The sequence below is a fragment of the Somniosus microcephalus genome, unplaced genomic scaffold (genome assembly GCF_052327205.1).
Source record: "Somniosus microcephalus isolate GS21.2 unplaced genomic scaffold, FLI_Smic_1.0 scaffold329, whole genome shotgun sequence".
In the NCBI taxonomy this organism is placed as follows: Eukaryota; Metazoa; Chordata; class Chondrichthyes; order Squaliformes; family Somniosidae; genus Somniosus; species Somniosus microcephalus.
In genome coordinates this window covers 106,428-178,516 of record NW_028225516.1, presented here as the reverse complement: position 1 = coordinate 178,516, position 72,089 = coordinate 106,428, and the positions used below count along the sequence as shown (strand labels likewise).

The 72,089-nt window shown below is 48.2% G+C and overlaps 3 protein-coding genes across 4 annotated transcripts in view; 1 reads left to right on the top strand and 2 right to left on the bottom strand.

The window, feature by feature from the left end:
- LOC147081867 (G protein-coupled receptor 68-like) overlaps positions 1 to 1,280 on the bottom strand; it is a 1,554-nt gene extending 274 nt beyond the window's left edge. The window contains exon 1 of the mRNA XM_085980642.1: positions 1 to 1,280. This exon is cut by the window's left edge and continues 274 nt beyond it. Coding sequence (XP_085836768.1) covers positions 71 to 1,168 — 1,098 coding nt within the window. The 5' untranslated portion in view covers positions 1,169 to 1,280 and the 3' untranslated portion in view covers positions 1 to 70.
- Positions 1,281 to 18,193: 16,913 nt separating this feature from the next.
- LOC147081866 (D-glutamate cyclase, mitochondrial-like) lies at positions 18,194 to 65,209 on the top strand. 2 transcript variants are annotated; one of them, XM_085980644.1, is made up of 10 exons: positions 18,194 to 18,502; positions 29,088 to 29,238; positions 35,065 to 35,187; positions 35,595 to 35,801; positions 37,147 to 37,407; positions 39,048 to 39,147; positions 41,066 to 41,214; positions 44,471 to 44,590; positions 53,757 to 53,908; positions 64,803 to 65,209. In XM_085980644.1, the coding sequence occupies exons 1-10, from the start codon at positions 18,209 to 18,211 to the stop codon at positions 64,959 to 64,961; spliced, it is 1,716 nt and encodes a 571-aa protein (XP_085836770.1). In that variant the 5' UTR covers positions 18,194 to 18,208; the 3' UTR covers positions 64,962 to 65,209. The 2 variants fall into 2 exon arrangements, with proteins under 2 accessions (XP_085836770.1, XP_085836771.1); XM_085980645.1 differs by lacking the exon at positions 53,757 to 53,908.
- A 2,285-nt stretch (positions 65,210 to 67,494) lies between these two features.
- Positions 67,495 to 68,608, bottom strand: LOC147081865 (G protein-coupled receptor 68-like). Its single transcript, XM_085980641.1, has one exon. The coding sequence runs from the start codon at positions 68,503 to 68,505 to the stop codon at positions 67,540 to 67,542; it is 966 nt and encodes a 321-aa protein (XP_085836767.1). The 5' UTR covers positions 68,506 to 68,608; the 3' UTR covers positions 67,495 to 67,539.
- Positions 68,609 to 72,089: the final 3,481 nt, after the last annotated feature.

Here is a 72,089-nt window from a genome sequence, read left to right as displayed (position 1 = left end):
TCATCGAAAGACGGCACCGCCGACTGTGCAGCCCTCCCTCAGCACCGCACTGGGAGTTGTCAGCCTGGATTTATGAGCTCAGGTCTGTGGAGCGGGACTGAAACCCAAAGCCTTCTGACTGGGAAGGTGCGCTACCCACTGAGCCACGGCTGACACCGGCTGATACGGGGTTAAAGTTCAATCTGTAGCTTTCTGGCGGGTTGACCTGCGAGCATTCACTTCCGTTCTTTTTGCAATGAAGGAGGTTCACCACAGGCTCCAGCAGTCTCATCAGGAGCCCCCGTGTGCTCTCGGAGATGAAGGAGTAGAGAATGGGATTGGCCACGCAGTTCAAACTGGTCAACAGCAGCCCGAAGTGGTAATAGTGGAAGGAGCTCCTCGCAAAGTTGCAGTTGTCCTCAAATAGCGTTCTAACCAGCAGCAGAATGTGGTAAGGGGCAAAACAAATGCAGGAAATGAAAATGGCGCTTAACACCAACTTCTTGATCCTTAGCTTTTGATCCCGTTGAATGCCTTGACTCTCCCGGACAGATACCAACACCCTGCGGTAGGAAAAGGCCAGCAGAAGAATGGGGAAAAGGAACCCGACCGAGAGGCGGTAATAGTTTATTTTCCTTTGCCAGGACTGCAGCGGATAATGTTCAAAACACAATAAATGATTATTTCCATCTATCACCGTCTCGTGGTGGTTGAAAATGAACAGACTGGTTCCGATCTCTTTGACCCAGGCCAGGGCACTGACCAGGACCGCAGCCTTCAAAGTTCTGAAGGCGTGGAATCTTAAAGGGTGGACCACTGCTAAGTAGCGATCCATGGAGATGCAGCAGAGGAATGCAATGCTGACGTATATATTCTCGTAGAGGACCAGCCCAGTGACCCTGCAAAGGAACTCGCCGTTCACCCAATTATCTTCCATCAACAAGTATTGGATCCACAAGGGCAAACAGGCAAGGTGCAATAGGTCGGAGATGGTCAGGTTGCAGAGGTAGACTCCAAGCTCATTCCCCTGCCTGATCTGCAGGTAGCTGTGATAGAGGGACAGGAGATTAGTTGGGAGGCCGATGATGAAGACAGTGATGTAGACAGTGGGAAACAGGGTCTGGTGGATAGAATAATCTAGTGTACAATTGGTGCAATTGTCTTTGTGGCATTCCGTTTGATTGGCCATCTTCAGAGACGATATGAACAGAGAGCTCTTCGAATTGCTTCCCCTCACTGCCGTCTTCAAGTCAGCCAGGAAATCAAACCGGTTCGCTTTTTAAGGCTTCAAGTTGAGAGATCTTCCTAAGAGGGTGGGGGGGGGGGGCAAATAAAAGCAAAGAAACAAGTTATTAAAAAAACGTTTGAGGTGCTGTGTAGATATAACGGGAGTAAAACCCAACTTCGGATAAGGGTGCATAGCAGCATCGGAACAGGAGGAGCCCATGCAGCCCCTTGCGCCTGTTCTGGCATGGCTGATCTGTATCTTAACTCCATTTACCCACATTGGTTCCATATCACTTAATACCTGTATAAACAAAAGTTTTGAAACCTTCAAGTAACTGGAAACAGCTACTTGAAGGTAAATCAGCGTCACAGCAGTGGGAGGTATTCAAGGAGGAGATAGTGAAAGTTCAGAGCAAATATGTTCCCACAAAGAAAAGAGTGGGACTCCGAAATCTAGAGCCCCCTGGATGTCAAGGGGCAGACAGGGTAGGATAAGGAAAAGAAGGGAAGCTTATGTCAGATATCGAGAGCTAAATACTGCAGAAAGCCGAGAGGAGTATAGAAAATGCAGGGGTGAAATTAAAAAGAGTATTAACAAAGCAAAGGGAGGGCATGAAAAAATATTGGCAAGTAAAATCAAGGAAAACCCAAAGATGTTTTATAAATATCTAAAGAGCAAGAGGATAACTAAGGAAAGAGTAGGGCCCATTAGAGACCAAAGAGGTAACCTGTGTGTGGAGGAGAAGACGTGGGTGGGTATGGTTCTTCATGAATACTTTACGTCTGTCTTTACAAACAGCGAGGGGCGATGCAGACATTGTAGTGAAAGAGGAGGAGTGTGAAATATTAGATGAGATAAACATAGTGAGAGAGAAAGTATTAAGGGGCTTAGCATCTTTGAAAGTAGATAAATCCCCAGGCATGGATGAAATGTATTCCAGGCTGTTAAAAGAAGCAAGGGATGAAATAGCAGAGGCTCTGACCATCATTTTCCAATCCTCTCTGGCTACAGGTGTGGTGCCGGAGGACTGGAGGACTGCTAACATGGTACCGTTGTTTAAAAAGGGAGAAAGGGATAGGCGGAGTAATTATAGACCAATCAGCCTAACATTGGTGGTGGGCAAATTATTGGAAAAAATTCTGAGGGACAGTATTAATCATCATTTAGAAAGGCACGAATTAATCAAGCACAGTCAGTATGAATTTTGTTAAGGGAAGGTCGTGCCTGACTAACTTGATTGAATTTTTTTGAGGAGGTAACAAAGAGGGTTCATGAGGGCAGCACGCTTGATGTAGTCTACATGGATTTTAGCAAGGCTTTTGACAAGGTCCCACATGGCAGACTGGTCAGAAAGATAAAAGCCCATGGGATCCAAGGCAAAGTGGCAAGTTGGATTTAAAATTGGCTCAGTGGCAGGAAGCAAAGGGTAATGGTCGACAGGGGGGTTTTGTGGCTGGAAGGCTGTTTCCAGTGGGGTTCCGCAGGGCTCAGTACTAGGTCCCTTGCTTTTTGTGGTATATGTCAATGATTTAGACTTCACTGTAGGGGGCATAATTAAGGAGTTTGCAGATGATACAAAAATTGGCTGTATGGTTGATAGTGAGGAAGAAAGCTGCAGACTGCAGGAAGATATCAATGGACTGGTCGGGTAGGCAGATAAGTGGCAAATGGAATTCAATCCGGAGATGTGTGAGGTAATGCATTTGGGGAGGGCTAACAAGGAAAGGGAATACACAATTAATGGTAGGACACAGAGTAGTGTAGAGGAACAGAGGGACCTTGGAGTGCAGGTCCACAGATCCCTGAAGGTAGCAGGATAGGTAGATAAGGTGGTTAAGAAGCATACAGGATACTTGCCTTTATTAGTGAAGGCATAGAATATAAGAGCAGGGAGGTTATGCTTGAACTGTATAAAACACTAGTTAGACCGCAGCTAGAGTACTGCGTGCAGTTCTGGTCACCACATTACAGGAAGGATGTGATTGCACTAGAGAGGGTACAGAGGAGATTTACAAGGATGTTGCCAGGAGTAGAGAATCTTAGCTATGAGGAAAGACTGGATAGGCTGGGGTTGTTTTTCTTGGAACAGAGGAGGCTGAGGGGAGACCTAATTGAGGTGTATAAAATTATGAGGGGCCTAAATAGAGTGGATAGGAAGGACCTATTTCCCTTAGCAGAGGGGTCAATAACCAGGGGACACAGATTTAAAGTAATTGGTAGAAGGATTAAACGGGAGTTGAGGGGAACTTATTTCACCCAGAGGGTGGTGGGGGGTCTGGATCTCACTGCCTGAAAGGGTGGGAGAGGCAGGAACCCTCATCACATACTTGGCCCCTCATACACCCGCACCCCGCACACCCTGCCCCTTGCACACCCGTCCCACGTACACCCGCCCCCGCACACCCGCCCCTCACACACCCGCCCCTCGCACACCCGCCCCTCGTACACCCGCCCCTCGCACACCCGCCCCCCGGCACACCCCACCCGTCACACACCCCGTCCCCGCACACCCGCCCCTCGCACACCCGCCCCCCGCACACCCCGCCCCTTGCACACCCGTCCCCCGCACACCCGTCCCCTCGCACACCCGCCCCTCGCACACCCGCCCCTCGCACACCCGCCCCTCGTACACCCGCCCCCGCACACCCGCCCCCCGCACACCCCGCCCGTCGCACACCCGCCCCCGCACACCCGCCCCTCGCACACCCGCCCCCCGCACACCCGCCCCTCGCACACCCGCCCCTCGCACACCCGCCCCCCGCACACCCCGCCCGTCGCACACCCTGCCCCTCGTACACCCGCCACCGCACACCCCGCCCCTCGCACACCCGCCCCCTCACACCCGCCCCTCGCACCCACCCCTCGCACACCCCGCCCCTCGCACACCCGCCCCCGCACACCCGCCCCTCGCACACCCGCCCCTCGCACGCCCGCCCCTCGTACGCTCGCCCCTCGTACGCCCGCCCCTCGCACGCCCGCCCCTCGCACGCCCGCCCCTCGCACGCCCGCCCCTCACACATCCGCCCCCGCACCCGCCCCTCGCACGCCCGCCCCTCGTACACCCGCCCCTCGTACACTCGCCCCCCGCACACCCCGCCCCTCGTACGCCCACCACTCATACGCCCGCCCCTCGCACACCCGCCCCCCACACACCCCGCCCCTTGTACGCCCGCCCCTCGCACACCCGCCCCCTCACACCCCGCCCCTCGTACACCCGCCCCTCACACACCCCGCCCCTCGCACACCCGCCCTCGTACACACCGTCCGCCTTACACCCGCCCCTCGCACACCCGCCGCTTGCACACCCGCCCCTCGCACACCCGCCCGTTGAACACCCCGCCCCTCATACACCCCGCCCCAGTTTCCGGGCCATTGACGACAGTGGAAGGGAAGATCGGGCGGGAGGCACAACCTGCGACTAATCCAATATACACACACACACACAGTCACCCCCACACACACACACACTGATACCCCCACACACACATATACCCCCCACACAGACACACACAGATACCCTCACACACACAGACACACACACAGACACAGACACACCCACACACACACAACAACAACATATATTTATCTCGTGCCTTTAACGTAAAAAAATGTCCCAAGGCGCTTATCAAAAAAAAATTTGACACTGAGACACATAAGGAGATGTTCGGGCAGGTGATCAAAAACTTGGTCAAAGAGGTAGGCTTTAAGGAGCGTCTTAAAGGAGGAAAGAGAAGTAGAGAGACGGAGAGATCTATTTGGATGAGGGAACCAAATGTAATATTTCCAAGTTTGCTGACGACACAAAACTTGGTGGGATTGTGAGTTGTGAGGAGGATGCAAAGAGGCTTCAAGGCGATTTAGACAACTTGAGTGAGTTGGCAAATACATGGCAGATGCAGTATAACGTGGATAAATGTGAAGTTATCCACTTCAGTAGAAAAAACAGAAAGGCAGAGTATTATTTAAATGGTGATTGATTGGGAAATGTTGATGTACAGAGGGACCTGGGTATCCTTGTACACCAGTCACTGAAAGCAAACATGCAGGTTTTGAGGATTTGAGTACAGGGTCAAGGATGTCTTACTACAGTTATACAAGGCCTTGGTGAGACCACACCTGGAGTACTGGGTGCAGTTTTGGTCTCCTTACCTAAGAAAGGATATACTTGCCATAGAGGGAGTGCAGCGAAGGTTCACCAGACTGATTCCTGGGATGGCAGGACTGTCGTATGAGGAGAGATTGGGTTGACTAGGCCTGTATTCACTAGAGTTTAGAAGAATGAGAGGGGATCTCATTGAAACGTATTAAATTCTGACAGGGCTAGACAGACTGGATGCAGGGAGGATGTTTCCCCCGGCTGGGGGGGTCTAGAACGAGGGGTCACAGTCTCAGGATACAGGGTAGGACATTTAGGACTGAGATGAGGAGAAATGTCTTCACTTAGAGGGTGGTGAACCTGTGGAATTCTCTACCCCAGAAGGCTGTGGAGGCCAAGTCACTGAGTATATTTAAGAAGGAGATAGATTTCTAGACACAAAATTCATCAAGGGGTTTGGGGAGAGAGCGGGAATATGGTATTGAGATAGAGGATCAGCCATGATCATATTGAATGGCGGAGCAGGCTCGAAGGGCCGAATGGCCGACTCCTGCTCCTATGTTTCTATGTTCACACACAGATACCCCCACACACACACACAGATACCCCCACACACACACACACAGATACCCCCACACACACACACACAGATACCCCCACACACACACACACAGATACCCCCACACACACACACACAGATACCCGCACACACACACACACACACAGATACACCCACACACACACACACAGATACCCGCACACACACACACAGATACCCCCACACACACACAGATACCCCCACACACACACACAGATACCCACACACACACACACACAGATACCCCCACACACACACACACACACAGATACACCCACACACACACACACAGATACCCGCACACACACACACAGATACCCCCACACACACACAGATACCCCCACACACACACACAGATACCCACACACACACAGATACCCACACACACACACACACACAGATACCCGCACACACACACAGATTCCCCCACACACACACACAGATACCCCCACACACACACACACACAGATACCCCCACACACACACACAGATACCCCCACACACACACACACACAGATACACCCCCACACACACACACAGATACCTCCACACACACACACACACAGATACACCCACACACACACACAATTCACAATTCACAATTCAAATCGCTTTATTGGCATGATAAGTTACATCTTATGTTGCCAAAGCATCAAAATACATTTATGGTTTAGCACATAAACGCAGTTCTATTCATACAGTGTATAAACAGGTATATCCCTGAGTGTATAAATATACATTCGCATTGTTTATATATATTCTTTTCTTAGTTTACTGGTTGTCCCTCTGTTCATGGCAAGCTGTAACATAGTGTGCCGCCAGTGTTACACAGCTTCTCTCCTCTCCCAGTAGGAATGGGAGGTTTTGGTTGTCATTCAGATTTCTGAAATCAGGGCATATTTGTGTGAATTTTTGTTAGAAATTCTCCCTGATGCCCTGGTATTTTCCGCAGGCTGTGAGGAAGTGCATCTCTGTCTCCACTACTCCCTGACTGCAGTGAGAGCATATCCTGTCTTCTCACCCCTCCCTCCCCCTTCTCCCCCCCTCCCTCCCCCTTCTCCCCCCCTCCCTCCCCCTTCTCCCCCCCTCCCTCCCCCTTCTCCCCCCTCCCTCCCCCTTCTCCCCCCTTCTCCGCCCTCCCTCCCCCTTCTCCCCCCCTCCCTTGCACCCCCTTCTCCGCCCTCCCTCCCCCTTCTCCCCCCTCTCCCCCTTCTCCCCCCTCCCTTGCACCCCCTTCTCCCCCCCTCCCTCCCACCCCCTTCTCCCCCATCCCTCCCACCCCCTTCTCCCCCCTCCCTCCCTCCCCCTTCTTCCCCCCTCCCCCTTCTTCCCCCCTCCCCCTTCTCCCCCCACCCTCACTCAATTCACAATTCACAACACACAGATACCCGCACACACACACACACACAGATACCCCCACACACACACAGATACCCCCACACACACACAGATACCCACACACACACAGATACCCACACACACACACACACAGATACCCGCACACACACACAGATACCCCCACACACACACACACAGATACCCGCACACACACACAGATACCCCCACACACACACACACAGATACCCGCACACACACACAGATACCCCCACACACACACAGATACCCCCACACACACACACACAGATACCCCCACACACACAGATACCCCTACACACACACACACAGATACCCGCACGCACACACAGATACCCGCACACACACACACACAGATACCCCCCCACACACACACAGATACCCCCCACACACACACAGATACCCCCCCACACACACACACACAGATACCCCCCCACACACACACAGATACCCCCACACACACACAGATACCCCCACACACACACACACAGATACCCACACACACACAGATACCCCCACACACACACACACAGATACCCGCACACACACACAGATACCCGCACACACACACACACAGATACCCCCACACACACACACAGATACCCCCCCACACACACACAGATACCCCCCCACACACACACAGATACACCCCCACACACACACAGATACCCCCCCCACACACACACACACAGATACCCCCCCACACACACACAGATACCCACACACACACACACACAGATACCCCCACACACACACACAGATACCCATACACACACACACAGATACCCACACACACACACACAGATACCCCCACACACACACACAGCTACCCGCACAACACACACAGATACCTCCACACACACACACACAGATACCCCCACACATACACACAGATACCCCCACACACACACACACAGATATCCCCACATACACACACACACTGATATCCCCACACACACACACACAGATACCCCCACACACACACACAGATACCCCCCCGCACACACACACAGATACCCCCCCACAAACACACACACACAGATACCCACACACACACACACACAGATACCCCCACACACACACACAGCTACCCGCACAACACACACAGATACCCCCACACACACACACACAGATACCCCCACACACACACACACAGATACCCACACACACACACACAGATACCCCCCCACACACACACACAGATACCCCCCACACACACACACACAGATACCCCCCACACACACACACACAGATACCCCCCCACACACACACACAGATACCCCCCCACACACACACACACAGATACCCCCACACACACACACAGATACCCCACAAACACACACAGATACCCCCCCACACACACACAGATACCCCCACACACACACACACACACAGATACCCCCCCACACACACACACAGATACCCCCACACACACACACAGATACCCCCCACACACACAGATACCCCACACGCACACACACAGATACCCCCACACACACACACACAGATACCCCCCCAAACACACACAGATACCCCCACACACACACATACAGATACCCCCACACACACACACAGATACCCCCCCACACACACACAGATACCCACACACACACACACAGATACCCGCACACACACACACACAGATACCCGCACACACACACACACAGATACCCGCACACACAGATAGCCCCACACACACACACAGATACCCCCACACACACACACACAGATACCCGCACACACACACAGATACCCCCACCACACACACACAGATACCCCCACACACACACACAGATACCCCCACACACACACACAGATACCCCCACACACACACACACAGATACCCCCACACACACACACAGATACCCCCACACACACACACACAGATACCCCCACACACACACACACAGATACCCCCCCACACACACACACAGATACCCGCACACACACACACAGATACCCCCACACACACACACAGATACCCCCCACACACACACACAGATACCCCCACACACACACACACAGATACCCCCACACACACACAGATACCCCCACACACACACACACAGATACCTGCACACACACACAGATACCCACACACACACACACACAGATACCCCCACACACACACACACACAGATACCCACACACACACACACACACACACAGATACCCCCACACACACACACAGATACCCACACACACACAGATACCCCCCCACACACACACAGATACCCCCCCACACACACACAGATAACCCCACACACACACACAGATACCCCCCCACACACACACACACAGATACCCCCACACACACACACACAGATACCCCCCCACACACACACAGATACCCCCCACACACACACAGATACCCCCCACACACACACACAGATACCCCCACACACACACACAGATACCCCCCCACACACACAGATACCCCCACACTCACACACACAGATACCCACACACACACACACACACACACAGATACCCCCCCACACACACACACAGATACCGCCCCACACACACACACACAGATACCCCCCACACACACACAGATACCCCCACACAAACACACAGATACCCCCACACACACACACACACAGATACCCCCCTCCACACACACACACAGATACCCACACACACACACACACAGATACCCCCCCACACACACACACGGATACCCCCACACACACACACAGATACTCCCACACACACACACAGATACCCCCACACACACACACACAGATACCCCCCACACACATTCACAGATACCCCCCACACACACACACAGATACCCCCCCACACACACACAGAACCCCCCCCCACACACACAGATACCCCCACACACACACACACAGATACCCCCACACACACACACACAGATACCCCCACACACACACACAGATACCCCCACACACACACACTCAGATACCCCCCCACACATACACACAGGTACCCCCCCACACACACACAGATACCCCCCACACACACACACAGATACCCCCCACACACACACAGATACCCCCACACACACAGATACCCCCACACACACAGATACCCCCACACACACAGATGCCCCCACACACACACACAGATACCCCCCCAGACACACACACAGATACCCCCACACACACACACACAGATACACCCACACACACACAGATACCCCCGCACACACACACAGATACCCCCCCACACACACACACAGATACCCCCCCACACACACACAGATACCCCCACACACACACACACAGATACCCCCCACACACACACACAGATACCCCCACACACACACACAGATACCCCCCCACACACACACACATATACCCCCACACACACACACAGATACCCCCACACACACAGATACCCCCCCACACACACACACACATACCCCCACACACACACACAGATACCCCCACACACACACACAGACACCCCCACACACACACACACAGATACCCCCCCCCACACACACACACACACACAGATACCCCCACACACACACAGATACCCCCCCACACACACACACACAGATACCCCCACACACACAGACAGATACCCACACACACACACACACACACACACAGATACCCCCACACACACAATACAATACAATACAATACAAATCGCTTTATTGGCATGATAAGGTACATCTTATGTTGCCAAAGCATCAAAATACATTTATGGTTGAACACATAAACGCGGTTCCATTCATACAGTGTATAAACAGGTATATCCTTGAGTTTATAAATATATTTTCGCCTTGTTTATATATACTCTTGTCTTAGTTTACTGGTTGTCTCTCTGTTCATGGCAAGCTGTAACATAGTGTGCCGCCAGTGTTACACAGCTTCTCTCCTCCCCCAGTAGGAATGGGAGTTTTTGGTTGTCAGTCAGATTTCTGAATTCAGGGCATATTTGTGAGAATTTTTGATAGAAATTCTCTCTGATGCCCTGATATTTTCCACAGGCTGTGAGGAAGTGCATCTCTGTCTCAACTACTCCCTGACTGCAGTGAGAGCATATCCTGTCTTCTCTTGGCAGCCTGGTCTGCCTGTGTCTGCCTTTTTCGATCGCTAGGCTATGTTCGCTAAGTCTGTACCTTGTCAAGGTTCTTCTCAGTTTGTTATCCTTTACCATGGTCAGGTAATCAGCTATGTTGTATTGTCTGTTTAGGGCCAAGTAGCAATTGAGTTTGCTTTGGGTTTTTGTTGTTTCTGCCCAATATGACAGATATTTTTCCTTTTGCTTAGCGACGATTGTGTTGGGTCGAATTCTTTGTGTTACCCTGTCACTGTCCTGGGGCTGGTTATTGTTAGTATTGTTATTAGTTACTTTATTGAGTCCCAGGACTAGTTGACTGAGGGTATTCTTCTTTATGGTCAGCTCTTGGCATTTCAGGGCGTCGTAGTGATAGCATTGGGGGTTGCTCATTTGTAGGTGATTCCAAATTCAGATACCCACACTCACACACACACAGATACCCACACACACACAGATACCCCCCACACACACACAGATACCCACACACACAGATACCCCCCCCCACACACACACACAGATACCCCCAGACACACACACAGATACCCCCCCGCACACACACACAGATACCCACACACACACACACACAGATACCCCCACACACACACACAGATACCCCCACACACACACACAGATAACCCCACACACACACACAGATACCCCCACACACACACACAGATACCCCCCCCACACACACACAGATACCCCCACACACACACACACAGATACCCCCCCACACACACACACAGATACCCCCACACACACACACAGATACCCCCCCACACACACACAGATACCCCCACACACACACACAGATACCCCCCACACACACACACAGATACCCCCACACACACACACAGATACCCCCCCACACACACACACATATACCCCCACACACACACACAGATACCCCCACACACACAGATACCCCCCCCACACACACACACATACTCCCACACACACACACAGATACCCCCCCACACACACACAGACACCCCCACACACACACACACAGATACCCCCCCACACACACACACACAGATACCCCCACACACACACACAGATACCCCCCCACACACACACACACAGATACCCCCACACACACACACAGATACCCACACACACACACACACACACAGATACCCCCACACACACACACAGATACCCACACTCACACACACACAGATACCCACACACACACAGATACCCCCCACACACACACAGATACCCACACACACAGATACCCCCCCACACACACACACAGATACCCCCAGACACACACACAGATACCCCCCGCACACACACACAGATACCCACACACACACACACACAGATACCCCCACACACACACACAGATACCCCCACACACACACACAGATAACCCCACACACACACACAGATACCCCCCCACACACACACACAGATACCCCCCCACACACACACAGATACCCCCCCACACACACACAGATACCCCCCACACACACACACAGATACCCCCCCACACACACACAGATACCCCCACACACACACACACAGATACCCCCCACACACACACACAGATACCCCCCCACACAAACACAGATACCCCCACACACACACACACCCATACCCCCACACACACACACAGATACCCCCACACACACACAGATACCCCCACACACACACACACAGATACCCCCCCACACACACACAGATACCCCCACACACCCACACACAGATACCCGCACACACACACACAGATATCCCCCACACACACACACACAGATACCACACACACACACAGATACCCCCCCCACACACACACACAGATATCCCCCCCACACACACACACACACAGATACCCCCTCGCACACACACATAGATACCACCACGCACACACACACTGATACCCCCACACACACACACACAGATACCCCCACACACACACACAGATACCCCCCCACACACACACAGATACCCCCCCACACACACAGATACCCCCCCCCACACACACAGATACCCCCACACACACACAGATACCCCCACACACACACAGATACCCCCCCACACACACAGATACCCCCACACACACACACACAGATACCCACACACACACACACACAGATACCCCCACACACACACACATACCCCCCACACACACACACAGATACCCCCACACACACACACAGATACCCCCCCACACACACACACAGATACCCCCACACACAGATACCCCCCCACACACACACACAGATACCCCCCCACACACACACACAGATAACCCCCACACACACACACAGATTACCCCCCCCACACACACACAGATACCCGCACACACACACACACAGATACCCCCACACACACACAGATACCCCCACACACACACACACAGATACCCCCCCCACACACACACAGATACCCCCAAACACACACACACATATACCCCCACACACACACACAGATACCCCGACACACACACAGATACCCACACACACACACACAGATACCCCCCCACACACACACAGATACCCACACACACACACACACACAGATACCCCCCCACACACACACACAGATACCCCCACACACACACACACAGATACCCCCCCACACACACACACAGATACCCCCCACACACACACAGATCCCCCCCACACACACACACAGATACCCCCCCACACACACACACAGATACCCCGACACACACACACAGATACCCCCACACACACACACACAGATACCCACACACACACACACACACAGATACCCCCCCACACACACACAAAGATACCCCCACACACACACACACGGATACCCCCACACACACACACAGGTACCCCCACACACACACACAGATGCCCCCACACAAACACACAGATACCCCCCCCACACACACACACAGATACCCCCACGCACACACACACAGATACCCCCCCACACACACACACACAGATACCCCACACACACACAGATACCCCCCACACACACACACACAGATACCCCCACACACACACACACAGAACCCCCCCCACACACACACAGATACCCACACACACACACACAGAAACCCACCCACACACACACAGATACCCCCCCCCACACTCACAGATACCCCCACACACACACACAGAAACCCCCACACACACACACACAGATACCCACACACACAGAAACCCCCCCACACACACACAGATACCCCCACACACACACACAGATACCCACACACACACACACAGATACCCCCCACACACACACACAGATACCCCCCCACACACACACAGATACCCCCCCACACACACAGACAGATACCCGCACACACACAGATACCCCCCCACACACACACAGATACCCCCCCCACACACACACACAGATACCCCCACACACACACACACAGATACCCACACACACACAAACAGATAGCCCCACACACACACACACAGATACCCCCACGCACACACACACTGATACCCCCACACACACACACACAGATACCCCCACACACACACACAGATACCCCCCCATACACACACAGATACCCACACACACACACACACAGATACCCCCCACACACACACAGGTACCCCCACACACACACAGGTACCCCCCCACACACACACACAGATACCCACACACACACACAGATACCCCCCCACACACACACAGAGATACCCCCACACACACAGATATCCCCACACACACACGCGCAGATACCCCCACACACTCACACAGATACCCCCCCACACACACACACAGATACTCCCCCACACACACACAGATACCCCCCCACACACACACACAGATACCCCCACACACACACACAGATACCCCCCCACCACACACACACAGATACCCCCCCACACACACACACATATACCCCCACACACACACACAGATACCCCCACACACACACAGATACCCACATGCACACACACACACACACACAGATACCCCCCCCCACACACACAGATACCCCCACACACACACAAAGATACCCCCCCACACACACACACACACAGATACCCCCACACACACACACACACAGATACCCCCACACACACACACAGATACCCCCCCACACACACACACACACACAGATACCCCCCCACACACACACAGATACCCACACATACAGATACCCACACACACACACACACACAGATACCCCCCCCACACACACACAGATACCCACACACACACACAGATACCCCCCCACACACAGATACCCCCAGACACACACACAGATACCCCCCACACACACACACAGATACCCACACACACACACAGATACCCCCCCACACACACACACAGATACCCCCACACACACACACAGATACACCCACACACACACTCAGATACCCACACACACACACAGATACCCCCACACACAAACGCAGATACCCCCACACACACACACAGATACCCCCACACACACACACATGCACAGATACCCCCACACACACACACACACAGATACCCCCCACACACACAGATACCCCCCCACACACACACACAGATACCCACACACACACACACAGATACCCACACACACACACACAGATACCCCCCACACACACACACAGATACCCCCCACACGCACACACAGATACCCCCACACACACACACAGATACCCACACACACACACACACTGATACCCACACACACACACACACACAGATACCCACACACACACACACACAGATACCCCCACACACACACACACACACAGATACCCCCACACACACACACAGATACCCCCCCACACACACACACACACACAGATACCCCCCCACACACACACAGATACCCACACATACAGATACCCACACACACACACACACACAGATACCCCCCCACACACACACAGATACCCACACACACACACACAGATACCCCCCCACACACAGATACCCCCAGACACACACACAGATACCCCCCACACACACACACAGATACCCACACACACACACACACAGATACCCCCCCACACACACACACAGATACCCCCCACACACACACACACCGATACCCCCACACACACACACAGATACCCCCACACACACACACAGATACCCACACACACACACAGATACCCCCACACACAAACGCAGATACCCCACACACACACACACGCACAGATACCCCCACACACACACACACACAGATACCCCCCACACACACAGATACCCCCCCACACACACACACAGATACCCACACACACATACAAAGATACCCACACACACACACACAGATACCCCCCCCACACACACACAGATACCCCCACACACACACAGATACCCACACACACACACACACAGATACCCACACACACACACACACAGATACCCCCACACACACACACACACACACAGATACCCCCACACACACACACACAGATACCCACACACACACACAGATACCCCCGCACACACACACAGATACCCACACACACACACACACAGATACCCACACACACACACACAGATACCCACACACACACACACACACAGATACCCACACACACACACACACAGATACCCCCCCCACACACACACACAGATACCCACACACACACACAGATACCCCCCCACACACACACAGATACCCCCACACACACACACAGATACCCACACACACACACAGATACCCACACACACACAGATACCCACACACACACACACACACAGATACCCCCACACACACACACACAGATACCCACGCACACACACACAGATACCCCCGCACACACACACAGATACCCCCACACACACACAGATACCCCCCCACACACACACACAGATACCCACACACACACACAGATACCCCCCCACACACACACAGATACCCACACACACACACACAGATACCCCCCACACACACACAGATACCCACACACACACACAGATACCTCCACACCCACGCACACAGATACCCACACACACACACACAGATAACCCCCCACACACACACAGATACCCCCCCACACACACACAGATACCCACACACACACACACACACAGATACCAGCACACACACACACAGATACCCCCACACACACACACAGATACCCACACACACACACACACAGATACCCCCACACACACACACACAGATACCAGCACACACACACACACAGATACCCCCACACACACACACAGATACCCCCACACACACACACAGATACCCGCACACACACACACAGATACCCCCCACACACACACAGATACCCGCACACACACACACAGATACCCCCCACACACACACACAGATACCCGCACACACACACAGATACCCCCCCCACACACACACAGATACCCCACACACACACACAGATACCCCCCACACACACACACAGATACCCGCACACACACACAGATACCCCCCCCACACACACACAGATACCCCACACACACACACACCACTGCAGTCTGTGTGGTGATGGTACTCTCACAGTGTTAGTAGGGAGGGAGTTCTAGGATTTTGACCCAGCGACGATGAATTGTCACACAGCAAGCTCCCACAAACAGCAATGTGATAATCTGTTTTAGTGATGTTGGTTGAGACATTAATATTGGTCAGGACACTGGGGATAACTCCCCTGCTCTTCTTTGACTAACGCACGTAAAAGATCCCTTAACTTAGGGATGCCTTTTACAATCTTACCTTTTGCCTTGTACAATCATACCTTTTGTAATTTAATCTCTCCTACCTTCCACCCTATCACAGACCTTCTCCTTTGTTCTTTCCTCCCCTCCCCCCTGTCCCTTCCTCTGTACTTCCTTAAAATCTGTTACATCTCTAACTTTTTCCAGTTCTGACGAAAGGTCCTCGACCTGAAACGTTAACTCTGTTTCTCTCTCCACAGATGCTGCCTGGCCTGCTGAGTATTTCCAGCATTTTCTGTTTTTATTTATGACTAATTTAACTAGTTTAACGGGACTAATTGTTCTGGATTTTTTTAACAATAACTCCTTAACACAAAATCTAACACTGCAATTTGGCTTTAGGACCGATTGCCCACAGTACAGGAAGTATGAGGGAGGAAACTTCACCAGCAATTTGAGCAACCTCAAGGAATACACCGAGCAGTTAAAGGAGATGGTTACGTTTTACCTGGGATGCAGCTTTTCCTTTGAGAGTGCAGTCCTCGAGGCTGGTGTTCCGATAAGAAATGTTGAACAAGGGTGTAATGTCAGCATGTACAAGGTAGGTTAAAGGTTGCACGTACACTTTCATGCATTTAGACATAAAATTAGCTGGTCCTTGTGCCATTGCTCATGATGCCAGGTAACAGGGGTATGTAGTGGTTTATGTTACTGGTCTAATATTCCAGTCGATCGTGAGTTGAGATCCCACCATGACAGTTTGAGACTTTGAATTCACTTTCAAATCAAAACCTGGTATTGTAGGAACGTGGGTTCCTAACTAAAAGACTGAGTTCTACTCAGGCGATCAAACAAACCGAACTTTAATGAAACAAACAGGCTTTAACAAGAAACTGCAGGATAACATCGAATGTAGGTCTGCTCTCTCTCTCTCTCTCTCTCTCTCTCTCGGCTCCACGAGGACTGCCCTTGCAGTCCCGTGGCTGACGTCATCACGTCATCACGTTCTCCCGCCAGTGGGGAATCACGTGATGAACGGCGTGACGTCATCACGTTTTAGCCGCGCTGTTAAAGTAACCACACTCTGTACAGTTAAACAGCATAAATAAAGATACAGACTCAGGCTGTAGCTAACATGTTGTTAAAGGAATTATATACAAACGATCTGAGTCCTTTGGTGGCTCCGCCACAGTATCAGTAAATGTGACCTTGAATCTGTTGGATTGTCGTTAAAAACCCAGCTGGTTCACTAATGTCCTTTAGGGAAGGAAACCTGCCGTCCTTACCCGGTCTGGCCTATATGTGACTCCAGTTCCCACATCAACATTGTTGATTCTTAACTCCCCACTGAAGTGACCTAGCAATACACTCAATTGTATAAAACCACCACACACTGCAGTGGGTGAAGAAGCAGGCCCACCACCACCTTCTCGGCAAGTAGGTAGTTAGAGGGCAATAAAAGCCGGCCTTGCCAGCGACGCCCATAAGAACATAAGAAATAGGAGCAGGAGTTGGCCATTTGGCCCTTCGAGCCTGCTCCGCCATTCAATAAGATCATGGCTGATCTTCTACCTCAACTCCACTTTCTTGCACTATCCCCATTTCCCTTGATTCCCTTAATATTAAAAAAAATCTATCAATCTCTGTCTTGAATATACTCAACGACTGAGCCTCCACAGCCCTCTGGGGTAGAGAATTCCAAAGATTCACCGCCCTCTGAGTGAAGAAATTTCTCCTCATCTCAGTCCCAAATGGCCAACCCCTTATTCTGAGACTGTGACCCCTGGTTCTAGACTCTCCAGCCAGGGGAAACATCCTCCCTGCATCTACCCTGTTAAGCCCTGTAAGAATTTTGTATGTTTCAATGAGATCACCTCTCATTCTTCTAAACTCTGGAGAATATAGGCCTAGACTACTCAATCTCTCCTCATAGGACAATCCCCCCATCCCAGGAATCAGTCTGGTGAACCTTCGTTGCACTCCCTCTATGGCAAGTATATGCTTCCTTAGGTAAGGAGACCAAAACTATACACAATACTCCAGGTGTGGTCTCATAATATATAATATCCCTATATAATTGCAGTAAGATGTCTTTACTCTTATACTCAAATCCTCTTGTAATAAAGGCCAACATACCATTTGCTTTCCTAATTGCTTGCTATACCTGCATGTTAACTTTCAATGATTCGTGTACAAGGACACCCAGGTCCCCCTGAACACCAACATTTCCCAATCTCTCACCATTTAAAAAATACTCTGCTTTTCTATTTTTCCTACCAAAGTGGATAACTTCACATTTCTCCACATTATAATCCATTTGTCATGTTCTTGCCCACTTACTTAGCCTATCTATATCCCCTTGAAGCCTCTTTACATTCCCACCCAGCTTTGTATCATCAGCAAACTTGGATATATTACATTTGGTCCCCTCATCCAAATCATTGATGTAGATTGTGAATAGCTGAGGCCCAAGCACTGATCCTTGTGGTACCCTACTAGTTACAGCTTGCCAACTCAAAAATTACCCGTTTATTCCTATGCTCTGTTTTCTGTCCGTTAACCAATCCTCAATCCATGCTAGTATATTACCCCCAATCCCATGAGCCCTAATTTTGTTTAATAACCTCTTGTGTGGCACCTTATCGAATGCCTTCTGAAAATCCAAATACACCACGTCCACTGGTTCCCCCTTATCGATTCTGCTAGTTACAACCTCAAAAATCTCTAACAGATTCGTAAAACACAATTTCCCTTTCATAAATCCGTGTTGACACTGCCCAATCCTATTATTATTTTCTAAGTGCCCTGTTACCATGTCCTTAATAATCCCTACTACTGATGTCAGGCTAACTGGTCTGTAGTTCCCCATTTTCTCTTTCCCCTCCTTTCTTAATTAGCGGGGTTACATTTGCTACCTTCCAATCCGTGGGAACCATTCAAGAATCTGTGGCATTTTGGAAAATGACAACCAATGCATCCACTATCTCTATAGCCACCTCTTTTAAAACCCTAGGTTGTAGGCCATCAGGTCCAGGGGATTTATCGGCGTTCAGTCCCATTAATTTCTCCAGTACTATTTTTTTACTAATACTAATTTCTTTCAGTTCCTCATTCTCGCTTGAGACCCTTGTTCTCCGCTATTTCCGAGAAGTTTTTTGCATCTTCTTCCGTGAAGACAGATACAAAGTATTTGTTTAATTTCTCTGCCATTTCCTTATTCCCCATTATAATTTCTCCTGTCTCAGCCTGTAAGGGACCCACATTTACTTTTGCTAATCTTTTCCTTTTTACATACCTATCGAAGCTTTTACAGTCTGTTTTACGTCTTTAGCTAGTTTACTCTCATATTCTATTTTCCTTTGCTTTATCAATTTCTTGTCCCTCCTTTGCTGAATTCTAAAATCCTCCCAATCCTCAGGCTTACTGTGCCTTTTCCGCCACCTCCAGTGTGATCCCACCCCCCCTTTCAGCATTCCGAGGGACCGCTACCACCGCAACACCCTGGTCCACTCCTCTATCACCCCTAACACCCCTTCCCCTTTGCCCGGCACCTTCCCATGCAAGTGCAGGAGGTGCAACACCTGCCCTTTTACCTCCTCCCTTCCCACCATCCAGGGCCCCAAACACTCCTTCCGGGTGAAACAGCGATTTACTTGTACTTCTTACAATTTAATACACTGTATTTGCTGCTCACGATACGGTCTCCTCTACATTGGGGAGACCAAACACAGATTGGGTGACCGCTTTGTGGAACGCCTCCGTTCAGTCCACAAGCGTGACCCCGAGCTTCCGGTCACCTGTCACTTTAATTCACCACTCCACTCCCACTCTGATCTCTCCATCCTCGGCCTCTTACACTGTTCCAATGAAGCTCAACGTAAGCTTGAGGAACAGCACCTCATCTTTCAATTAGGCACTTTACAGTCTTCTGGACTTAACATCGAGTTCAACAATTTCAGACGATAAATTGGCCCCTGTATTTCTTTATTTATTTTTCTCTCTCTTGTTTCCTCACATGGTAGCTGTTAATGTTGCTGCCATCGTCATTCACACATCATCTAGAACCATCTTTTGTTTCTTAACTTGTCCCATTACCTCTCCTTTTGCCTTGCACCATCATCCCTTTCGTCATTCCATCTCTCCTGCCTTCCATCCTATCACAGATCTTCCTTTTGATCTTTGCTCCTCTCCTCCCTAACCTTTTCCAGTTCTGACAAAGGGTTCGACCCGAAACATTGACTCTGTTTCTCTCTCCTCGATGCTGCCTGACTTGCTGAGTGTTTCCAGCACTTTCTGTTGTTACCTCAGGCTTACTATTCTTTTTGACAACATTATAAGCCTCTTCCTTTGATCTGATACTATCTTTAACTTCTCTTGTTAGCCACGGTTGGACCACTTTTACTGTGGAGGCTTTGTGCCTTAAAGGAATGTATATTTGTTGTAAATTATGTATTAATTCTTTAAATGCTAGCCATTGCTTGTCTACCATCATACCTTTTAATGTAGTTTCCCAATCTACCTTAGCCAACTCACCCCTCATATCTACATAGTTTGATTTGTTTAGATTTAAGACCATAGTTTCGGATTTAACTAAATCACTTTCAAACTCAATATAAAATTCTATCATATTATGATCACTCTTCCCTAAAGGTCCCTTTACTACAAGGTTATGAATTAATCCTTTCTCATTGCACAATACTAGATCTAAAATAGCCTATTCCCTAGTTGGTTCCTCAACATACTGATCTAGAAAACTATCTTGCATACATTCCATGAATTCGTCCTCCACACTATTACTGCAAATTTGGTTTGCCCAGTCTATATGTAGATTAAAGTCCCCTATGATTACTGTATTACCCTTGTTACATGCACCTCTAATTTCCTGATTTATACTCTGCTCTACATTACAACTACTGTTTGGGGGCCTATAAACAACTCCCACCAATGATTTCTGCCCCTTGCTGTTTCTTAGCTCCATCCAAACTGATTCTACTTCTTGATTTTCAGAGCTAAGATCCTTTCTCTCTACTGTCTTTATCCCATCCTTTATTATCAGGGCTACCCCCCCCCCCTCCTTTGCCATTTTGCCTATCTCTTCTAAAAGTTAAGTATCCTGGAATATTTAGTTCCAACTTTGGCCACTTTGCAACCACGTCTCCGTTATGGCTATTAGATCAAACCTGTTAATTTCTATCCGCGCTATTAATTCATCTATTTTGTTGCGAATGCTTTGCGCATTCAGATATAGTGTCTTTAGCTTTGACTTATTTCTATTTTTCCCTGATGCCTTATTACCTTTGTTACTCTCTCTGTCCCTTCCTGACCCACTCTGCTTATTTTTACCCAAATCTCTACTCTGCTCTTGAGCCTTGATATTTTTCTCGCTGCTTTTAAATTTACTCTTTCCTGATTCCTCCCACCCCACTTTCATTAGTTTAAAGCTCTGTCTATCTCGAGAATGAAGAAAAGAAAGCAGTCACAGCCAATCTCCTCAACTGATGTCCACACTTGTCTCTTAACTGTCCTCTGAAGTGGGTTGTATCAAACGGCCGCACAGTGTCCACCACTAAATAAAGACACATGCTGAAGCGATGCCGACTGGAGGCAAGCAGGTCTCGCTCCATCGACTCAGGGGACCCAGGATGTAGTGATGGAGGAGCCTCAGCCCCTGACCTTGTCTAACAGGTACGAGGCACTTGCTACCTGTATGGATGAAGAAAAGGACTGCAGGGAGAATGGGCAAACTGACCACGGCACCATGGTACAGGGGGCCATCCAAATGGGGGGGGAGGAAGGAATGTGATAGTGGTAGGGGACAGTATAGTCAGGGGGATAGATACTGTTCTCTGCAGCCTCGAAAGCGAGTTCCGAAGGTTGAGTTGCCTGCCAAGGTTAAGGATATCTCCTTGAGGCTGGAGAAGAACTTGGAGTAGGAGGGGAAGGATCCTCTACGGGAAACGTGATCCAGCCATGGCTAACTAAAGAAGTTAAGGATAGCATTAAATTGAAAGAAGAAGTTTATAATGTTGCAAAGAATAGTAGTAAGCCTGAGGATTGGGAGAGTTTCAGAAAACAGCAAAGGATGACCAAAAAATTGATAAAAAGGGAAAAAATAGAATATGAGAGGATACTAGCAAGACATATAAAAACAGATTGTAAGAGTTTCTACAAATATGTCAAAAGGAAAAGGGTAGCAAAAGTAAATGTTGGTCCCTTAGAGGCTGAGACAGGAGAAATTATTATGGGGAATAAGGAAATGGCAGAAGCGTTAAACAAGTATTTTACATAAGAACATAAGAACATAAGAACATAAGAAATAGGAGCAGGAGTAGGCCAATCGGCCCCTCGAGCCTGCTCCACCATTCAATAAGATCATGGCTGATCTGATCCTAACTGCCAATCCACTATCACAGAACCATCTCCTGCATCTAACAGAATTAGACACACGAAATAGGAGCAGGATCAGGCTACACGGCCCCTGGGCCCGCTCCGCTACCCACAGGGCCATGACCGATCTGAACCTAGACTCATGTCCAAATTCCTGCCCGCTCCCCGTAACCCTTAATTCCCTTTACTTCTAGGAAACTGTCTATTTCTGTTTTAAATTTATGTAATGATGTAGCTTCTACAGTTTTTTGGGGCAGCATATTCCATGGACCTACCACCCTCTGAGTGAAGTAGTTCCTCCTCATCTCAGTTTTGAAAGAGCAGCCCCTTATTCTAAGACTATGCCCCCTAGTTCTAGTTTCACCCATCATCGGGAACATCTTCCCTGCATCCACCCGATCCAACCCCTTCACAATCTTATATGTTTCAATAAGATCGCCTCTCATTCTTCTGAACTCCAACGAGTAGAGTCCCAATCTACTCAACCTCTCCTCATATGTCCATCCCCTCATCCCCGGGATTAACCGAGTGAACCTTCTTTGTACTGACTCGAGAGCAAGTATGTCTTTTCTTAAGTATGGACACCAAAACTGTACGCAGTATTCCAGGTGCGGTCTCACCAATACCTTGTACAACTGAAGCAATACCTCCCTATTTTTATATTCTATCCCCCTATTGTATCTGTCTTCACAGTAGAAGACACAAAAAGCATACCAAAAATGGTGGGGAACTAAGGGTCTAATGAGGGTGAGGAACTTAACGTAATTAATATAAGTAGAGAAACTGTACTAGAGAAACTAATGGGACTAAAAGCCGACAAATCCCCTGGACCTGACAGCCTACATCCTAGGGTTCTAAAAGAGGTGGCTGCAGAGATAGTGGAGGCATTGGTTTTGATCTTCCAAAATTCCCTAGATTCTGGAACGGTCCCAGCAGATTGGAAGGTAGCAAATGTAACACCGCGATTCAAGAAAGAAGGGAGAGAGAAATCAGGGAATTACAGGCCAGTTAGCCTGACATCAGTCATCGGGAAAATGCTGGAATCCATTGTTAAGGAAGTGGTACAGTATCAGGGCACTTAGAAAATCATAATTAAGAGGGGGAAAATAGAGTATGAGAGTAAGATTTCAGGGAACATAAAAACTGACTGTAAAAGCTTTGATAGATATGTGAAGAGAAAAAGATTGGTGAAGTCAAGTGTAGGTCCCTTGCAGTCAGAATCAGGGAATTTATAATGGGGAACAAAGAAATGGCAGACCAATTAAATACATACTTTGGTTCTGTCTTCACAAAGGAGGACACAAATAACCTCCCAGTGATGTCGGGAAACATAGGGTCTAATGAAAGGGAGGAACTGATAGAAATCAGTATTTGTAGAGAAATGGTGTTAGAGAAATTGACGGGATTGAAGGCCGATAAATCCCCAGGGCCTGATAATCTATATCCTAGGATACTTAAGGAAGTGGCCCTAGAAATAATAGATGCATTACTGGTCATCTTCCAAAATTCGATAGACTCTGGAACAGTACCCATGGATTGGAGGGTAGCTAATGTTACCCCACTGTTCAAAAAAGGTGGTAGAGAGAAAATGGGGAATTACAGACCGGTAAGCCTGACATCGATAGTGGGGAAAATGCTACAGTCCATTATAAAAGATGTAATAGCAGAGCACTTGGAAAACAGTGACCGGATCGGACAAAGTCAACATGGATTTACAAAAGGTAAATCGTGGTTGACTAATCTACTGGAATTTTTTGAGGATGTAACTGGTAAAATAGATAAGGGAGAACCAGTGGATGTGGTGTATTTGGACTTTCAAAAGGCTTTCGATAAGGTCCCGCATAAGAGATTAGCGTGTAAAGTTAAGGCACATGGGATTGGGGGCAAGGTATTGACTTGGATAGAAAACTGGTTGGCAGGCAGAAAGCAAAGAGTTGGAATAAACGACTCTTTTTCCAAGTGGCAGGCAGTGACTAGTGGGGTACCGCAGGGATCGGTCCTTGGACCCCAGCTATTCACAATATATATATATGATCTGGACGAGGGAACTAGATGTAATATCTCCAAGTTTGCAGACGACACAAAGCTGGGTGGGCGTGTGTGCTGTGAGGAGGATGCCGAGAAACTCCAGTATGATTTGGACAGGTTGGGTGATTGGGCAGAAGCATGGCAGATGCAATATAACGTGGATAAATGCGAGGTTATCCACTTTGGTGTCAAAAACAAGAAGGCAGATTATTATCTGAATGGCAATAGGTTGGGAGAAGGAGAAGTGCAACGACACCTGGGCGTCCTTGTGCACCAGTCGCTGAAGGTAAGCATGCGGGTGCAGCAGGCGGTTAAGAAGGCAAATGGTATGTTGGCCTTCGTAGTGAGAGGTTTCGGGTACAGGAACAAGGATGTCTTGCTGCAGTTGTACAGGGCCTTGGTGAGACCACACCTTGAGTATTGTGTGCAGTTTTGGTCACCTTATCTGCGGAAGGATGTTCTTGACATGGAGGGAGTGCAGCGAAGATTCACCAGGCTAATACCTGGGATGGCAGGAATGACGTATGAGGAGAGATTGGGTCGATTGGGTTTGTACTCGCTGGAGTTTAGAAGAATGAGAAGGGATCTCATTGAAACTTATAAAATTCTAACAGGACTAGACAGACTAGATGCAGGAAGGATGTTCCCGATGGTCGGGGAGTCCAGAACCAGGGGTCACAGTCTAAGGATAAGGGGTAAGCCATTTAGGACAGAGATGAGGAGGAATTTCTCCACCCAGAGAGTGGTGAACCTGTGGAATTCTCTACCACAGAAGGCAGTAGAGGCCAATTCATTAAATATATTCAAGAAGGAGTTGGATATATTTCATAAGGCAAAAGGGATCAAGGGATATGGGGAGAAAGCAGGGACAGGGTACTGAATTTGGATGATCAGCCATGATCGCATTGAATGGCGGAGCAGGCTCGAGGGGCCAAATGGCCTACTCCTGCTCCTATCTTCTATGTTTCTATAACATGAATAGGCAGAGTCAACATGGTTTCATGAAAAGGAAATCGTGTTTGAAAATTTTATTTGAATTTTTTGAAGATGTAACTAGCAGGATAGATAAAGGGGAACCAGTGGGTGTTGTATATTTGGATTTCCAAAAGGCATTCGATAAGGTGCCACATAAAAGGTTATTGCACAAGATTAGGGCTCATGGGGTTGGGGGTAATCTTGTAGCATGGATAGAGGATTGGTTAATGGACAGAAAACAGAGAGTAGGGATAAATGTGTCTTTTTCAGGTTGGCAAGCTGTAACTAGTGGGCTGCCGCAAGGATCAGTGCTGGGGCCTCAGCTATTTACAATCTATATTAATGACCTAGATGAAGGGACCGAGTGTAATGTATCCATGTTTGCTGATGATACAAAGCTAGGTGGGACTGTAAGCTATGAGGAGAACACAGAGTCTGCAAAGTGATATAGATAGACTAAGTGAGTGGGCAGTAAGGTGGCAGATGGAGTATAATGTAGGGAAATGTGAGGTTATTCACTTTGGTAGGAAGAATAGAAAAGCAAAATATTTTTTAAATGGTGAGAAACTTTTAAATGTTGGTGTTCAGAGAGATTTGGGTGTCCTTGTGCAAGAAACACAGAAAGCTAGCATGCAGGTACATCAAGCAATAAGGAAAGCAATTGGCATGTTGGCCTTTATTGCAAGGGGGTTGGAGTATAAGAGTGAGGAAGTCTTGCTACAATTATACAGGGCCTTGGTGAGACCACACCTGGAGTACTGGGCACAGTTTTGGTCTCCTTATCTAAGGAGGCAGTGCTACAAAGGTTCACTAGATTGATTCCTGGGATGAGAGAGCTGTCCTATGATGAGAGATAGTGTAGAATAGGCCTATACTCTCTGGAGCTTCGAAGGATGAGAGCTGATCTCATTGAAACATACAAGATTCTGAGGGGGATTGACAGGGTAGATGATGAGATTGTTTCCCCTGGCTGGAGTGTCTAGAACTTGGGGGCATAGTCTCAGGATAAGGGGTCGGCCATTTAAGACTGAGATGAGGAGGAATTTCTTCACTCAGAGGGTTGTGAATCTTTGGAATTCTCTGCCCCAGAGGGCTGTGAATGCTGAGTCTTTGAGTATATTCAAAGCTGAGATAGGTAGATTTTTGGACTATAGGGGAATCAAGGGATACGGGGATCGGGCGGAAAAGTGGAGTTGAGGTCAATGATCAGCCATGATCTTATTGAATGGCGAAGCAGGCTCGAGGGGCCATATGGCCTATTCCTGCTCCTATTTCTTATGTTCTTATGACTCCGCTCGTGGGTGTGAACCACCCCCACCTCCATGTAGCCGACTGCAACTTTTTTGTTGACCTGGCGCTTGGCCATCGGCACGGCAACCGCTGTCTGTGTTCTGCTCAGTGCGCCAGCGCATTTCCCGTCACGATGCGTCGGACCGGCTCAGCATTAAATTACTGGGCTTCGGCCAGTCGGGCAAGAGGAATAGTAGACCTCTGATTTCGGCTGCCGCTGAGACCGGGCTGGGTGGCTGTGTGAATGCGGGAGAGCGGTTGCACCTAGGTCAGTTTGGCGTTGCTCACCTGGGTTCAATTATAGTCCAGTATTGGTCCAGTAACATAAACCACTACGCTACCGTACCCCTGTTATCTGGCATCATGAGCAAACCCACGTGGACCAGCCAATTTTATGTCTAAATGTGTGCACAATGCCTGCAAACCATATGCTGATTTTTTTTTTTATCGACAGCTTTGTGGCAAAATCTTCTTATCTTCTTTCCATTTCTTTCCCCTCCTCCCAGACGTCTATTCCATGTATCGAGGTTGGCAGTTTCCAGTGTAACATGGTGGTCACTATGCGACCCATCCCCATAGACAAGCTTGATGCAACTGTTCAAATAACCCATCGCATGGAGGATGCCCATGGTGCACCTGTACACATTGGTCATCCAGGTAACTTTACCTTAAGGCTCTTATAAAGAATGCACAAGGGGGGTTGATTTTCCTGTTCTTGCTTCTGGGACCAGCACATAGGAACAGGAGGAGGCCATTCAGCCCCTTGAGCCTGTTCCGCCATTCAGTTAGATCCTGGCTGCTCTGTATCTTAACTCCATCTGCCTGACTTGACTCCATATTCTTTTAGACTCTTGGCTATCAAAGATCTCAGATTTAAAATTATTAATTGAGCGAGCATCTGCTGCTTTTTGTGGGAGAGAGTTCCACATTTCTACCACCCTTTGCGTTAAGAAGTGTTTCCTAACTTCTCTCCTGAATGGCCTGGCACTGATTTTAAGATTATGTCATCTTGTCCTAGAGTCCCCAACCAGCAGAAAAAGTTTCTCTCTAACTACCTTATCAATTCCTTTCAAAATCCTAAAAACCGCAATCGAATCACCCCTTCACCTTCTATATTCCAGGGAATACAAGCCTAGTTTATGTAATCGCTCCTCATAATCTAACCCCTTGAGCCCTGGTAACATTCTGGTGAACCTACGCTGCCCTCCCTCCAAGGCCAATATACCCTTTCTAAGGTGCGGTGCCCAGAACTGTACACAGTGCTCCAGATGTGGTCTAACCAGGGCTTTGTATAGCTGTAGCGAAACGTCCTCCCCTTTATATTCTAGCCCTCTAGTTGTAACGGCTAACATTCCATTCGCCTTTTGGATTAATTTTTGTAATAAAAACAGAAAATGCTGGACATACTCAGCTGGTCAGGCAGCATCTGTAGAGAGAGAAACAGGTTTATTTTTGTACCTGACCATCACATTTTAGTGATCTGTGCACATGAAATCCCTAAATCTCTTTGGTACTCCAGATGCGATCTAACCATAGAGTAAAATCGCGTGGAGATAATGGCACACCCATAAAGGAGCCCTCCCCCCCTCTGTGGGACCTCTGTTTGATCATGAATTCTACCTCGCCCACGGTATCTGTTGTGTATGTAACCGTTCTACCTTTAAGAGAACTATTGTATGTAACCGTCCACCTTTAAGAGAACTATTTTAGGTGTTGCACTACTTTATTTTGGCTGCTGTATACTGTAATACCGGTGGTGACCACACCGGTATATAAGTGCTGTGTAATGAGTGATTGGGCAGATTCGCCCTGACCTTCGAATAGTAAAGTCCTGTTAAAGTTTACTCTTGTAGTCTGTGTATTAATTCGCTATACAACACACAGACTTTACAGTGGCGACGAGTTCGATCTTACCCTGCGGCAGCGATACATCCGAAGCAGTTAACAAGCGTCGAGAAGAGGCATCCGCCCTCGCCGTTCTGCTGCGAGAAGACTCGAGTCTGCAGAGCAAGGAAGAAGGAAGAATTCTGACACGAGGCCTTCCATCAGCAACAGGCAGTGATCGTCCCTTCTGTCACGGTAGTGAGTGAGCCGATCAGCCACGAGAAGCAAGTCGGCCACGTTGACTGTGAGTAGGGGGAAAAATAAAAAAGAAACGGAGGATAAGGGCAGTGAACTCGACCACGGCCAGGGGAAAGGAGCCGGACAGAAGTCGGGGCCAGAGGCGCTGAGACTGGGGCAGCGTAGGGCACGGCAGCCGCGGTGCAGGGAACGCAGCCGGTGTGAGAGACTGGACTACAAGCGGGAACGCAGCGGGTAAAAGGCCGGGCATCTACCGAGGCCGCGAGGCGCTGTGACCGGGATCATAAGGCGCGGAGGCAATAAATAAATAAATAAACCGCGAGGGACTCGGCCGCAGCCGGGGGAGGAAAGGACCGGACTGCGGGAGGTCTGGGAGAGCCGAGCGAGCGGGAGAGACGGAGCCCGAGAGAGAGAGCGAGCGAGACCGTGCCGGCGAGCGGGAGAGACAGAGCCCGAGCAAGGGGGGAGCGGGGCCGAACGAGGTTCCGGCCAGCGGCTTACACCGGCTGCCGTGAAGGACCGGGAGCTGGAGCTGTCCGACGCCAACTGGTTGTCCCCAGCGCCGGTTGCCCCTGCCGAAAAAGGGAACGCGATCGGCTGTTCTCGCGCGCGCTTCAGAATAAACTGAAGCCGGCGCGCAGGCTGCAAACCCCGTAAACCAGCGGTCGTCGTCCGAGGGCAAAGCTTACCCCTCCCACCAGAGGAAGAAACGCGGGAAGCCGCCAGTTAGGCGGGGAAGAAGACAAGCGCGAAACCGCCATCTTGAAAGTGGGCGGGGAAGAAGATCAGCGCGGGAAACCGCCATTTTAGAAAAAAAAAAAGTTAAAGGAAAACTTCGTTGTTGTTTCTTAGAAAGATTGTGAAGATGCCTAAGCGTGGTAACATCAACGATTTCGATTCCGAGGTAGAAGATTGGGCCACGTATGTAGAACGCATCGAGATATATTGTGAGGCCAATAAAATAGAAGATGATGATAAAGCTATAACCTTACTAAACTCAATGGGGGCGAAGACATACGGGCTATTGAAGCATCTTCTATCACCGGCTAAACCGGCGGATCAGACGTTCGCTAATATTGTTGCTGTCCTGAAGGATCATTTGAACCCCACACCACTGATGTTGGCGGAACGATTCAAATTTTATGCGAGAACGCAACGGAAAGAGGAAAGCAACGCGGAATATTTGGTTGAACTACGTAGACTAGCGAAATACTGTCAGTTTGGGGAAAATCTGACAGAGGCATTGAGAGACAAGTTCGTGTGCGGGTTGTCGAAGAGAACGATCTTACACTTGATAAGGCTGTCCTTATTGCAGCATCGCACGAAGCCGCAGCGAGAGGCACGGCGGAAATGCAGCTGAAGGCAGCGGTACTCAGCGTGGATCAAATGACTTCGGGTACAACGAAATGTTATCGTTGTGGGAAGACAACACACGACCAGAACCAATGCTGGTTTAAAAACCAGGAATGTAGAAAATGTGGCAAGATTGGTCACATAGCTAAAGTATGCCGGTCAGGAAAGAAAACCAGCAACAAAAAAAAGTCACCGCAGGAAAAGCACAGCAAGGTACACAAGGTGACTGAGAAGAGTTCAGATGAACAGAATTCGGATTCAGACTCCAACAGCCAAGAACTGGATAGTCTGAGAATTCACAATGCGAGTAAGGAAGTTGACCTACAAATTATCTGGGTCACACTCAAAATAGCCGGAGTCCAAGTGAAAATGGAATTGGACACAGGATCAGCCCTAACAGTCATAAACCGAAAGGACTACAAGAGGCTATTCTCACATATTCCCTTGCGAGATACCAAGATTGTATTGCAGACATACACGGGGCGAAGAGTATACCCCATCGGAAAGATAAAAGTCAAGGTGAGAGACAAGGGCAAAGAACACCAAGGAATGGACTTATATGTACTGCCTGAGGGGGGTCCACCACTTCTGGGACGGGAGTGGATCAGGAAAATAAATATGGACTGGCACTTCCTAAAAACCATAAAGAGTGAGAACTCGGTGAAGATAATCAGCCCAGACTCTGGAACTGATGATGGTAAGACCAACCCATGTGCAAAAGACAAGGCTAAAATGGACTTGCAGACTAATGTTGGAAAAACGAAGGAGTGCATAAATGCTTATGCTTTAGAGGAGAACAAAGTTTCAGAACAGAATTCCACTGAGCAACAACAACATAGTTTGACAGAGAATTCTGAGTCTGTCCAGCCTACAGACATGCACACTTCTGAGGGACACCGGGCTCGAACTCAACTCCAATTCAAACTACAACAACAATTAGAACAAATGATTCGCCGTCTTGAGCAAGAGATGAATGCAACGAAAAAGTTCTTTGATACAGAGTGGGAGAATCTGGAAAGACAACAGAAGCAGCTGATGGAGAAAATGGAGCAGGAGCACACAAACCGTCTGCGCGAGGAGGCCAAACGAATCAAAGCTGATTCGGGTTTTGAAGGGGCGTGCCCTAATCTGGTGGAGCAAGGTGTTCAGCAACCGAAGGCGCTTGTTAGCAGGTTGCAGGCAGAAAAGGCTGATTTGGTTGCCATGAATTCCGAGCTCCTACTGAAGTTGGGTGCAGCACCACCGAACGATTCATTTGTTGAAATTCGAATGGTGGAGGCTGCAGATGATGGAGAATTAGAAGCAGCAAAGGGACCCCAGTGCAAGGTTACCAACAGCCCTGTAGCCTATCCGTCAAAAACACAGGATGATGATACTGGGAAACGTCTGATGTCAGAAGGGTTAACGGTCAGTCAACTCCTTCATATGCTGAGGGACAAGACTCTGAAATGGGAAAAACTTGAACACGAGCTTCAATCTTCAAAGGAAAGGGTTTCGGAGCTCTCAAAAGTTATTGAAATAGCTGAGGTGACAACACAGACTGAGAAGACTGCAGCAGAGCAGCCCGTGGATGCCAAAAGTACGCTGACTCACGTCAATGTAGAACAACAGAAGGCTGAAACAGCTGCTCCAGTAGAGGGATTGAATAGTCCGATCAATCAATCTCCGAATGAAGTTGAAGTATTGAAATCACAAATGAGGTCATTAGTAAAAGACTTGCAGAAAGCCCAGAAAAAGCTGGATGAAGCTGAACACATGAAGAAGTCTCTTCAGGAAAAATGTCTGGATTTGGAACAAAAGCTGGCTAACGTCCAGCTGGGTATGGAGGAAATAGAAGACCCTCTCGCTGGCCTAGCTCAGGACGACACCGAATATTACCATGACCTGTTGGACGACACCGAATATTACGATGACCTGTTCTGCCCAGCTTGTGATGAAAACTCCCAAAGTGCAGAAACCATGAAGAATCACAAAAAGTCTAAGGAACACCGGGAGATGGTGGCGCTACTGTGGAAAAAGGAGGAAGAGAAGGAGGAAATGTGCATGCAGCTGGCAGCTGACAGTGGAGCCCAGAGAGTCTTCAAGAAGCAGAAAAGGAAAAGTCGAAGCAGAAGATGACCATCTGAACCATTATCACCTGCCAGATCACACACGTGGTCCCTCCGAACGGAGCCAAATCAGTTCGGAAGTAGAAAAACTTTCCAAGGTACTCAAGCTTTTAGAAGTCAGCAATGCTGGTTCAGAAGTGACGGAAGTTCAAGCTGTTAAGTCCATTGAAGGACTATTGGATGAGTCACTCCAGCAACGTGAACCGACTACACCACAGGGAACTGTTACAACACCGAGGCGTTGTCCGGACCGAGTCAGGAAGCACAGGAGACGCCTCCACAGAGACTGAATCTGTGAACTGTTTCCGCAGAGACTGAATCTGTGAACTGTTTTCCCGCAGAGACTGAATCTGTGAACTGTTTTCCGCAGAGACTACATCTGTGAACTGTTTTACATGAAGTTGGATATATGTTATGTTTAATGGGGAATAAGTATGTTGTAAGCTAAAAAGGGAGGATTGTTGTGTATGTAACCGTTCTACCTTTAAGAGAACTATTGTATGTAACCGTCCACCTTTAAGAGAACTATTTTAGGTGTTGCACTACTTTATTTTGGCTGCTGTATACTGTAATACCGGTGGTGACCACACCGGTATATAAGTGCTGTGTAATGAGTGATTGGGCAGATTCGCCCTGACCTTCGAATAGTAAAGTCCTGTTAAAGTTTACTCTTGTAGTCTGTGTATTAATTCGCTATACAACACACAGACTTTACAGTATCTCCTGAGGAAAGGGTTTGCAGAGTCCCCGCAATAGATCACATTTTGAGGTTGTCCTACCAGTCGCAGAGTGAGAAGGTAAAAACTAAGCAAGGTCCATGAAGGGGGAAGAACCAATATTTGTATTCCTCCTGGGCATTGTTGTTTTGGCGGACTTTAAATGTTTTTCCAATAAGCCACCAGCGTAGGAATTAAAACAAGTTCACTTTTGCCACCCTCAGGATCAATCGGAATTGAAGACTTGTCCAACCCAGATTTCGGGGACGCAGTTGAAGCACATCCTGGTGACACCCCAGTCTTCTGGGCATGCGGAGTCACTGGAGCAGAGGCTGTTCGCAGTTGCAGTAAGATACAGTGATAGCAGACTCGAGCAGTTGTGTAAAGTAATCCTAAACTACTAAAGTTCTAATTTTACTTAAAAAATGTAACACTTGATCGATGCTCACTTATTGGACTTTTCTTTCTTCTATTTTCTCTGTTCATTTTAATTTAAATTTTTACCCTTTTTTCGCCAAATTTATAAAGAGAATGGGGGAGCCTGACGCAGATGATTTTAATGTCCCTCAGTGGAGGGCTTGATAGATTACGTGCTTACATGCAAGAGATCGTACGTAATACATCAGGGACCCTCATCGATGGAGCAGTAACATACACATATTTTGTAAATATCAATATGAAATTGATTCCACCCTTCCCTTTTAAATTATTAAATTAAATAGCTCTTAACTGGTCCAATTCCTCTTACTTTCAGAATCCCCTCTGGCTTTCACCCACGCTCCTGGCTGCATGTTCATTACTGACCTGAGGAGTGAGCGGGAGGTGACCAGTGACTGCACTGCGGATGCAGAAAGCCCACGTGTTTTCTGCATTTCTCAGAACCCGCCCCACTATAGCGTTGCCTCGGTCACCGCAGTTGAGAAAATCAAGGCGCTGGATACTCTGATTCAGCAAGATCCAGGTAAGAAAAGAATGCGAATCACAACACTAAACGATAGTGGGGTTCAGAGTTAAAATGCACTTAAGTAACACTTAAGTAACAGGAAATGGTGTGGAATTAGCGTGGGGGCTGGGCGATGAGGGGGGCAGGAATTTCCGCCTTCCGATTTCTGTAGCTATCTGGCTTCATTGATAGATTCCAACCCCCCCCCACTCCCCATTATTTTAATGGCAGTGTGGGTCAGAGAGGTCATGACCCCTTCCCCCTCTCCTCAATCATTTTTAGATTGGCCAACTTGCCGTTGGAGGACCACCTTTACTGCAGTCCCAGGAACCTCTGTCACCCGCCTTCGGTCCCCAGGTTTGGCCTGGTGAGTCTGTGCAGTTTCCCGGCTTGGCCTTTGGACCAAGTAATTCCCCAGTTCCCAGCTCGGTCCCCTGCCTGCCAAGATGGCGCAATCTCGAGTTCGACTCAAAGGATCGAATGGCCTACTCCTGCTCCTATTTCTTATGCTCTTATGTTCTTATGATTCCGCACCTGCCCCCCTTCCCTAGACTTGCTGAGGACATTTGCACTTCACAACAGTCCTGGCTGAGATGGGCTAACGCAATCGGGCTGAAACCAGGACCTTCCTAATCCATACAACAACAACAACTTGCACTTATATAGCACCTTTAACATAATAAAACGTTCGAAGGAGCATTATCAAACTAAATTTAATACCGAGCCACATTAAGAGATATTAGGACAGGTGACCAAAAGTTTGGTCAAAGAGGCAGGTTTTAAAGAGCGCCTTAAAGGAGGAGGGTAGAGAGGCGGAGAGGTTTAGGGAGGGAATTCCAGAGCTTGGGGCCCAGGCAGCTGAAAGCACGGCCACCAATGGTGGAGCGATGAAAATCGGGGATGCTGAAGAGGCCAGAATTGGAGGAGCGCAGAGCTCTCGGAGCGTTGTAGGGCCGGAGGAGGTTGCAGAGGTAGGCTGTGGCTTTCCCCGCTGGGTCAACAGGGGGGCTTGGCAGAGAGTCTTTAATAGAAAGCCTATCGCCACAAGAAGTGCCTGTGACACAAGATTCTTGTCTGCAACTAATTTACCATAAGTGAGACCAAGATGACTCCTTATCCTACTGTTAGTAACGCTGAATGGTTTGTGTGTGGTTTCCATTGTCCCCCAAACCGGGACCCAAAATAAACCCCATTACTGTGAACAACCTGTATGGTGCTCGCCCATTATCAACCTGCAATAGCAATTGGGTCTTGTTCCGATTGCTATTTTATTCAGAACTTGTACAATTGGACTGAACGTCTTAGAACGCAATTGAACCGGTTGGAATTAAGTCTTAATGAAACGTGTTTCTGTCCCGGACAGGCGACCGAGGTATCAAGCATTTGTTGACCGAAGAGCAGCTGCTGAAAGCCTCCCTCTCGCTGTCACACGCAAAATCTGTGCTCATAACCACTGGATTTCCAACCCACTTCAATCACCAGCCCCCAGAGGAGACGGATGGTCCTCCAGGAGCTATTGCCATGGCAGCTATGTTGCAGGCCCTGAAGAAAAGGGTCGTCATAGTAACAGATCAAAGAGCCTTAGAGATGTACAAGAAGATTATTGAAGAAGCTGTTGAGCAAGGTGGGGGGTTTTTTTCATTTAAAAAATGCGGCTTGATCTGGCAGCAAGTGAAGATTAATGGTTCGCCGTGGGTTTTACCACAACCAATTCCTTTTGAATGAAAGTTTCCTTTTCTTTATTAATCCCTCCATTGGGCCCAGCTCATCTAACTGTAAAGAAGCCATACTGGCAAATGCACCGAATGGTCTCAGCTAGTGACTGTGCTCCACACCCCCGCCCCCCCCCACACCCCACCGACCAGCTTTCTCCCACCATCTCTCCTAAAGATACTGAGTTATGGCAGGGTACAGCTCCACAGAGAGCATGTGGAACCTCCGATGCTTTACCCGTTCTTCATGCACAAGCCTGTGACCGAGAATAGTGGCAGGCCAGTCAATCTATGAGGGACGTTGTAGACCGTCCCCATCACGGGACATCCACACACTTAGTAGCAGAGCTGACTGGACAGTAATAAGGTGAGGGAAGGATCCCAGCCTGAGTACTGGGGACTGATGTAGCACCCACCGTGCAGCTGAGATAGTCTAACTCAACTCAGCATAGTTGGAGTTGGGGGGTGCAGGGAAGAAGCCTGGGACTTTCTTGGCTTTTGTGGCTATGTACACAGGCGCCCTTATCAAGCCCGATGCGTAATAACCAACCAAAGTTGCCCAATGGATGTGAGGTTTGAGTGGTAGACAGCCTTGAGGCTTGAAATCATGACCTCCTTGAACTGTTTGATTCCCAATTTCCCCATCCATCCCCCCCCCAACCCACCCCCTCCAGAAAATGAGATGGTTTTCCATTACTGTTAACTGGAAGAACTGATTTTTTTTATTCATTCATGGGATGTGGGTGTCGCTGGCAAGGCCAGCATTTATCGCCCAACCCTTAGTTGCTCTTGAGAAGGTGGTGGTGAGCCGCCTTCTTGAACCGCTGCAGTCCGTGTGTTGAAGGTACTCCCACAGTGCTGTTAGGGAGGGAGTTCCAGGATTTTGACCCAGCGACGATGAAGGAACGGCGATATATATTTTCAAGTCAGGATGGTGTGTAACTTGGAGGGGAACTTGGAGGTGGTGATGTTCCCATGCACCTGCTGCCCTTGTCCTTCTAGGTGCTAGAGGTCGTGGGTTTGGGAGGTGCTGCCGAAGAAGCCTTGGCAAGTTGCTGCAGTGCATCTTGTAGATGGTACACACGGCAGCCACAGTACGCCGGTGGTGGAGGGAGTGAATGTTTAAGGTGGTGGATGGGGTGCCAATCAAGCGGGCTGCTTTGTCCTGGATGGTGTCGAGCTTCTTGAGTGTTTTGGAGCTGCACTCATCCAGGATTAACAGGTCATGCTTAATTAATTCGCCTCAATTCCTAGAAATGCACAGCCAGTTAGCATCCGCAAGAGAAAGATAGGTCCAACTCCAACAGAATTGTCACCATCATGATAAAATCCTTTTATCATTGATGGCACTGAACATTGAAAGCATGCCAAGACAGAACATGCTAGAAATGCACAGGGGACAGTGGCAACATCTAGAATATCTGGAATGGAACAGTTCATCAGTTATGATTAATGTATCTCTTTCTCTTGCAGATCCTGATTGGCCACCTGCGCATTTTCAATATTTGCAACTTCTCTTTACTTCAAGACTCTCTCCTTTATTTGTCCATAGGAGTGATGAAAACCCCTGTCCCTGTTGTTAGCTTCCAGGATGATGGTGAGGCTTCATCCCTGATGTTCCTGTGTCATGATGGGAAGCCCCAGTTTCCAAGGTAAACCTTAACTGTAAAGCATGGGTTGGAGAGACAGTGGGACATTGTCCATCAATAAAACTAGGAGTCACTCTACAATGGTTCATTGTCCACCACTAAAACTAGGGGTCATTCTACAATGGAACATTCGCCACCAGTAAAATTAGGGGTCACTCTACAATGGGACATCATCAGAAAAACTAAGGGTCACTCTACATTGGGACATCGTCAGTAAAATGAGGGGTCATTCTACAATGGGTCATCAGTAAAACTAAGGGTCATTCTACATTGGGACATCGTCCATCAGTAAAACTAGGGGTCACTCCCTCAGTACTGCACTGAGGTGCCAGCCTGGATTGTGCGCTGAAGTCACCGAGCTTGAATTAAGGGCAGAAACCTAAATAAATAAAAATGGTAGTTCTGTGGATCATAAGTTGTGGAAAGGGAAATCGTGTTTGACAAATTTACTAGAGTTCTTTGAGGATGTAACGAGCAGGGTGGATAAAGGGGAACCAGTGGATGTGGTGTATTTGGATTTCCAGAAGGCATTCGATAAGGTGCCACATAAAAGGTTACTGCACAAGGTAAGAACTCACGGGGTTAGGGGTAATATATTAGCATGGATAGAGGATTGGCTAACTAACAGAAAACAGAGAGTCGGAATAAATGGGTAATTTTCAGGTTGGCAAACTGTAACTAGTGGGGTGTCACAGGGATCAGTGCTGGAGCCTCAACTATTTACAATCTATATTAATGACTTGGCAAAAATTGCTGACGATACAAAGATAGATGGGAAAGCAAGTTGTGAGGACACAGAGTCTGCAAAGATCTAGTTCCTTTTCTCTCCAGTTTTGAAGAAGGGTCAAACCCGAAACGTCAACTCAAATTTCTCTCCACGGATGTTGCCTGACTTGCTGAGTTTTTCCAGCATTTTCTGTTGTTATTTCGGATTTCCAACATCTGCAGTATTTTGCTATCGTACAGATAGGTTAACTGAGTGGGCAAAAATTTGGCAGGTGGAGTATAATGTGGGAAAATGTGAAGTTATCCACTTTGGTAGGAAGAATAAAAAAGCAAAATATTATTTAAATGGAGAGAGACTACATAATGCTGCGGTACAGAGGGATCTGGGGGTCCTTGTACATGAAACACAAAAAGTTAGCATGCAGGTACAGCAAGTAATTAGAAAGGCAAATGGAATATTGGCCTTTATTGCAAGGGGGATGGAGTATAAAAAGTAGGGAAGTCTTGCTACAATTGTACTGGGCGTTGGTGAGACCACACCTGGAGTACTGTATACAGTTTTGGTCTCCTTATTTAAGGAAGGATATACTTGCATTGGAGGCAGTTCAGAGAAGGTTCACGAGGTTGATTCCTGAGTTGAAGGGGTTGTCTTATGAGGAAAGATTGAGCAGGTTGGGCCTATACTCATTGGAGTTTAGAAGAATGAGAGGGGATCTTATTGAAACATATAAGATTCTGAGGGGGCTTAACAGGATAGATGCAGGGAGGATGTTTCAACTCGTGGGGGTATCTAGAACTGGGGGCATAGTTTCAGAATAAAGGGTCGCCCATTTAAAATGATGAGGAGGAATTTCTTCTCTCAGAGGGTCATGAATCTTTGGAATTCTCTACCCCAGAGAGCTGTGGAAGCGGAGTCAGTGAATATATTCAAGGCGGAGATAGACAGATTTTTGAAAAACAGGGGAGTCGAGGGTTATGGGGAGCGGGCGGGACAGGGGAGTTGAGGCCAAGATCAGATCAGCCACGATCTTATTGAATGGCGGAGCAGGCTCGAGGGGCCGAATGGCCTACTCCTGCTCCTATTTCTTATGTTCTTATGTTCTTATGGACATCTTGCAGTAACCAGTAACTTACGTGTGGGTTCAGCCATTAACAAGTTATTGGGTAATTTTGCATGACTTTTGAATATGGACAGGTTCAACCATCTCGTAGCGATAGAACGTGCTGGAATGGCTGCAGATGGCAATTACTACAATGCATGGAGAGTGAACATTAAACATTTGGTGGATCCCATTGACAAACTGTTCCTAACAGCAGAGGACATCCCCGGAATCGTCACAACTGGTAAGTACAAACTTAACGTTGGGTTGGAAACTGTCCCACGTACTTTGAGAAAAAGGATTGTACGTCACGAGTGTGATGGAACACTCGCCACTTGCCTGGATGGTTGAAGCCAGAACTACACTCAAGGAGCTCGACACCATCCAGGACAGAGCAGTTTGCTTGATCGGTGTTGCTGCCACTGGACTCGCTATCCACACCTTCCCCCATCGGTCCACTATGGCTGTAATAAGTACAACACTCAAGAAGCTCGACACCATCCAGGACAAAGCAGCCCGCTTGATTGGCACCCCATCCACCACCTTAAACATTCACTCCCTCCACCACCGGCGTACCGTGGCTGCAGTGTGTACCATCTACAAGATGCATTGCAGCAACTCGCCAAGGCTTCTTCAGCAGCACCTCCCAAACCCATGATCATCCACCTAGAAGGCCAAGGGCAGCAGGCGCATGGGAACACCACCACCTCCAAGTTCCCCTCCAAGTCACACACCATCCTGACTTAGAAATATATCGGCCGTTCCTTCATCGTCGCTGGGTCAAAATCCTGGAATTCCCTCCCTAACAGCAGTGTGGGAGTACCTTCACCACACGGACTGCAGCGGTTCAAGAAGGCGGCTCACCACCACCTTCTCAAGGGCAATTAGGGTTGGGCAATAAATGCTGGCCTTGCCAGCGACGCCCACATCCCATAAACAAATTTTTAAAAAAGCTACAGGATGCAGTGCGGCAACTCACCGAGGTTATTTCAACAGCTCCTCCCTCCCCTGAGACCTGTTTCTCCCAGAGGGAGAAGAGCGGCAATGTCTTGGGAACACCATCACCTGCAAGTCACACAATCTCCTGACTTGGATATTTATCGCTGTTCCTTCATCGGCTCTCGGCCCAAATCCTGACATCCAGCTCAAGTTCAACGGTTGGTCTCCGGAACTAGGAATGGGGGAAGAAATTAGCCAGGGTTCTCTCTCCGGATTGCTATCCAGCAATCCCCACAGGAAGCGTTGCGCGCCGGCAGCCCGTTTCCTAACCCGCACCAAGTCCCGTTCACCCAGCACCCCTGTGCTCGCTGACCTTCATTGACTCCCGATCTGGCAACGTCTTAATTTTAAAATTCTCATCCTTGTGTTCAAATCCCTCCATGGCCTCGCCCTCCCTATCTCTGTAACCTCCTCCAGCCCCACAACCCTCCTAGAGCTCTGCTCTCCTCCAAATCTAACCTCTTGTGTATTCATTTTAATCGCTCCATCACTGGGGGCCGTGCCTTCAGCTGCCGAAGCCCTAAGCTCTGGAATTCCCTCCCTAAACCTCTCTACCTTTCTCTCCTGCTTTAAGACTCTGCTTAAAACCTACTTCTTTGACCAAGTCTTTGGTCACCTGTCCTAATATCTCTTTATGTGGTTCGGTGTCAGACACTATTGTTCTGATTACGCTCCTGTGAAGCGGCTTGGGATGTTTTACTATGTTAGCGGTGCTATATAAATGCAAGTTGTTGTAAATGATTGGTGAGGATTTGGCTGAGATTCCACCCCTGAGATGCCACTCACTCTTCAGGCTCACCCATCACAAATGGCCTCTATGAAAGCTGTTAGTGGATTTAAAATCTTGATCTCCATCTGTTCCTCTCCTCTCCCCCTTCTTAAATATGTCTGGGTTAGTCCCATAAAAGGGTCTGTGCGAGTTTTGGCAAAACAATCCACCCATAACATTACCCTATCATTCTCTTCAGATGCTGATCATTTCCTGCCTTTATTTCAAAAGTTAATGATAATTCCTGGAGGTGATTTGTTTTGTAGAAGGTCTCCTTGACGATGGTGATCATAAGTGTTCAGCCTAAAATTTCAGCAAATGTTACTTTTTGTACTGTAAATTCTTTCTATGTCAACCTTCTTAGGACTACATCCCAAATATGCATCTGTAAGATTGTGGGGAAGCAAGTGAACAAAGATAGGAGCAGAGAAATATACAGGATTAGAAGTGACTACTGTATTTGGTTTACCATATACTACTCTCGCTCTCTTACCCCTCAATCCCTTTCTCTGCCAAATACCTGCCCAGTTCCCTCCTGAATTGGCCAAGACTGTCCACCTTCACTACCTGCCCATTGGTCTGTTCCGTACATTCATCATCCTTTGTGTAAAGTAATTAAAGTCAAACTCTGCCTTCACCTTCCCTCTTCTGAGCTTGAGTCCTTGCCCTGATGTGTGCACCTGAACCAAGTCGGCCAGGTATTGCATTCTGATCATGGATGCAACCTAGCTTGCCCCAAGGTCAACCATCTTCAGCTGCTTCATCAATGACCTTCCCTCCATCAGGCTCAAAAATGGGAATGTTCGCTGATGATTGCACCATGTTCAGTTCCATTCGCAACTCCTCAGATAATGAAGCAGTCCATGCCCGAATGCAGCAAGTCCTGGATGACATTCACGCTTGGGCTGATAAATGGCAAGTAACATTCACGCCAGATAAGTGCCAGGTAATGACCATCTCCAACAAGTGAGAATCTAATCACCGCCCCTTGACATTCAACGGCATTACCATCGCCAAATCCCCCACCATCAACATCCTAGGGGTCACCATTGACCAGAAACTTAACTGTACCAGCCACATAAATACTGTGGCTACAAGAGCAGGTCAGAGGTTGGATATTCTGCGGCGAGTGTCTCACCTCCTGACTCCCCAAAGCCTTTCCACCATCTACAAGGCACAAGTAAGGAGTGTGATGGAATACTCTCCACTTGCCTGGGTGAGTGCAGTTCCAACAACACTCAAGGAGCTCGACATCATCCAAGACAAAGCAGCCCGCTTGATTGGCACCCCATCCACCACCTTAAACATTCACTCCCTCCACCACCGGTGCACCGTGGCTGCAGTGTGTACCATCTACAAGATGCACTGCAGCAACTCGCCAAGGCTTCTTCGGCAGCACCTCCCAAACCCGCGACCTCTACCACCTAGAAGGACAAGGGCAGCAGGCGTATGGGAACACCACCACCTCCAAGTTCCCCTCCAAGTCACACACCATCCTAACTGGTAAATATATCGGCCGTTCCTTCATCGTCGCCGGGTCAAAATGCTGGAACTCCCTCCCTAACAGCACTTTGGGAGCACCTTCACCACACGGACTGCAGCGGTTCAAGAAGGCGGCTCACCACCACCTTCTGAAGGGCAACTAGGGATGGGCACTAAATGCCGGCCTTGCCAGCGACGCCCGCATCCCAGGAACAAATTTAAAACAAAGTTGTGTCTCTTTGTTCTCCAGGTATTGGTGATGGAGGGAACGAACTGGGAATGGGAAAGGTGAAAGAGGCCGTCAAAAAACATGTGCACAATGGGGACCTGATAGCTTGTGACGTCGAAGCAGATTTTACGGTCATCGCAGGTGGGTTTACTGGACTTTGTACCAATACATTGGACAGTCCAAAGGTTGGTCCTGAATATGTAGTAGGTACTGAGCATAGGATCGCTAATTGGTGGAATTCAAAGTTTTTAAATAATTAAATAAATTCAGGGTCAACTTTGGACAGTTATTTAATCTGTGATATTCTGGAAACAAAGTGGTGGTGCTGATCATTAGGAAACTGTTGTTAAGTCCCGGGGAGAGGGAGGATGCAAGTTTTAATTCGCACACTGTTGGATTTACTGATCTGAGCCATGCTAAGTCTAGGCTGTGGTATCTCCTGGCTGTGCTAGGTGGAGGTGATCAAATCGTTCAGTTTCTGGAGAGTACCAAGGCTTCATATGTTTAGACATAGAAACATAGAAACATAGAAGATAGGAGCAGGAGTAGGCCATTCGGCCCTTCGAGCCTGCTCCGCCATTCAATGAGATCATGGCTGATCATCCAAATTCAGTACCCTGTCCCTGCCTTCTCCCCATATCCCTTGATCCCTTTAGCCTTAAGAAATATATCCAACTCTTTTTTGAATATATTTAATGAACTGGCCTCCACCGCCCTCTGTGGCAGAGAATTCCACAGGTTCACCACTCTCTGGGTGAAGAAATTCCTCCTCATTTCAGTCCTAAATGGCTTACCCCTTATCCTTAGACTATGACCCCTGGTTCTGGACTCCCCGGCCATCATAAACATCCTTCCTGCATCTAGTCTGTCCAGGCCTGACAGAATTTTATAAGTTTCGATGAGATCCCCTCTCAATCTTCTAAACTCCAGTGAGTATAAGCCCAATCGACACAATCTCTCCTCATACGTCATTCCTGCCATCCCAGGTATCAGCCTGGTGAATCTTCGCTGCACTCCTTCCATGGCAAGAACGTCCTTCCTCAGGTAAGGCGACCAAAACTGCACACAGTACTCAAGGACACTATGGCCGCGATTTTGCCGGCGCTTAGAGTGCGGGTTTGGAGGCAGGTCAGAGGTTAAATTCGATTTGATTGACGGCGGGTTCCAATCCCACTGTCAACCCGCTTCCAAACAGCTTTCCCACGTGTCGGGTCCCCGATTTGCGAATGGACCCGACACCTAGCGGTGGGAAGCGGATTAAAGGCCTGCCTATTAACAGGTACTTGCCAGTAGTTTTCAGCCTGTTTTTGGATTTTGCCGCTTCTGGCTCGGGTTTCCCGACGTCCAGACACCGCACCAGGTCAGTGCGGCGTGTTGTGAGTCTGCTGTTTGTGGAATGATGACAGCTGCAGAAGTGGTGTGAAGAATCCAATGTTGTACGTGGTGAGTTTCAGAGCAAAGAAAATGTTGGGTACTGCATTTTTAAAACTTTTACAGATTTCTTTAACTTACAAGTTTTTAAATCCAACTATGGGGGTGATTTTGCCAATGGGGGCGCGTTGGAGGCGGGACTGCTGCTTGTCAGGTTTTAGTCCCGCCTCCATCGACTTGTGGCCACCCCACGCTATTTTCCCTTGATTGACCTTGTTAAGCCCGTCCAGCGGGCTCAGCAGGCTAATTAAGGGGAAGCCGGTTACAGAGAACGTCAGCGTATGACGTTTCATTGACAGATGAATTGTCACCGTTTGACAGCTCTGTGTTTGGTGAGTCCTTGTGTTCAAGACTCATCAAACCTCTTTCCTGAGCAGAAATTAGATGGTTGTTGCATCGGAGAATGCAGCAGCCATTCTGTCATCTCTGCCGGTGAGATGCGAGACTCTCTGGTTTACCAACTGTTGAAGCCTGCAGGAAGAAACAAAGGTAAGTAAACATGTTCTATCACTTTTCACTCACCTCACATACTTACCCCTCCACACTTGCACCCATCACTCACCTCCACAGTGCACTTTTGCACCCCTCCGACCCCGCAGACCCACTGCTCACCTCGGTGACCCTGGTGGGGTTTCCCGATATCGGGAACATAAGAACATAAGAACATAAGAAATAGGAGCAGGAGTAGGCCAATTGGCCCCGCGAGCCTGCTCCGCCATTCAATAAGATCATGGCTGATCTGATCCTACCCGCCAATCCACTATGACAGGACTATCTCCTGAATCTAACAGAATTAGACACATGAAACAGGAGCAGGATCAGGCTACACGGCCCCTGGGCCCACTCCGCTACCCACAGGGCCATGACCGATCCGAACCTAGACTCATGTCCAAATTCCTGCCCGCTCCCCGTTGTTGTGTATGTAACCTGTTCCACCTTAAGAGAGCTTAAGCCTGTTCCACCTTAAGAGATGTACTACTTTCTCAGGCTGCTGTAGACGTAATACCGGGGGTGAACACACCGGTATATAAGCACTGTGCAGTAATCTTGTATTCAGTATAGTCCCTACCTCCAACCAGTAAAGACCTGTTTTTATTGTTACTCATTAGTCTGTGTCTTAATTAACTAAATAATTCACAGACTTAACACTGGCGACGAGTCAGGTTCTTACCCTGCGGCAGTTATTCCACGGCGGTTGAAGAGAGGTTTCAAACCTCACCACCCCACTGGAAGCGACAGGCATTAGGACCCTGAAGCCTCCATCAGCTTGTGAACTGGAGTAGAAGACAGGGCTGGGGAAGACAGAGGTACAGGGCGATAGCGATCGGCAGATAAGGGCCGGGCCGCTTTCAAATCAATCGCATCTGCGATAAGGGCGCGAGAGCCGCTTCGAGCGGGAGGCGTTTCAAGCCAGCGATCGCACTCCAGATAAGGGCCGAGAGCCGCTTCGGTCGGGAGCCGCTTCGCGATCAGCGATCGCATAAAAGATAAGGGCCGCACTCGGGCTTACAGACAGCGTCGGGGGACGGGTGAAGACCGCCAAACGCGGGAAAACCGCCATCTTGGGAGTGGAGGACGACGACAAAGAGCGGGAAGCCGCCATCTTGTGTAACATAAAATTCCAACAAAATTGTAACAATGCCTAAACACGGGAATATTGGCACCTTTGATAGTGACATCGAGGATTGGGCCGTATATGTAGAACGAGTAAAAAATTATTGTAAGGCCAATAAAATTCGTGAGCAAGATAAAGCACTAACATTATTAAATTTAATGGGTGCGAAGACATACGGGCAATTGAAACACCTGTTATCACCAGATGAACCGGCGGATAAGACGTTCGATGAGATTGTTACTGTCCTGAAAGATCATCTAAACCCCACGCCGCTGATGCTAGCGGAACGATTTAAATTTTACGACAGAAGGCAACTACAGAATGAAAGCAATGCTGAATATTTGCTGGAATTGCGTAAATTAGCGAAATATTGTCAGTTTGGAACGGGACTGACAGATGCACTACGAGACAAATTTGTGTGTGGTTTATTTAAACAAGATACACAAAAGCGACTGCTCGAGGAGAATGAGCTGACGCTTGAGAAGGCGGTCACTATGGCAGCAGCACACGAAGCCGCAGCGTGAGGCACGGCAGTAATGCAGCTACGGTCACCGGAGCTCAGTGCACACAAATTGGGTGTGAGTTCTGTTAAATGTTATCATTGTGGAAAGACAACGCATGATCAGAACCAGTGTTGGTTTAAAAACCAAGAATGCAGAACATGTGGTAGGCTTGGACATATAGCTAGAGTATGCAGGTCAGGGAAGAAGACCAGCAACAAGAAGTCACCGCAAGGGAAATACGCAAAGGTACACAAGGTGGCCGAACAGGAGTCCGATTCAGATGCTAGCAGTAATGAACTGGCTGGCTTAAGCAGTATTGAACTGGCTAGCTTAAGGGTACTCAACGTTGGTAAGGGTGCAGACCTCCAGACAATTTGGGTTACTCTTCAGATAGAAGGAGTCCAAGTAAAAATGGAATTGGACACTGGATCGGCATTGTCGGTCATGAATAAGAAAGATTACAGAAGGTTATTCCAACATATTCCCCTACAGGATACGGAGATTATATTGACAACCTACACGGGGCAGAGAGTGTACCCCATCGGGACAATAAAGGTTGCAGTGGCCAACAGGGGCGAAGGAAGTCAAATAATGGACTTATATGTGCTACCGGAGGGAGGTCCACCACTACTAGGCCGGGAGTGGTTTAGAAACATAAATATGGACTGGCATTCGCTAAAAGCCATAAAGAGTGAGAACTCGGTGCAGATAATCAGCCCAGACTCTAGAACTGATGATGGTAAGACCAACCCATGTGCAAAAGACAAAGTTTCAGCACAGAATTCCACTGAGCAACAACAACATAGTTTAACAGAGAATTCTGAGTCTGTCAAGTCTACCGATATGCACATTTTTGAGGGACACTGGGCTCGAACTCAACTCCATTTCAAACTACAACAGCAATTAGAACAAATGATTCGCCGTTTTGAGCAAGAGATGAATGAAATAAAAAAGTTCTTTGTTACAGAGTGGGAGAATCTGGAAAGGCAACAGAAGCAACTGATGGAGAAAATGGAGCAGGAGCACACCAACCATCTGCGCGAGGAGGCCGAACGAATCAAAGCTGATTCAGGTTCTGAAGGTGCGTGCCATAATCTGGTGTCAGAAGAGTTAACGGTCAGCCAACTCCTTCATACGCTGAGGGACAAGACTCTGAAATGGGAAAAACTTGAACACGAGCTGCGATCTTCAAAGGAAAAGGGTTCGGAGCTCTCAAAAGTCATTGAGATGGCTGATGTGACGACACAGACTGAAACGACTGCAACAGAGCAGCCATTGGATGCCAAAAGTACGCTGACTCACGTCAATGTAGAACAACAGACCGCTGAAACAGCTGCTCCGGTAGAGGGATTGCATAGTCCGATCAATCAATCTCCAAAGGAAGTTGAAGTATTAAAATCACAAATGAGGTCACTAGTAAACGACTTGCTGAAAGCCCAGAAAAAGCTGGATGCAGAGGTACACATGAAGAAGTCTCTTCAGGAAAGATGTCTGGATTTGGAACAAGAGCTGGCTAACGTCCAGCTGGGTATGAAGGAAATAGACGACCCTCTCACTGGTCTAGCTCAGGACGACACCGAATATTACCATGACCTGGTGGACGACACCGAATATTACGATGTCCTGTCCTGCCCAGCTTGTAACTTCGACTCCCAAAGTGCAGAAATCATGGAGGAGCACCAAAAGTCTACGGAACATCGGGAGAAGCTGGCTCTACGGCGGAAACAGGAGGAAGAGAAGGAGGAACTGCGCATGCAGCTGGCAGCTGTGGCAGCTGACAATGGAGCCCAGAGAGTCTCCAAGAAGCAGAAAAGGAAAAGTAAAAACAGAAGATGACCCATCTGAACCATTATCACCTCTACCAGATCACACACGTGGTCCCTCCGAACGGAGCCAAATCAGTTCGGAAGTTCAAGCTGTTAAATCCATGAAAGGACTATTGAATGAGTAACGTGAACCGACTACACCACAGAGATTGAATCAGTGAACTGTTTTCCGCAGAGACTGAATCTGTGATATGTTACGTTAAACATGAAGTTATATATGTATATATGTTATTACGTTATGTTAAATGGGGGGATGACTATAAAGCTAAGAAGGGAGGAGTGTTGTGTATGTAACCTGTTCCACCTTAAGAGAGCTTAAGCCTGTTCCACCTTAAGAGATGTACTACTTTCTCAGGCTGCTGTAGACGTAATACCGGGGGTGAACACACCGGTATATAAGCACTGTGCAGTAATCTTGTATTCAGTATAGTCCCTACCTCCAACCAGTAAAGACCTGTTTTTATTGTTACTCATTAGTCTGTGTCTTAATTAACTAAATAATTCACAGACTTAACACCCGTAACCCTTAATTCCCTTTTCTTCTAGGAAACTGTCTATTTCTGTTTTAAATTTATGTAATGATGTAGCTTCGACAGCTTTTTGGGGCAGCATATTCCATGGACCTACCACCCTCTGAGTGAAGTAGTTCCTCCTCATCTCAGTTTTGAAAGAGCAGCCCCTTATTCTAAGACTATGCCCCCTAGTTCTAGTTTCACCCATCATCTGGAACATCCTCCCTGCATCCACCTGATCCAACCCCTTCATAATCTTATATGTTTCAATAAGATCGCCTCTCATTCTTCTGAACTCCAATGAGTAGAGTCCCAATCTACTCAACCTCTCCTCATATGTCCATCCCCTCATCCCCGGGATTAACCGAGTGAACCTTCTTTGTACTGACTCGAGAGCAAGTATGTCCTTTCTTAAGTATGGACACCAAAACTGCATGCAGTATTCCAGGTGCGGTCTCACCAATACCTTGTACAACTGAAGCAATACCTCCCTATTTTTATATTCTATCCCCCTAGCAATGAAAGCCAACATTCCATTGGCCTTCTTAATCACTTGCTGCACCTGCATACTAACCTTTTGAGTTTCGTGCACCAGGACCCCCAGATCCCTTTGTACTTCAGTACTTTCCAGTTTCTTGCCATTAAGATAATAACTTGCTCTACGATTTTTCCTGCCAAAGTGCATAACCTCACACTTTCCTGTATTGTATTCCATCTGCCAAATCTCTGCCCACTTACTTAGCCTGTCTATGTCCCCTTGCAGATTTTTTATGTCCTCCTCACTCACTACTTTCCCTCCCATCTTAGTATCATCTGCAAACTTTGATGTGTTACACTCGGTCCCCTCCTCCAAATCGTTAATATAGATTGTAAAGAGTTGGGGACCCAGCACTGACCCCTACGGAACACCACTGGTTACTGATTGCCAGTCTGAGAATGAACCATTTATTCCAACTCTCTGCCTTCTGTTAGATAGCCAATCCTCTATCCATGCCAGAATATTACCTCCAATCCCGTGATTTTTTATCTTAAGCAATAATCTTTTGTGTGGCACCTTGTCAAATGCCTTTTGGAAGTCTAAATACACTACGTCCACTGGTTCACCTTTATCCACCCTATATGTTACTTCCTCAAAGAACTCCAGCAAATTTGTCAAACATGACTTCCCCTTCATAAAACCATGCTGACTTTGTCTTATTAAATTATGATTATCCAAATGTCCTGTTACTGTCTCCTTAATAATGGACTCCAAAATTTTACCTACCACAGATGTTAGGCTAACCGGTCTATAGTTTCCAGCCTTCTGTCTACTGCCCTTTTTAAATAAGGGTGTTACATTAGCAGTTTTCCAGTCTGCTGGGACCTTTGCTGAGTCCAGGGAGTTTTGGAAGATTATTACCAATGCATCCACAATCCCTACCGCCACTTCCCTCAAGACCCTAGGATGTAAGCCATCAGGTCCAGGTGATTTATCCGCCTTGAGTCCCATTATTTTACCGAGTACCACTTCCTTAGTGATTTTGATCGTGTTTATCTCCTCCCCCCCTATAGCCCCCTGCTTGTCCAGTGTTGGGATATTCTTGGTGTCCTCTACTGTAAAGACTGATACAAAATATTCATTCAGTGTTTTTGCCATCTCCATATTTCCCACCATTAATTTCCCGGTCTCATCCTCTAAGGGACCAACATTTACTTTAGCCACCCTTTTTCTTTTTATATAACTATAAAAACTCTTACTATCTGTCTTTATATTTTTTGCTAATTTACTTTCATAATCTATCTTCCCTTTCTTAATCAATCTTTTTGTTATTTTTTGCTGTCTTTTAAAGTTTTCCCAATCCTCTATCCTCCCACTAGATTTGGCTACCTTATATGCCCTTGTTTTTAGTCGAATACTATCCTTAATTTCTTTACTTAGCCACGGATGGCTGTCTTTTCTTTTACACCCTTTTTTTCTCAGTGGAATATACTTTTTTTGGAAGTTGTAAAATAACTCCTTAAATGTACACCACTGATCATGTATCGTCTTACCCTTTAATCTATTTTCTCAATCCACTTTACTCAATTCCGCTCTCATACCTTCATAGTCTCCTTTATTCAAGCTTAGCACGCTTGTTTGAGATACAACCTCCTCACCCTCTAATTGAATATGGAATTCAACCATGTTATGGTCACTCATTCCAAGGGGATCCTTTACTAGGACATTTTTAATTAATCCTGTCTCGTTACACAGGACCAGATCTAAGGTTGCTTGCCCCCTGGTCGGTTCAGTTACATACTGCTCAAGAAACCCATCCCTAATACACTCAATGAACTCATCCTCAAGGCAGCCCTGCCCAATTTGATTTGTCCAATTAATATGATAGTTAAAATCCCCCATAATTATAGATGTTCCCTTATTACAAGCCTCAACTATTTCCTGATTGATACTCCGTCCAACCGAGTTGCGACTGTTCGGAGGCCTATAGACTACGCCCACTAGTGTTTTTTTCCCCTTATTATTCCTTATCTCCACCCAAACTGTTTCATTGTCCTGATCTTTTGACCCAATATCATTTCTCTGTATTACAGTGATTCCTTCCTTTATTAACATAGCCACCCCACCTCCCCTTCCTTCCTGCCTGTCCTTCCTGATTGTTAAATAACCTGGTATGTTTAATTCCCAGGCATTGTCACCCTGCAGCCATGTTTCTGTAATGGCCACAAGATCATACCCATATGTAGCTATTTGTGCCTTTAACTCGTCTATTTTGTTACGAATGCTACGTGCATTCAGATAGAGAACTTTCAAATGTGTTTTGTGACACTTATTTCCTGCTTTTGCCCTTTTTATTACTTTACCTTTTACTCCATACCTTCTGCCCCTTCCTGACACGCTCTGGTTTTTAATTTCCCCACTGCTACCTAAGTCTATGACCTTCTCTGTTGTCATTTTTATTATTTGTTCTCTAGGAAGCTCCCCCCGACTAGTTAGTTTAAAGCCCTCTCTACAGCCTCTGCTGGAAAAATGGGGATAATCCTCTTAACCGTCTGTTAACTACCTGTTAACAGGCAGTTAAGTGGCTGTAATCCCCTTCCCGCCTCCAGGAGACGGGACCCGGCACGGGTCGGCTACCCGCCTCCTGGGAAGATGGCACGGAGGCGGGTTGGGGTGGGGGCGGGCTTGGGGTACCCGTAATTAGTTCCTCTCAATAAATTCTAGGCAAGTTATTTTTCTGAGGGAAAGAAATGAGTGTTCCATGTAGGAGACCAACAGGTGGTGTGGAATAGATGTCTGTCATAGAACAGTTGCAGGCTCTGGAATTAGTGGGATTGATGGGCCGATTGATGACACCTTGAGATTTGGCTAAATCAAAACAGAGCTCTTCCAGTCTGTAAACAGTAGAAGAAGCAATCTTAAATGGCAATGTGTTTTATTAGGTGTGTCAAACTGGGGAGGCTATGCTGTAGCCTGTGCTCTGTACATTCTCAACACCTGTACAATCCACGAACGCTACCTACGCAAAGCGGTTGGGTTTCCTAAGACGTCTGAAATGGATGGATGTATCTCGGCACTACCTAGTGTCCGTAAGGTAGGTAACAGTATTTTCTCACCAGGATAGAGGACCATTTCTCTCTATCTCCTTCCTCCAGTGGAGTTGCATGTGATCCTTTTCTAGCCTCTTGCTCCTATCGCCTCTCTCTCTCTTCCCATCGCAGCCTTTTCTTGTCTCTTATTTTATCAATACTACTAAGCTCAATGCTCCTGAGTTTTACTCTCTTGTTCCTTCAGCTCTCCACCTTCCTCTTCCCTGCATTTTCACTGTTTTGAAATCAAGACTCATCACACCATCTCTTCTGGCTTGTTCCTTCTCATGATCTCAAAATTATGGAACTCCTACCCTCTGTTCATTTTAAGAACATTAGAATTAGGAGCAGGAGTAGGCCATACAGCATTTTGAGCCTGCTCCACCATTCAATAAGATCATGGCTGATCTTCGACCTCAACTCCACTTTCCCGCCCCATCCCCACATCCCTTGATTCCCCTAGAGTCCAAAAATCTATCGATCTCAGCCTTGAATATACTCAACGACTCAGCATCCACAGCCCTCTGGGGTAGAGAATTCCAAAGACTCACAACCCTCTGAGCGAAGAAATTTCTCCTCATCTCAGTCCTAAATGGCTGACCCCTTATACTGAGACTGTGACCCCTAGTTCTGGACTCCCCATCCAGGGGAAACAGCCTTTTGGCATCTACCCTGTCAATCTCCCTCAGAATCTTATATGTTTCAATGAGATCATCTCTCATTCTTCTAAACTCCAGAGAGTACAGGCCCAATCTACTCAATCTCTACACATAGGACAACCCTCTCATCCAAGGAACCAATCTAGTGAACCTTCGTTGCACCGCCTCTAAGGAGTATATCCTTCCTTATATATCACCCTCCTCCTAGACCCAAAAGCTTTCAAAGAAGAGATGGGGAGTTCAATCCTGGACCAATATTTCTCAACCAGCATCACTAAAAAAAAGATTATCTGGTCATTATCACATTGCCCTTTGTTTAGGTTTACAGTGCACGTGTGTGAATGCACGAAGTGTGGTAAATAAGGTTGATGAGCTGTAGGCACAATTAGCCACATGGGAATATGATGTTGTGGCGATAACGGAGACCTAGCTCAAAAAAGGGCAGGATTGGGTTTTAAATATTCCTGGATATAAGGGCCTAGAAATTGGGTTTTGGCTTAGCCAGGGCTTTAGCGCCGGAAATTAGTGCCGGCGCTAAGTCCCCTGCGCGCGCCAAAAATTCAGTGGCGCCGCGCCCAAACGGCTGCCGGCGCCACTGAAGGGTCTTAGCGCCTGGAAAAGGGCGCTAACTGCCATTTCGCGCCACAATTCCGGCGCTGCGGCACCCGATGCGGTGCGGCAGGCTGGGGAAGTGCAGGCCTCCTCCTTCCGTTAAGAAGGAGCTGCCTGCACCCGGCCGCGGCCCGCGCAAATCTGCTTAAAAATGAGCCCGGCACCTCGGACAAGTGCCGGGCTTGCATCTGTTCCGGGGGGGGTGGGTGGAGAGAAGTCCGGGGAGGGAGCTGCGGGCAGGCGGCCGGCGGGAAAGCGGCCGGCCGCCGCGGGGCCTTTAATGCGCCGGCGCTAACTGCAGTAAGGCACCTCTGACAAAACGCTGGTTGCGGCTGCCACGGGCGAGGCGGCCGCAACTCAATTTCGGAGTTCGGGCGGGTTACCACGGCAACCGGGACGCTGCGCACACCGATGACGTCATCGGTGCCGGCGCAGCGTTACTGGAGCAACGCCGATTTAGGGCCCCAGGGAATTTCACTACTGGCCATAACTCCGGCGCAAGGCCCTCTAGCGCCTCAAATGAGGCGCTAAGGCTACTGAATTTTCAGCCGAAGGTGTTCAGGAAAGATAGGGAAGGAAAGAAAGGAGGTGGGGTGGTAGTATTGGTTAAGGAGAATGCTACAGTGCTGGAGAGAGAGGATGTCCTGGAGGGGTCAAGGACAGAATCTATTTGGTTATAGTTAAGAAATAATAGAAGTGCCATTACACTACTAGGTGTATTCTATAGGCCACCAACTAGTGGGAAAGATATAGAGGAGCAAATTTGCAGGGAAATTACAGAGAGGTGCAAGAACTATAGAGTTGTGATAATGGGCGACTTCAACTGTCCTAATATAGACTGGGATAGTAATAGTGTAAAAGGCAGAGATGGGGACGAATTTCTGAAGTGTGTTCAGGAGAACTTTCTTGATCAGTATGTTTCCGGCCCAACGAGGGAGGAGGCATTGCTGGATCTGGTTCTGGGGAATGAGGTGGGTCAAGTGGAGCAAATGTCAGTAGGGGAACATCTAGGGAACAGTAATCACAGTATCATAAGGTTTGGATTAGCTATGGAAAAGGACAGGGAGCAATCTAGAGTAAAAATACTTAATTGGAGGAAGGCAAATTTTTGTGGGTTGAGAACGGATCTGGCCCGGGTAAATTGGAATCAAAGATTGGCAGACAAAACTGTAATCGAACAATGGGCTGCCTTTCAAGAGGAGATGGTTCGGGTACAGTCGAGGTACATTCCCACGAGGGGGAAAGGTAGGGCAACTAAAGCCAGAGCTCCCTGGATGATGGAAGAGATAAAGCATAAGATGAAGCAGAAAAAGGGGGCATATGACAGATGTCAGGTTGAGAATACATCTGAGAATCAGGCTAAATATAGAAAGTTTAGAGAAGAACTGAAAAAGAAAATAAGAGGGGCAGAGAGAGAGCATGAGAATAGATTGGCAGCTAACGTAAAAGGGAATTCAAAAGTCTTCTATAGGCATATTAAATAATAAACGGATAGTAAGAGGAGGGGTGGGGCCGATTAGGGACCAAAAAGGAGACGTACGCATGGAGGCAGAGGGCATGGCTGAGGTACTAAATGAGTACTTTGCATCTGTCTTCACCAAGGAAGAAGATGCTGTCAAAGTCATAGTAAAAGAGGAGGTAGTGGAGATACTGGATGAGATAAGAATTGATAAAGAGGAGCTACTAGAAAGGCTGTCTGAACTTAAAGTTGATAAGTCACCAGGACCGGATGGGATGCATCCTAGGATGCTGAGGGAGGTTAAGGAGGAAATCGTGGAGGTACTCGCCATAATCTTCCAATCCTCCTTAGATACGGGGGTGGTGCCAGAGGACTAGAGAATTGCAAATGTTACACCCTTGTTCAAAAAAGGGTGTAAAGATAAACCCAGCAACTACAGGCCAGTCAGTTTAACCTCGGTAGTGGGAAAGCATTTGGAAATGATAATCAGGGATAAAGTGTGGATTAAAGCCAGCACGCATTTGTTAAAGGAAAATCGTGTTCAACTAACTTGATCGAGTTTCTTGATGAGGTAACAGAGAGGGTTGATGAGGGCAATGCAGTTGATGTGGTGAACATAATAGGCTTGCCGGCAAAGTTGAAGCCCATGGAATAAAAGGGACAGTGGCAACATGGATACGAAATTGGCTAAGTGACAGGAAACAGAGAGCAGTGGTGAACGGTTGTTTTTCGGAATGGAGGAAGGTATACAGTGGTGTTCCCCAGGGGTCAGTACTAGGACCACTGCTTTTCTTGATTTATATTTATGACTTGCGAGTACAGGGCACAATTTCAAAATTTGCAGATGACACAAAACTTGGAAGTGTAGTGAACAGTGAGAAGGATAGTGATAGACTTCAAGAAGACATAGACAGGCTGGTGAAATGGGCGGACACATGGCAGATGAAATTTAGCGCAGAAAAGTGTGAAGTGATACATTTTGGTAGGAAGAATGAGGAGAGGCAATATAAACTAAATGGTACAATTCTAAAGCAGGTGCATGAACAGAGAGACCTGGGGGTACATGTGCAATAATCATTAAAGGTGGCAGGGCAGGTTGAGAAAGCTGTTAAAAAAGCATACGGTATTCTGGACTTCATAAATAGAGGCATAGAGTACAAAAGCAAGGAAGTTATGATGAACCTTTATAAAACACTGGTTCGGCCTCAACTGGAGTATTGTGTCCAATTCTGGGCACCACACTTTAGGAACGATGTGAAGGTCTTAGAGAGGGTACAGAAAAGATTTACAAGAATGGTTCCAGGGTTGAGGCACATCAGTTACGTGGACAGACTGGAGAAGCTGGGGCTGTTCTCCTTAGAGCAGAGGGTTGAGAGGAGATTTGATAGACGTGTTCAAAATCATGAGGGGTCTGGACAGAGTAGATAGAGAGAAACTGTTCCTATTGGCGGAAGGGTCGAGAAGCAGAGGGCACAGATTCAAGGTGATTGGCAGAAGAACCAAAGACGGTGTGAGGAAAGTCTTTTTTACGCAGCGAGTGGTTAGGATCTGGAATTCACTGCCTGAAAGGGTGGTGGAGGCAGATTCAATCGTGGCTTTCAAAAGGGAATTGGATAAGTACCTGAAGGAAAAAATTTGTGGGGCTACGGGGAATGGGCCGGGGAGTGGGACTAGCTGAAGTGCTCTTACAGAGAGGCAGCACGGGCTCGAGGGGCCAAATGGCCTCCTGTGCTGTAACCGTTCTATGATTCTAAATTGGCTGACGTGTTTCCTACATTACAACAGTGACTACACTTCAAAAAGTACTTCAGTGGCTGTAAAGTGCTTTGGGACTTTCTGAGGTTGTGAATGGCACTGTAGAAATACAAGTCTGTTGAGATACCACGGCAAACGTGGGAGTCGAGACCAGAGTTGATGGAACACAACTGCTTTAATTTACATCATGGCAAAAACAAGTGCTTAAAAAGCCCGCGCAACCACTTAAATACTCCCCAGACAAGAAGTGCTCCCGGCAGCCTATCCCTACGGGAAACAAGCTGCCGGAGGAAAGGGCCCACGGCTGGGGGCGGCTGCTGCCGGCAGTGCACCTGCGTAAACTGTCTGTGCCGCCGTGAGCGGATTATGTCCAATGGTGGCATGTCGCCACAGAGCTCCCCCCAGAATCCGCTTAGGAGGAGTAGACGAGTCGTGACGGTGGTCTAATGGTTCTGCCGGAGCGGCTCTGAGTGGCCGCCGGTCTAGTTGGTGAGGCCGGGCGGTTCGCCGCCGGCTGTGCTAGCTTGCTGGCGGGACGGCCTCTAGTTGGAGGTCGGGCCACGGGGACCTGTTCCCCTGGTTCTGTGTGTGCTGGTTTGAGTCGGTCGATGGAGACCGTTTCAACCCTGTCGCCGAGTCGCAGCTTGAAGACCTTGTCCCCGGTTTGTAGTACCTCGTACGGTCCGTCGTACAGGGGTCGCAGGGGTCTGCGGTGTGCGTCGTGTCGCACGAAGACGAAACGTGCCTGCTGTAAGTTTGGCGGGACGTAAGGTGCGAGTTCGCCGTGTCGGTTGACTGGAAGTGGGGCGAACTGTTGAGCGGAAGAGAAAGAGTTGAGCTGCTGCTGTTCGGCCGACCAAGGCGTGGTAGCCTCCGGAAGGAATTCGCCTGGTACGCGCAGCGGTTGTCCATAGACTAACTCCGCTGCTGAGGACTGGAGGTCTTCCTTGACCGCGGTACGTAGGCCTAGCAGCACCCACGGTAGGCGGTCAGTCCAGGTACTGTCCTGCAGGCTGGTGCGAAGTGAGGCCTTGAGTGACCTGTGGAAGCGTTCACACAGCCCATTGGCCTGTGGGTGGTACGCCGTGGTTCGGTGGAGCGTCACCCCGAGGTTGCGTGCTGTGGCCGTCCAGAGTTCGGAGGTGAACTGGGTGCCTCTGTCGGAGGTTATGTCGGCCGGTACACCGAATCTCGCGACCCAGGTGTTAATGAACGCCCTGGCGATGTCGGCTGTGGTGGTGGAGGTCAGCGGCACTGCCTCAGGCCAGCGTGTGTAGCGGTCGACCATCGTGAGAAGATAAGTTTGGCCTTGCGATGGCGGCAGAGGACCGACGATGTCGACGTGTACGTGGTCGAAGCGGCGGCTGGGTACCTCGAAGTCTCCCAGGGGTGCTTTTGTGTGCAGCTGCACCTTAGCCCGTTGGCAGGCGAGGCAGGAGTTGGCCCAAGTCCGAACATCTTTGCTAAGGCCGCGCCAGACGAAGCGCTGGGAGAGGAGTTTAACGGATGCGCGGGAACCCGGATGGGAGAGCCTATGGAGCGCGTCGAAGATGCGGCGGCGCCAGGTTGCAGGGACGACCGGCCTGGGTTGGCCGAGTGAGACGTCGCAAGTGACTGCCGTGGCTTCGGGCCCGTGCACGACCTTGGCTAGGCGTAGCCCTGGCAGGCTGGTAGCCGCCGAGAGGAGGTCTGGGTCCGTGAGCTGGGCCGCTGCTAGTTGCGCGCAGTCGGCCGCTAGGTGATTCGTGCAGACGGCAGGACGGGAAAGGCAGTCGGCGACAACGTTGTCTCTACCGGAGACGTGCTGGATGTCCGTGGTAAACTCGGACACGGCCGCGAGCTGGCGTTGCTGCCTAGCGGACCAGGGGTCGGTGTTCTTAGCCATCGCGTATGTGAGCGGCTTGTGGTCCACGTACGCGGTAAAGGGGCGGCCCTCCAGCAGGAACCTGAAATGGCGGACCGACAGGTGGAGCGCGAGGAGCTTGCGGTCGAAAGTAGAGTATTTGACCTCCGGGGGGCGCAGTTGGCGGCTGTAGAAGGCAAGTGGCTGCCACACGCCATTGACCCACTGCTCGAACACGGCTCCGACCGCATGGTCGGAGGCGTCGGTGGTGAGCGCGACCCGGGCATCAGCCCTCGGGTGCGCGAGCAAGGTGGCGTCGGCGAGCGCGTTTTTGGTGGCGTCGGAGGCGCCTGACGTGTCAGCGGTCCAGGCTACGGCCATCTTGCCGGATTTACCTTGGAGGGAATCGTATAGGGGCTTCATGAGGGCTGCAGCTCTGGGGATGAACCTGTTGTAAAAGTTCACCATCCCGAGGAACTCCTGGAGGCCCTTGATGGTTTTAGGGCGGGGGAATTGCTGGACGGCCTGCACCTTGTTGGGCAGGGGGACGGCCCCAACAGGAGTGATGTGGTGGCCGAGAAAATCGATCTCGGCTAGGCCGAATTGGCACTTCGCCGGGCTGAGGATAAGCCCGTGTTGGGCTAAGCGCCCGAACAGGATGCAAAGGTGTTCGAGGTGTTCCTGTTTGGAGGAGCTGGCCACGAGAATGTCGTCTAGATAGACGAATAGAAAGTTCAGGTCCCGGAGGACTGAGTCCATAAGGTGCTGAAAAGCCTGGGCTGCATTCTTGAGGCCGAAGGGCTTCCTCAGGTACTCGAACAGGCCGAATGGGGTGATGACGGCCGTTTTGGGGATGTCCGCGGGGTGTACGGGGACTTGGTGGTAACCGCGCACCAGGTCGACCTTGGAGAAGACGGTTCGTCCGGCCAATCGGGCCGAGAAGTCCTGGATGTGCGGCACCGGGTATCGGTTGGGGGTGGTGGCATCGTTGAGGCGGCGGTAGTCCCCGCAGGGGCGCCAGCCTCCGCCGGGATTGGGGGCGATGTGGAGGGGCAAGGCCCAAGGGCTGCTGGAGCGGCGGATGATGCCGAGTTGCTCCATGGTGGTGAACTCGGCCCGCGCGATTTCCAGCTTGGCCGGGTCGAGTCTGCGGGCGTGGGCAGCGACCGGGGGGGCCGGTGGTGGGGATATAGTGCTCCACACCGTGTTTGGCGGCTTTGGCCGAAAAGGTCGGGTTAGTGAGGGCGGGAAACTCGACTAGTAGTGCCGAGTAGTCGTCCGTGGCTCTGGCGAGGCAGTAGGTCGTCAGGCCGGCCGAACGGGCCGGGGTGACTGCGCCAGGTATGGGGGCCATAGTGTTGATGTCGACGAGGCGGTGCCTCGGAATGTCGACAAGGAGGCCGTGGGCGCGTAGGAAGTCGGCACCGATGAGTGGACAGAGGACCTTGGCTGTGAGGAACTCCCAGTGGTAGCGGCGGCCTGCGAGGTCGAGCGTGACCATGCGGGTGCCGTATGTGCGGATGTCAGAGCCATTGGCTGCAGCCAGCGTAACACCCCGTGCACCGCGTTGGATTTCGAGGGCGGAGGCGGGGGTGATGCTGTGCTGGGCTCCTGTGTCGCACAGGAATCGGCGGTTGGTGCTGTCGTCGATGACGTACAGTAGGGGCCCCTTTTGCCCCGCGGCCATCGTGGGGGCCGGTGCGGGGAGGGGTTTGAAAGTGCACGGTGGCGTGCAGCGTTGGGCCCTAGTGCCAAAACGGGTGTGGTAGTAGCAGTGACCCGGAGTGGAAGGGCGGTCGGGCCTAGTGAGCCGGGGGGACCGCGTGGTCGTTGCCGTGAGGTCGGGCGCGACGTCGCGGGCGGTCTGCGCGGAGAGCAGCCGGTCGGCCTTTTCAGCTATCTCATTCAGGTCCATGGAGCCAGACTCCACAATGAGCGGGTGGATGCTGGCGGGGAGCTGCCAAATGAAAAGCGTGCGAAAGAGGGCGCCGGGTTTTTTGTCGTCCGAGAGGGACAGCATGTGGGAAAGCAGGTCTGATGGTGAAGCGTCACCAAGGCCTGGAAGGTCGAGGAGTTGGCAGTTGCGCTGGTAGGAGGACGCCTGAAATTTTTTAAGGAGCGCAGCCTTCAGATGTTCGTACTTGCCTTCCTCTGGTGGATCCTGCAGCGCTGCCCGAACCTTAGGGACTGTGGCGCAGGTGAGAGAGGCGACGAGGTAGTCGTACTTCGTGGCATCGACTGTAATGCTTCTCAGCCGGAATCTGGACTCGGCTTGAATGAACCAGGCCTCGGCCAGGTTCTCCCAAAAGTCCGGTAGTTTAACCGTGACTGCGTTTGTATCCGCCATGCTAGCTTAGGATTCGTCCTGAGCGTCGGGGTCACCAGTGTTGAGATACCGCGGCAAACATGGGAGTCGAGACCAGAGTTGATGGAACACAACTGCTTTAATTTACATCATGGCAAAAACAAGTGCTTAAAAAGCCCGCGCAACCACTTAAATACTCCCCAGACAGGAAGTGCTCCCGGCAGCCTGTCCCTATGGGAAACAAGCTGCCGGAGGAAAGGGCACACGGCTGGGGGCGGCTGCTGCCGGCAGTGCGCCTGCGTAAACTGTCCGTGCCGCCGTGAGCGGATTATGTCCAATGGTGGCATGTCGCCACAGTCTCTTTTTCTTTTTCTTTCAAACCAATACTTCTTGATTGGTTGTGTTTTCTAATCTATTACCACCTCGATGATGTCCTAGGCTGCAGTGCTAGCCTTTTAGCCCTTAAAAAAAACTCACTTTGTTTTGGAAATGGACGAATCGTGTCAGTCGTTTCCTGTGCATTTTGTTTCCTCCTCGACATTAGGTTTCCTACATCACGCCCTGCTCTCCAGCAAGGTGGGTAAAGCTTACTCCTTTGACCCATCTTTTGGTCACCTGCCCTAATATCTCCTCCTTTGACTTGGTGTCAATTTTTTTGTCTGATTGCGTTTCCGCAACGCACCTTGGGACGTTTTCCTACATTAAAGGCGCTATATAAATGCAAGTTGTCGCTGTAATTGGCCTGTTTCACTATCTCTCGTCAAGAAGGAAAGACTTGCATTTACTTAGCGCCTTATCCTGTCTCTCAGAAGTGTCCCAAAGTGCTTTACGTCCAATAAATTAGTTTGAAGTGCAGTAGCTGTTGTTGGGTAGGCAACTGGCTCAAAGAACACATAGAACATAGGAACAGGAGGAGGCCATTCAGCCCCTCGAGCCTGCACCGCCATTCAATTAGATCACGGCTGATCTGTATCTTAACTCCATTTCCCCGCCTTGGTTCCGTATCCCTTAATACCCTTGCCTAACAAAAATCTATCAATCTTAGTTTTGAAATTTTCAATTGACCCCCTAGCCTCAACAGCTTTTTAGGGTAGAGAGCTCCAGATTACTACTACCCCTTTGTGTGAAGAAGTGTTTCCTGACATCGCCCCTGAACGGCCTGGCTCTAATTTTAAGGTTTATGCCCCCTTGTTCTGGACTCCCCCCACCAGAGGAAATAATTTCTCTCCATCTAACCTATCAGCACCTTTAATCATTTTAACCACCTCAGTTAGATCACCCCTTAGCCTTCTATACTCGAGGGAATACAAGCCCAGTCTGTGCAAGCTGCCCTCATAATTTGACCCTTGTAGCCCAGGTATCATTCTGGTGAATCTGAGCTGCACCTCCCCCAAGGCCAATATATCCTTCCTGAGGAGCGGTGCCCGGAACTGAACGCAGTTACTCCAGATGGGGGCTAACCAGAGCTTTGTATAACTGTAACGTAACTTTTACTTTTTGTATTCCAGCCCCCTTGGTATTTTTTGTACCTGTCCACTAGCTTTTGGTGTTAGGAGGAACAGTATAGGTTAACTGACCCTTTTGATTTCTTTTATTCATCTCTTCCCTCAATGAAGTAGTTTCTCTTCAGTTGCTCTGGGTAATATCAGGAAGACATCTTTTGTTTAATTGTAGGGGTGAAGCCACGTCCTACCACCGTGTTGCACAGACCCAGCAGCACACGTGACATAGGAATACATTCTTGCTAACTCAATGCTCCATCCTTTTGTTACACTGAATGTTACACCGAGTTAAATCGAGTTTACAGCACAGAAACCGTCCATTCAGCCCAACTGGTCTATGCTGGCGTTTGTGCGCCACACGACCCTCCTCCCACCCCTCTTCATCAGCATAACTTTCTATTCCTTTCTCTCTCATGTGCTTATCTACCATTTCCTTAAATGCATCTATACTATTTGGCTCAACTCCTCCTTGTGGGAGCGAGTTTCACGTTCTCACCACTCTCTGGGTAAAGAAGTTTCTCCTGAATTCCCTATTGGATTTATTAGTGTCTGGCATATATTTATGGCCTCTAGTTCTGGTCTCCCCCACAAGTGGAAACACCTTCTCTGCCTCTACCCTATCAAATCCCTTCATAATCTTAAAGACTTCTATCAGCTCACCTCTCAGTCTTCTCTTTTCCAGATAAAAGAGCCCCAGCCTGTTCAATCTTTCCTGATGCTTATAACCTCTCAGTTCTGTAGTCAATCTTTTCATCTGTCCTTAGGAAGAAAAGCTGCTGGAGTTGCTGGTGGAACATGGAATACGAAGCGGAAAAACCGGGAATCTGGGAATGGAAGTGGACGGCTTGCTGTTTCATGACACGCACTCAACTATGATCAAACAGCTGTTGGAGATCACCCTAGGACAGGCCCTATCGAACTAGGTCACAATGTGAGCAATAAGGGAACCTTTAATATAGAATTACAATCATTCTTGCCAACCTTTTAACTGAGAAAGTTCTCGTTAGGTTTACACTAACTAATCAATGTAATGATATTTGCACGACAGGTATGTTATAATGCAGTGTTGCATTTATTTTTGATTTATGTAATTTTTTATGGCTGTGTTGTGCTTCTGTTTCACTTCAAGAATTAATACAACAAATGTTTTTTTCTTCCCCACAAAACAGTTTATTCCAGTGTTTGTGTCAGTCATTTCGAAACTGTTCTTTAGATAATTGTGCCCAGTACTGTTCAGGGTTTCATTTTGCCTCAGAAGTCTGACAAATTTAAAGAAGAAGATTGGATAGATAAAGGAAAAGCCTAGGAAATATTGTTGTGACTAGAATATTTTAGGACTTGGATACAATAGTGGGAGATGTTGATTTAGGGAGCTCCTAGTGCTGAAACCATATGCACCTAGGCAAGTTTTATCAAACAAAGGCTGTGAATTTCCTTGGCACTGCTCCCGTTCTACTGCCATAACTTCCATGGACATGTGGTGGAAATCCCGTTTACACACGAAAGTGAGGTTTCCTCCACTCTTCCTGTGAAGTTACAAAGTGGAACAGGAGCACCTCCGAGGAAATTCTCGGCCAAAGTTGTTTTCTTGATGGCTCCTCTGTTAGGTTTAACAACTACATCTACAAGCTTGCATTGTTTGATACTTGTCTGATGGGAACCCACAAGTCCATGGGAACACCATCACCTCCAAGTTCCCCTCCAAGTCACACACCATCCCGACTTGGAAATATATCGGCCGTTCCTTCATCGTCACTGGGTCAAAATCCTGGAACTCCCTCCCTAACAGCACTGTAGGAGTACCTTCACCACACGGACTGCAGCGGTTCAAGAAGGCGGCTCACCACCACCTTCTCAAGGGGCAACTAGGGATGGGCAATAAATGCTGGACCTTGCCAGTGACACCCAAATCCTGAGAATGAATAAAAAAAATAAGAAATGACCTTCAGAGCATTTGTAATTTGGTTGACTTTAGATCAGAAGCTGCTGGAGTATCCAAAGTTCATAGCGAGGAAAGAATTTCTTTTGCATTTAACTACGTAGAGAATTCGGAGAGAAGTATGGGTTGACTCTACTTCCCACCTACACACACACACACAAAGAAAAAAGACAAAGAACATCTAAGAGACACCAGCTGTGATTTACATGTAAAAAAAACTCTGGCGGAAGGGCCGAGAACACAGATTTAAGGTGATTGGCAGAAGAACCAAAGGCGACATGAGGAATACCTTTTTACGCAGTGAGTGGTTAGGATCTGGAATGCACTGCCTGAGAGGGTGGTGGAGGCAGATTCAATCGTGGCTTTCAAAAGGGAATTGGATAAGTACCTGAAGGAAAAAAATTTGCAGGGCTACGGGGAAAGGGCGGGGGAGTGGGACTAGATGAAGTGCTCTTGTAGAGAGCCGGCATGGGCTCGACAGGCCGAATGGCTTCCTTCTGTGCTGTAACCATTCTATGATTCAATGACCTAGCCAATTTAAATTAAAAGATCTATAATGTAAAAGTGTTACAATTAGAAACCAGATGCTCTAATACAACCATATTCTTATCTAGCCTCAATTCTTATCTGAAGCTGTAATCCAATTCAAGTTCTCATCAAAAATTCTAATCTGTATCAATCAATTTTACCAAAAACTCTAATCCAATCCCAAAACTTTACCAAAAGCTCTAATCCAATCCCAGTTCTCATCCTGAAACTCAAATCCAACCCAAATCTATACCAAAAATTATAATCCAACCTCAATTCTTCCTTGCGTGTCAGCTGTGGCTCAGTTGGTGGCAGCACTCTCGTCTCTGAATCAGAAGGTTGTGGGTTCAAGCCCCACACCAGAGACTTGAGCCCATAATCTAGGCTGGCACTCCCAGTGCAGTACTGAGGGAGCGCTGCACTGTCGGAGGCGCCGTCTTTCGGATGAGATGTTAAAACCGAGGTCCCGTCTGTTCTCTCGGGTGGACGTAAAAGATCCCATGGCTGCTATTTCGAAGAAGAGGAAGGGCGTTAACCCTGGTGTTGTGGCCAATATTTATCCCAAAATCACTAAAACAGATTATCACATTGCTGTTTGTGGGAGCTTGTTGTGTGCAAATTGACTGCCATGTTTTCTACATTACAACACTGACTACACTTCAGAAAGTACTTCATTGGCTGTAAAGTGCTTTGGGATGTCCCGTGGTCGTGAAAGGTGCTATATAAATGCAAGTCTTTCTTTGGAGGTCTAATCCAATCCCAGTCTTCACCAGAATCCCTAATCTAAGTCCATTTCTTACTGATAGTTGTAATCCAATCACAATATTTACCAGAAAACTACAGCAATTTTACTTCTTACCCGAAATCCAATTATAAATCTTACTGAAAATGCTAGCTCTTACCCAAAGCTCTAATTCAGAGCTCTATTCTATACCTAAAAATAAAAGGAGCACTTGCTTGTTTACAACACACTGTAAGATGAGGCCATCATTGTTTTCAAAGCTTTTGCGGTGTCCTCAACATGTAAGGTTACTTTAAATCATAACTGGTGATTTGGTCTTCATCTCCACGGTCTCAATTTCTCGTCTCTTCTGGCAGTGAAAGAGATTTCTAACAGGATCCAGGAATCTGGCTAGCCAGCTCTGTGAACTCTGAGATATAAAGCAGTACAAGATGGGGTCGGCCACGCAGTTTAAACTCGTTAGCAGAAGCCCAAAATGGTAAACGTCAAAAATATCTTGAGCGAACTCACAGCTGTGCTCGAATATGGTCCGAATCATCAGGAAAATGTGATAGGGTGCGAAGCAAACCAGCAAAATGATGATTGTCCCAGACACCAATTTTTTTACTCTTAATTTCTGATTTTCGTTAAGCCCACGGACCTTGTGGACAACCGTCAACACTTTGTAGTAAGAGAAGACTAATAATATAAACGGGAGGAAGAACCCAACAGAGAGCCTGTAAATATTTAAATCCCTGTCTAATGGGCGCAGAGGATAATGTTCGAAACACAAGGTGTCATTCTCCTTGTCTTTACTGAGAACCTTGGAGCCTATGAAGAAAGTGCAGATGACTGCCTCCTTGAGCCAGATGATAACACTGATGAGCACTGCAGTCTTCATGGTGTGCAGGGATTTAAAGTTCACAGGGTAGGCCACGGCGAGGAAGCGATTGATGGAGATAAAGCAGAGGAAGCCGATGCTGATGTAGATATTCTGGTAGAGGAGCAGGCCGCTGAACTTGCAGAGTCCCCGGGATAAGATCCAGTCATCGTGTTGCAGCATATACTGAACCCACAAGGGCAAGGAGATGAGGTACAATAGGTCTGAGATGGTCAGGTTGCAGAGGTAGACTCCCAGCTCGTTCCCCTGCCTGATCTGCAGGTAGCTGTGATACAGGGACAGGAGATTAGTCGGGAGGCCGACGATGAAGACCAAGATGTAGACCGTGGGAAACAGGGTCTGGTGGATACCGTGGTCGATAGAACAGTTGGTCATCATTCAACACAATACTGGGACTTTCTCGTCTAATAAATTTTATGATACTTTTCTGTTTAATTCTTCTTCACTGAAACATGTCTCTCTAGAGGAAAAACAGAGAAGTTATGAAACAATATAATTATCGAACATTACAGCACAGAAGGAGGCCATTTGGCCCATCGTGCCACTGAAAGCCCACTGAATGATCCATCCAATCTGTCCTATTCGCCTGCCCTTTCCTCATACCATTTCAATATTTCTTTTTCAAATATTTATGTTTCTGCTAAGGCATTTAAAAACAACCTTCTGTGCTAAAAATTCTCCTAACCTCTCCAGCTATGGTGATTTTTTTCAATATTCATTCTCAAATGTGGGCATCGCTGGCAAGGCCAGCATTTATTGCCCATCCCTAATTGCCCTCGAGAAGGTGGCGGTTGTAGTGATCAATAGCATGTCATTCTATAGTGGACACTAGGTGGAGCCGTAGAGCTGTATATAGCTGTATGTATAAGACTACACTACCCAGCTATATATTATATTAGGACTACATTACCCATGAGGCTAGGCTACCCACAAGGCAGCAGTCAAGATGGAAGCCTCTACAAGATGCTGTACAAGTCCACATGTGCTCAATAAAAGTGTCTAGCAAAAGCTAGCTGTGTTCATAATAAGAATATCTATTTATAAATGAACATAACACGGTACCAGGGTGGTGAAGATCTGCTGAAAATTGTGAAAAGCAACATGGAGAATTTGAAGCCACCAGAGCGTTTGAATCTCGAGGGAAATATCGACTACGACTGTCTGTGTGGAGTTTGCACATTCTCCCCGTGTTTGCGTGGGTTTTCTCCGGGTGCTCCGGTTTCCTCCCACAGTCCAAAGATGTGCAGGTTAGGTTGATTGGCTATGATAAATTGACCCTTAGTGTTAGGGGGATTAAATACGTGGGGTTACAGGGATAGGGTGGGATATGTGTAGGGGTTACGGGGATCGGGTGGGATATGTGTCGGTGCAGGCTCGATGGGCCGAAATGGCCTCTATCTGCACTGTGGGGCTTCTGTGATTCTGTGATACAATTGGCGGATTTTTAAACAACAATTCGAACTCTACATTGCAGCCACCGGATTCGGTATGAAGCCAGACGCAAGGAAGATAGCATTGCTGCTTACGGTTGCAGGCCCACAGGCGATAGAGGTATTTAATACATTTGTATTTAATCCAGTGGAGAACAGAGAAAAATTAGAAGATGTGCTAAAAAAATTTGATGCACATTGCTCTCCCAAAAAGAATGAGACCTATGAAAGATACATCTTCTGTTCTCGGACACAGCAGCAAAATTAGACTTTTGATAGCTTTATAACTGATCTGAAACTGAAAGCACAGACATGTAATTTCTCTGAGCTCAAAGCATCCATGATTCGTGACCAGATTGTGTTTGGTATTCATGATAAAAAAGTCAGGGAACGTCTGTTGAGAGAAACCGAACTAAATTTGGAAAATGCGGTGAAAATATGCCAAGCCAGCGAGCTAGCTCGAAAGCACGCAAAGACTTTCAGTGAAATCAATAATGATGTGATTGTAATGAGTGATAATGCTGCTGTCGGTGCTGTGTCCTATAAGGGGAAGAAACATGGGCAGAACAGAAATGAAAAGCAATCGGAGGATGAAATTTTTAATTGTAAACTCTGTGGTTACAAACACCAGTTAAGACAATGCCCAGCGTTTGGAAAAATGTGCACAAAGTGTAATGGAAAGAATCACTTTGCCAAACAATGCTTTTCAAAAGTAAAAACAACGAAAGGGCAACAAGTTAATGTGATTGAGGACACTGATTTAAGTGAGACATTTTTTGTAGGAATGGTGTCATGAGACGATATCAAAAAAGATACAGAAAATGTGCAGCCCTCAGAAATGGACAATGCTGAACATAAAGTCAATGCAGTAAAAGTGGACAAATGGATGATCCCACTGCAGATAAATGGAGCATTAGTTACATTGAAACTGGACACTGGGGCAAAAGCAAACTTAATCAGTATGAGTGACATAAAAAATATGAAAGAAAAGCCCAAAATACAGAATAAGTCAGTACTACTGAAGAGCTATAATGGACAGAAAATAGATAGCTTAGGTGTATGCAGACTTAAAGTGACAGTCAAAGACAAAGTGCATCATCTCATGTTTTCTGTTGTGGCTGAAAGACTTGATTCGATACTAGGTGACAAAGCTTGTGAAGACTTAGAACTGGTCAAGAGAGTCTACCGTATAAACTGTGCCATAGGCAGACCAGATGACTCAGGTGATGAAGCAGAGAGCCCATCAAGGATGAAAAGGCCAAAGGGTATCCATGTCTTCAAAAAGCCTAGTTTCTCCAAGAAGAAAGTAAAAGACTTTAAGGTCAAAGAGAAGCCAAAGGAAGAAAAGCACAAAGAGAAAAAACACAAGGAGAAAAAGTCCAAAGATATAACCGCAGCAGATATTGTTAAGCAGTGGAAAGAGAAAAAGAAAAAGAAGAAGCCTGCACCAGAGCAGAAAGCAGTTCCGGTGGATACTCCTTCTTCCCTCAGGCCAATCTTTGGTGTCCCATTAGCCGAGGCTGCTGAGAGGACTATGCTGTATGATGGGATCCAGCTGCCAGCAGTTTTTCGAGAGTGCATTGACTACATTGAGAGTTATGGCATGAAGAGTGAAGGAAACACTGAAACCCTCTCCAAGCAAAGATCGCAAGGAGACCTCGATCTATACAAGAGCAGATTGATGACAATGCCGCAACTGCATCTTGTCATTCACCGCCAGAACAATCTCATGAAGACACATCAGACTTACCCGTGTTGAGAAGATCCACACGTGAAGTAAAAAAGCCTGATAGACTTAATCTTTGAGTACAATGTAAAGCTTTGAAAATGTGTTGACTGTTTTGAAAATGTTTATGTTTATAGAGCACTAACAAAAGTGTTACTGATATTATCTTTATTGTTTTCTTGAAAGTTGATTGATATTGATTTTGTTAAACCTCAAAGAAAGGGGGATGTAGTGATCAATAGCATGTCATTCTATAGTGGACACTAGGTGGAGCCGTAGAGCTGTATATAGCTGTATGTATTAGACTACACTACCCAGCTGTATATATATTAAGACTACATTACCCATGAGGCTAGGCTACCCACAAGGCAGCAGTCAAGATGGAAGTCTCTACAAGATGCTGTACAAGTCCACATGTGCTCAATAAAAGTGTCTAGCAAAAGCTAGCTGTGTTCATAATAAGAATGTCTATTTATAAAATGAACATAACAGCGGTGAGCCGCCTTCTTGAACCGCTGCAGTCCAGGTGTGGTCTCACCAGCCAGGGTAAACAATCGAAGTCCGTAGTTTAGGCCACAACTGGGCAGAGAGAAGACAATGTAAGTGAAAAATTAATGGTTGAGTGAATTCAGGACATGTTTTTTTAAGAAGTTTGTAAACTATAGGAGAGGGGATGGCTGAGGGAAGCAGAAACATAAATGATCTAGACGAGGGAACTAGATGTAATATCTCCAAGATTGCAGACAACACAAAGCTGGGTGGGCATGTGTGCTGTGAGGAGGATGCAGAGAAACTCCAGTATGATT

Excerpts from the sequence above, each read along its gene's own strand:
- LOC147081866 (XM_085980644.1), top strand. The coding sequence starts at position 18,209 with ATGACTAATTTAACTAGTTTAACGGGACTAATTGTTCTGGATTTTTTT. Across the intron at positions 37,408-39,047 it reads TGAAGAAGCTGTTGAGCAAG|GAGTGATGAAAACCCCTGTC; the intron begins GTGGGGGGTTTT and ends ATTTGTCCATAG. Across the intron at positions 41,215-44,470 it reads CCCCGGAATCGTCACAACTG|GTATTGGTGATGGAGGGAAC; the intron begins GTAAGTACAAAC and ends TTTGTTCTCCAG.
- LOC147081865 (XM_085980641.1), bottom strand. The coding sequence starts at position 68,505 with ATGATGACCAACTGTTCTATCGACCACGGTATCCACCAGACCCTGTTT.